Raw genomic sequence first — 72,089 nt, 5'->3', positions numbered from 1 at the left:
TGGCCCTTCGGGCCAGGTGAGCTTAATAACGAGAAACACTTATGAACCACATCAACAACCGAAAACTACTGAACATCAGATTCCTGACTTAGGACATGCAGGTGCAAACAAATGCAGCGGGTTTAAACGTTTTAATGGTACAAAACCTTCACCTTATCTGAAACAATAGTGTAACATCACAACATAGAAAGACACACTTTAAAAATATTAATTGGAATATATTTATCATTTATATTCACAATTCAAATAAGAAGCGATTTTTCAAACTATTAAAATCCGTAATACAATGTACAACAATGGAGGGCTCTTAAATAATTTCTGAGTCGAGTGCGTGTATTTTACAATATTCAGTTTACCCTAAAGTGATCCTTTTAACATCTTTTACTATTCAAATCAAACCTTTTACATTTTTTTAGCGCATTCTTTATTGATAGACTTCTGTCTCATTTTTATTAACAGGTAATTAACGTACAAATAGCCAAAAAGAATTTACTTCTTGTATTTGTAACTGGCCAAAACAGGGAGAAAATAGTTCATTACAGTAATCATTGAAAGGCCAACTGACAACATATGTATCACGACATAAAATTTGACTTTACAACAAGTGATTTCTTTTTGAAAACTGAAAATTAAATAAATACCGTTCTATTCTCTTTTTTATGCCTAAAAGTTAAACGAAGATATATCCATATATTGAACAATGCTTCATGTATGTAAATTAACCAGAATCATAGAGACAAGACATGCAATCTGTTGAACACTCAGACGTTCGATTAATAATGATACAATTACATTGAAGAGTAGCCTTTGGTACAAATGTTCATAGCTCTGTCCGGGTGGGGTAACACAGGTCCTAAAGAGCATATTGTTTGAAGGTTATATCATTTTAGTATATATAGTGATGTATGAAAAATATTAATGAATAACTACGGTTTGTAAAAATCTACGCACTGGTTTAAGAGAAATGTCAATTTAAAGATAACAAACCTTTTCTTTTATTGGTTGCTACATTCGATCGTGTGCATTAATGGATTGTATCTCAGACTGAAGTTAAAAATGCTGCATATTTAACGTTTGTTCTAACTGCAAACAAGATTAAAACATAAATCCGAATTAACAAAAGCCAAGGTGTTGATACACTTTCCCCGCCAACAAAAGAAACATAAACAGTATAGCGATAAAATGCACACTCCCTAACAATATAAGAAACATATAAGATAACATATATTCCAGAATACCAACCAAAATATATATTTTCAAAAACCTTTGATAGCCCACAATCTCCATCCACATGTGTAATCCAGAAGCCTAGCTAATTATACACAAACCCCAACGACACCAATGACCGAAGAGTATATTATACACAGCCCGTCAAAGTATTCAATGAATTTATTCCCAATAAATAGAAACAAAACTAGAGAAATCCGAAAGCTTATACAATTTACTTACAACCATAAGGGTGGACCTTATATCCACCAACCATAAGACTCCAAATGTCTTCATAATGCACATGGCGGTCTACCAACATCACTTGGCGTCCGTCGTTCTCCGTCGTAGTCGGTGTCATCCGTTGTAAACTTGCACATAAATCTTCTCCTCTAAGACTACTGTATAGTATACATCAAACACTGTTAACTGTATATTGAATATGACAGCTTGCTATAAAGCGCATACAAAAGGGGAGATTGTAGCTAGGCAAATTGAAAATCATACATCTCTATCAACGAAAATCATGATAGAAAACAGAAACCCTAGAATATCGTAACAATTAGGAAATATAAACTCCATTAAAGGTGCTGCTGAAATATGTCTAAAATGGAAGGTTCACAATGAATGTGTCTACAGAGAAATGGAAGGTTCACAATGAATGTGTCCACAGAGAAATGGAAGGTTCACAATGAATGTTTCTACAGAGAAATGGAAGGTTCACATTGAATGTGTCTACAGAGAAATGGAAGGCTCATAATGAATGTGAATTTGTCTAAAGAGAAATGGTAGGTTAACGATGAATGTGTCTACAGAGAAATGGAAGGTTCACAAAGAATGTGTCTACAGAGAAATGGTAGGTTTACAATGAATGTGTCTACAGAGAAATGGTAGGTTAACGACGAATGTGTCTACAGAGAAATGGTAGGTCCACAATGAATGTGTCTACAGAGAAATGGTAGGTTAACAATGAATGTGAATTTGTCTACAGAGAAATGGTGGGTTCACAATGAATGTGTCTACAGATAAATGGTAGGTTCACAATGAATGTGTCCACAGAGAAGTGGTAGGTTCACAATGAATGTATCTACATAGGACCGGAAGGTTCACAACGAATGTGTCTACAGAGAAATGATAGGTTCACAATGAATGTGTCTACAGAGAAATGGTAGGTTTACGATGAATGTGTCTACAGAGGGTGCTATAAACAGTTTCGTACTAAAAACTAGGGGTATTTCCCCAGTGAGATTTACATACTGATGGAATTCCCTGCTATTAATATACCACTAAATGAAAAAGTTGATTGTTTTTTATGTTCAATGTGAAAAACATATATTGAAATTCAATTAAAATGCCACTTTTGTCAAGATTTAAAAAAAAAAAAATGTTTTTGTGACTTCCTACTATATGGGAGGCAACTCCATAAACAGCTGATTTTCACCTGTTGCAAAAAGCACTTTTATTTGTCAGGTAAGATAGCTCCTTTCGGAGCAGGCGAACGTAGGCTGAAACTACATTTTCTTAAATCAGCCGGATAAGCTCTTCGAAATGCATATTATAAGAAATCTCAAATATATGCACAGGTTACTGATCCGTGTGTCCATAGGTGGTCTGTTTTTAAGGTTTTTTAGGGGGAAAATGCCTAATTTCCAGCTGATAACTTGTACCAATTTGCATGTTTAAACAAGAGATGTTGGATTTTTTTTTATTTATTCAGAAAGTTCATAGAATTATCTTTCCATTGATGTATAGATATCTATATAACTATGAATATCTGACTTCTGCATGATGGGTCCACTATTACATGCCCTGTTACAGAATGACGTCACGTAAAAAACTGTTGATTGCACCCCAGAGAAATGGTAGGTTAACAATGAATTTGTCCATAGAGAAGTGGTAGGTTCACAATGAATGTATTTACAGAGAACCGGAAGGTTCACAACGAATGTGTCTACTGAGAAATGATAGGTTCACAATCAATGTGTCTACAGAGAAATGGAAGGTTCACATTGAATGTGTCTACAGAGAAATGGTAGGTCATCAATAAAATGTGTCTACAGAGAAATGGAAGGTTAACAATGAATGTGTCTACAGAGAAATGGTAGGTTCACAATGAATGTGTCTACAGAGAAATAGAAGGTTCACAATGAATGTGTCTACAGAGAAATGGAAAGTTTACAATGAATATGTCTACAGAGAAATAGAAAATTTACAATGAATGTGTCTACAGAGAAATGGTAGGTCCACTATGAATGTGTCTACAGAGAAATGGTAGGTACACAATGAATGTGTCTACAGAGAAATGGAAGGTTTACGATGAATGTGTCTACAGAGAAATGGTAGGTTCAAAATGAATGTGTCTACAGAGAAATGGAAGGTTCACAATGAATGTATCTACAGAGAACTGGAAGGTTCACAACGAATGTGTTACAGAGAAATGGAAGGTTCACATTGAATGTGTCTATAGAGAAATGGTAGGTCTACAATAAAATATATCTACATAGAAATGGAAGGTTCACAATGAATGTGTCTACAGGGAAATAGTAGGTTCACAATGAATGTGTCTACAGAGAAATGGTAGGTTCACAATGAATGTGAATTTGTCTACAGAGAAATGGTAGGTTCACAATGACGGTGTCTACAGAGAAATGGTAGGTCCACAATGAATGTGTCTACAGAGAAATGGAAGGCTCACAATGAATGTGTCTACAGAGAAATAGTAGGTTCACAATCATTGTGTCGACAGAGAAATGGTAGGTCCACAATGAAATGTGTCTACAGAGAAATAGAAGATTCACATTGAATGTGTCTACAGAGAAATGGTAGGTCCACAATAAAATGTGTCTACAGAGAAATGGAAGGTTCACAATGAATGTGTCTACAGAGAAATGGTAGGTTCACAATGAATGTGTCTACAGAGAAATGGTAGGTTCACAATGAATGTGTCTACATAGATATGGTAGGTTAACAATGAATGTGAATTTATCTACAGAGAAATGGTAGGTCCACAATGAATGTGTGTACAGAGAAATGGAAGGCTCACAATGGATGTGTCTACAGAGAAATGAAAGGTTCACAATGAATGTGTCTACAGAGAAATGGAAAGTTTACAATGAATGTGTCTACAGAGAAATAGAAAATTTACAATGAATGTGTCTACTGTACAGAGAAATGGTAGGTTCACAATGAATGTGTCTACAGAGAAATGGAAGGTTCACAATGAAATGTGTCTACAGAGAAATGGAAGGTTCACAATGAATGTATCTACAGAGAACTGGAAGGTTCACAAAGAATGTGTCTAGAGAGAAATGGTAGGTTCACAATCAATGTGTCTACAGAGAATTGGTAGGTCCACAATGAAATGTGTCTACAGAGAAATAGAAGGTTCACATTGAATGTGTCTACAGAGAAATTGTAGGTGCACAATAAAATGTGTCTACAGAGAAATGGATGGTTCACAATATATGTGTCTCCAGAGAAATGGTAGGTTCACAATTGATGTGTCTACAGAGAAATGGTAGGTTCACAATGAATGTGTCTACAGAGAAATGGTAGGTTAACAATGAATGTGAATTTGTCTACAGAGAATGGTAGGTTCACAATGAATGTGTCTACAGAGGAATGGCAGGTTAACAATGAATGTGAATTTGTCTACAGAGAAATGGTAGGTCCATAATGAATGTGTGTACAGAGAAATGGAAGGCTCACAATGAATGTGTCTAAAGAGAAATGGAAAGTTTACAACGAATGTGTCTACAGAGAAATAGAAAATTTACAATGAATGTGTCTACTGTACAAAGAAATGGTAGGTTCACTTTGAATGTGTCTACAGAGAAATGGAAGGTTCATAATGAATGTGTCTACAGAGAAATGGAAGGTTCACAATGAATGTGTCTACAGAGAAATGGAAAAATCTACAATGAATGTATCTACTGTACAGAGAAATGGTAGGTTCACAATGAATGTGTCTACAGAGAAATGGAAGGTTCATAATGAATGTGTCTACAGAGAAATGGAAGGTTCACAATGAATGTGTCTACAGAGAAATGGAAAAATCTACAATGAATGTATCTACTGTACAGAGAAATGGTAGGTTCACAATGAATGTGTCTACAGAGAAATGGCAGGTTCACAATGAAATGTGTCTACAGAGAAATGGCAGGTTCACAATGAAATGTGTCTACAGAGAAATGGAAGGTCCACAATAAATGTATCTACAGAGAACTGGAAGGTTCACAAAGAATGTGTCTACAGAGAAATGTTAGGTCCACAATGAAATGTGTCTACAGAGAAATGGAAGGTTCACATTGAATGTGTCTACAGAGAAATGGTAGGTCCACAATAAAATGTGTCTACAGAGAAATGGAAGGTTCACAATGAATGTGTCTACAGGGAAATAGTAGGTTCACAATGAATGTGTCTACAGAGAAATGGTAGGTTCACAATGAATGTGAATTTGTCTACAGAGAAATGGTAGGTTCACAATGACGGTGTCTACAGAGAAATGGTAGGTCCACAATGAATGTGTCTACAGAGAAATGGAAGGCTCACAATGAATGTGTCTACAGAGAAATAGTAGGTTCACAATCATTGTGTCGACAGAGAAATGGTAGGTCCACAATGAAATGTGTCTACAGAGAAATAGAAGATTCACATTGAATGTGTCTACAGAGAAATGGTAGGTCCACAATAAAATGTGTCTACAGAGAAATGGAAGGTTCACAATGAATGTGTCTACAGAGAAATGGTAGGTTCACAATGAATGTGTCTACAGAGAAATGGTAGGTTCACAATGAATGTGTCTACATAGATATGGTAGGTTAACAATGAATGTGAATTTATCTACAGAGAAATGGTAGGTCCACAATGAATGTGTGTACAGAGAAATGGAAGGCTCACAATGGATGTGTCTACAGAGAAATGAAAGGTTCACAATGAATGTGTCTACAGAGAAATGGAAAGTTTACAATGAATGTGTCTACAGAGAAATAGAAAATTTACAATGAATGTGTCTACTGTACAGAGAAATGGTAGGTTCACAATGAATGTGTCTACAGAGAAATGGAAGGTTCACAATGAAATGTGTCTACAGAGAAATGGAAGGTTCACAATGAATGTATCTACAGAGAACTGGAAGGTTCACAAAGAATGTGTCTAGAGAGAAATGGTAGGTTCACAATCAATGTGTCTACAGAGAATTGGTAGGTCCACAATGAAATGTGTCTACAGAGAAATAGAAGGTTCACATTGAATGTGTCTACAGAGAAATTGTAGGTGCACAATAAAATGTGTCTACAGAGAAATGGATGGTTCACAATATATGTGTCTCCAGAGAAATGGTAGGTTCACAATTGATGTGTCTACAGAGAAATGGTAGGTTCACAATGAATGTGTCTACAGAGAAATGGTAGGTTAACAATGAATGTGAATTTGTCTACAGAGAATGGTAGGTTCACAATGAATGTGTCTACAGAGGAATGGCAGGTTAACAATGAATGTGAATTTGTCTACAGAGAAATGGTAGGTCCATAATGAATGTGTGTACAGAGAAATGGAAGGCTCACAATGAATGTGTCTAAAGAGAAATGGAAAGTTTACAACGAATGTGTCTACAGAGAAATAGAAAATTTACAATGAATGTGTCTACTGTACAAAGAAATGGTAGGTTCACTTTGAATGTGTCTACAGAGAAATGGAAGGTTCATAATGAATGTGTCTACAGAGAAATGGAAGGTTCACAATGAATGTGTCTACAGAGAAATGGAAAAATCTACAATGAATGTATCTACTGTACAGAGAAATGGTAGGTTCACAATGAATGTGTCTACAGAGAAATGGAAGGTTCATAATGAATGTGTCTACAGAGAAATGGAAGGTTCACAATGAATGTGTCTACAGAGAAATGGAAAAATCTACAATGAATGTATCTACTGTACAGAGAAATGGTAGGTTCACAATGAATGTGTCTACAGAGAAATGGCAGGTTCACAATGAAATGTGTCTACAGAGAAATGGCAGGTTCACAATGAAATGTGTCTACAGAGAAATGGAAGGTCCACAATAAATGTATCTACAGAGAACTGGAAGGTTCACAAAGAATGTGTCTACAGAGAAATGTTAGGTCCACAATGAAATGTGTCTACAGAGAAATGGAAGGTTCACATTGAATGTGTCTACAGAGAAATGGTAGGTCCACAATAAAATGTGTCTACAGAGAAATGGAAGGTTCACAATGAATGTGTCTACAGGGAAATAGTAGGTTCACAATGAATGTGTCTACAGAGAAATGGTAGGTTCACAATGAATGTGAATTTGTCTACAGAGAAATGGTAGGTTCACAATGACGGTGTCTACAGAGAAATGGTAGGTCCACAATGAATGTGTCTACAGAGAAATGGAAGGCTCACAATGAATGTGTCTACAGAGAAATAGTAGGTTCACAATCATTGTGTCGACAGAGAAATGGTAGGTCCACAATGAAATGTGTCTACAGAGAAATAGAAGATTCACATTGAATGTGTCTACAGAGAAATGGTAGGTCCACAATAAAATGTGTCTACAGAGAAATGGAAGGTTCACAATGAATGTGTCTACAGAGAAATGGTAGGTTCACAATGAATGTGTCTACAGAGAAATGGTAGGTTCACAATGAATGTGTCTACATAGATATGGTAGGTTAACAATGAATGTGAATTTATCTACAGAGAAATGGTAGGTCCACAATGAATGTGTGTACAGAGAAATGGAAGGCTCACAATGGATGTGTCTACAGAGAAATGAAAGGTTCACAATGAATGTGTCTACAGAGAAATGGAAAGTTTACAATGAATGTGTCTACAGAGAAATAGAAAATTTACAATGAATGTGTCTACTGTACAGAGAAATGGTAGGTTCACAATGAATGTGTCTACAGAGAAATGGAAGGTTCACAATGAAATGTGTCTACAGAGAAATGGAAGGTTCACAATGAATGTATCTACAGAGAACTGGAAGGTTCACAAAGAATGTGTCTAGAGAGAAATGGTAGGTTCACAATCAATGTGTCTACAGAGAATTGGTAGGTCCACAATGAAATGTGTCTACAGAGAAATAGAAGGTTCACATTGAATGTGTCTACAGAGAAATTGTAGGTGCACAATAAAATGTGTCTACAGAGAAATGGATGGTTCACAATATATGTGTCTCCAGAGAAATGGTAGGTTCACAATTGATGTGTCTACAGAGAAATGGTAGGTTCACAATGAATGTGTCTACAGAGAAATGGTAGGTTAACAATGAATGTGAATTTGTCTACAGAGAATGGTAGGTTCACAATGAATGTGTCTACAGAGGAATGGCAGGTTAACAATGAATGTGAATTTGTCTACAGAGAAATGGTAGGTCCATAATGAATGTGTGTACAGAGAAATGGAAGGCTCACAATGAATGTGTCTAAAGAGAAATGGAAAGTTTACAACGAATGTGTCTACAGAGAAATAGAAAATTTACAATGAATGTGTCTACTGTACAAAGAAATGGTAGGTTCACTTTGAATGTGTCTACAGAGAAATGGAAGGTTCATAATGAATGTGTCTACAGAGAAATGGAAGGTTCACAATGAATGTGTCTACAGAGAAATGGAAAAATCTACAATGAATGTATCTACTGTACAGAGAAATGGTAGGTTCACAATGAATGTGTCTACAGAGAAATGGAAGGTTCATAATGAATGTGTCTACAGAGAAATGGAAGGTTCACAATGAATGTGTCTACAGAGAAATGGAAAAATCTACAATGAATGTATCTACTGTACAGAGAAATGGTAGGTTCACAATGAATGTGTCTACAGAGAAATGGCAGGTTCACAATGAAATGTGTCTACAGAGAAATGGCAGGTTCACAATGAAATGTGTCTACAGAGAAATGGAAGGTCCACAATAAATGTATCTACAGAGAACTGGAAGGTTCACAAAGAATGTGTCTACAGAGAAATGTTAGGTCCACAATGAAATGTGTCTACAGAGAAATGGAAGGTTCACATTGAATGTGTCTACAGAGAAATGGTAGGTCCACAATAAAATGTGTCTACAGAGAAATGGAAGGTTCACAATGAATGTGTCTACAGGGAAATAGTAGGTTCACAATGAATGTGTCTACAGAGAAATGGTAGGTTCACAATGAATGTGAATTTGTCTACAGAGAAATGGTAGGTTCACAATGACGGTGTCTACAGAGAAATGGTAGGTCCACAATGAATGTGTCTACAGAGAAATGGAAGGCTCACAATGAATGTGTCTACAGAGAAATAGTAGGTTCACAATCATTGTGTCGACAGAGAAATGGTAGGTCCACAATGAAATGTGTCTACAGAGAAATAGAAGATTCACATTGAATGTGTCTACAGAGAAATGGTAGGTCCACAATAAAATGTGTCTACAGAGAAATGGAAGGTTCACAATGAATGTGTCTACAGAGAAATGGTAGGTTCACAATGAATGTGTCTACAGAGAAATGGTAGGTTCACAATGAATGTGTCTACATAGATATGGTAGGTTAACAATGAATGTGAATTTATCTACAGAGAAATGGTAGGTCCACAATGAATGTGTGTACAGAGAAATGGAAGGCTCACAATGGATGTGTCTACAGAGAAATGAAAGGTTCACAATGAATGTGTCTACAGAGAAATGGAAAGTTTACAATGAATGTGTCTACAGAGAAATAGAAAATTTACAATGAATGTGTCTACTGTACAGAGAAATGGTAGGTTCACAATGAATGTGTCTACAGAGAAATGGAAGGTTCACAATGAAATGTGTCTACAGAGAAATGGAAGGTTCACAATGAATGTATCTACAGAGAACTGGAAGGTTCACAAAGAATGTGTCTAGAGAGAAATGGTAGGTTCACAATCAATGTGTCTACAGAGAATTGGTAGGTCCACAATGAAATGTGTCTACAGAGAAATAGAAGGTTCACATTGAATGTGTCTACAGAGAAATTGTAGGTGCACAATAAAATGTGTCTACAGAGAAATGGATGGTTCACAATATATGTGTCTCCAGAGAAATGGTAGGTTCACAATTGATGTGTCTACAGAGAAATGGTAGGTTCACAATGAATGTGTCTACAGAGAAATGGTAGGTTAACAATGAATGTGAATTTGTCTACAGAGAATGGTAGGTTCACAATGAATGTGTCTACAGAGGAATGGCAGGTTAACAATGAATGTGAATTTGTCTACAGAGAAATGGTAGGTCCATAATGAATGTGTGTACAGAGAAATGGAAGGCTCACAATGAATGTGTCTAAAGAGAAATGGAAAGTTTACAACGAATGTGTCTACAGAGAAATAGAAAATTTACAATGAATGTGTCTACTGTACAAAGAAATGGTAGGTTCACTTTGAATGTGTCTACAGAGAAATGGAAGGTTCATAATGAATGTGTCTACAGAGAAATGGAAGGTTCACAATGAATGTGTCTACAGAGAAATGGAAAAATCTACAATGAATGTATCTACTGTACAGAGAAATGGTAGGTTCACAATGAATGTGTCTACAGAGAAATGGAAGGTTCATAATGAATGTGTCTACAGAGAAATGGAAGGTTCACAATGAATGTGTCTACAGAGAAATGGAAAAATCTACAATGAATGTATCTACTGTACAGAGAAATGGTAGGTTCACAATGAATGTGTCTACAGAGAAATGGCAGGTTCACAATGAAATGTGTCTACAGAGAAATGGCAGGTTCACAATGAAATGTGTCTACAGAGAAATGGAAGGTCCACAATAAATGTATCTACAGAGAACTGGAAGGTTCACAAAGAATGTGTCTACAGAGAAATGTTAGGTCCACAATGAAATGTGTCTACAGAGAAATGGAAGGTTCACATTGAATGTGTCTACAGAGAAATGGTAGGTCCACAATAAAATGTGTCTACAGAGAAATGGAAGGTTCACAATGAATGTGTCTACAGAGAAATAGAAAATTTACAATGAATGTGTCTACAGAGAAATGGAAGGTCCACTATGAATGTGTCTACAGAGAAATGGTAGGTTCACAATGGATGTGGCTACAGAGAAATGGTAGGTTAACAATAAATGTGAATTTGTCTACAGAGAAATGGTAGGTTCACAAGGAATGTGTCTACAGAGAAATGACAGGTTAACAATGAATGTGAATTTGTCTACAGAAAAATGGTAGGTCCACAATGAATGTGTGTACAGAGAAATGGAAGGCTCACCATGAATGTGTCTACAGAGAAATGGAACGTTTACAACGAATGTGTCTACAGAGAAATAGAAAATTTACAATGAATGTGTCTACTGTACAGAGAAATGGTAGGTCCACTATGAATGTGTCTACAGAGAAATGGAAGGTTAACAATGAATGTTTCTACAGAGAAATGGAAGGTTCACAATGAATGTGTCTACAGAGAAATGGAAAGTTTACATTGAATGTGTCTACAGAGAAATAGAAAATTTACAATGAATGTGTCTACTGTACAGAGAAATGGTAGGTTCACAATGAATTTGTATACAGAGAAATGGAAGGTTCACAATGAATGTGTCTACAGAGAAATAGAAGGTTCACAATGAATGTGTCTACAGAGAAATGGAAGGTTCACAATGAAATGTGTCTACAGAGAAATGGAAGGTTCACAATGAATGTGTCTACAGAGAAATGGAAGGTTCACAATGAATGTGTCTACAGAGAAATGGAAGGTTCACAATGAATGTGTCTAAACGGAGAAATGGAAGGCTCATAATGAATGTATCTACAGAGAAATGGAAGGTTCACAATGAATGTGTCTACAGAGAAATGGAAGGTTCACAATTGGTACATTACTATAAAGATTAGACTTCAACCGACCCTTACTATTAACTTGATTTCTAGCTATACGTTAAATATGTAACAGAATTACATTCATTGTGTGAGGCAGTCATTTGTTAAAAGTGAAATAAGCATATATAAAGTACGAAGGTCAACAAAGTCATAAAACATGTTCATCTAGAGGACATCATCTGTATATGCAGCGTAATACTAGTATAAAATTTAAGGATAATATCACCTTTTTTTTCGTTTTTGTTTTTTTCTTAAAAAGAGGAATGTATTCATTCTGTTTCAGAACAATTAAACATATACAAATAAAGATATACAATACAGTTTTAATGTTTAACATGTTAAAGTATTCAGAGATGGGATATTTAAATGTATTCATTTTCTTTCTGGTCAATTTACTATCACTTAAACCGTAAAGAAATTTAGCGGGGATTTAAAGATAACATCCCTGAAGGATCGTTAGTGTTACTTATTTGAACCAACCCATGTATGTAAATATATTGTCCTGCATTGCTTTGCCCCATTGACTAACCAAGTTGTCACGTTAAAGCTCCCACCAATCGGCCAGTTACTCCAGTTTAACACTCGTCTCAGAGCAGAAACGTATAACAAGTCTAAATAATTTTAACGACGATGGCCGACGAGTCATACTGCAATCCAGTATTCAGTATCGTGTGTGCTTCTTCTTATGACCGAGTAATTCAACATGCTGAACGTCTAGAAGCTCGCTTTCAAGAATTAATATCCATAAATCCTGAAGTGGAATTGTTATCGGAACATTACCACAAAGTGACGGCACAAATAGAAATGGACAAGTTATCTGCGGTAATAAGTTCTCCAGTGAGTCATCATAGCAGATTGAACAACCATTTCAACCAACAACGTCAGCAGCTGATAACGTACTACACAGAACGCCTTGCTGATATTGGAAACCGGAAACCATGTGTCGACCAAAACAAAGATGTCAGCCTAAACAAAGATGTCAACTGGAAAGCACTGAATCTAATGATGGAGTGGTATGACAAACACAAAGACCATCCGTATCCCACAAATCATGACATAGGACATATTTCAATTCTTGGTAACATTGCTGTTAACGACATAGACACTTGGTTTCATTTCGAAAGGATTCGTCGTTCTATTGCCAACAAGTGAACTGCTAATAAAGGGTAAGCGTCATAATTGAGTGGATTGACATGACTATTGGCGTCGTGAGAGGACATTCTATTTTGAGAATACTAATGTTATTGACTAGTTGAGGTTATTTGGAATCTTGGTTTTATTAAGATAGATATATCTGCATGGAAAAAAAATGTCCTGCATAGTGAAAGAATCAACTAGCTTTGTTTGAAGTCTTATTATTGACATATCATAGCAATATATGGGTAATCTACACTTAGTCACACAATAAACCATGCATGGACGTTAATTACCGAAAAATGAGTCGGTCCATCAGCGCTCGATAAAGGTCAGTCGTAGTAAATCACGAAACTTGAAATGTTCATTGAGTTCGTCTATTTTTTTATCGACGTATTCAGCTCTGTGAAACCATCTTGGTATTACAAAATACGTAGCTAAGGATAATTACTGAACTTGTAGCAAGTCTAACGTTTATATGTGTGATTAAATTATACCATGTTTTTCTGTAGTAAATAGATCTAGATAAATGCATTAATTGATGTCAAATCAATACATTCTTATATATGTTTCTATTCTAAGTATCCTTTTCTTTCCCTTTTGTACTATGATATTATTTTCAATGAGAATATGGAAGTAATAAAAACATTAAGTAGCCAGACAAACAACATTTTATTAAGTCACATCGTTGATCGCTTGTAATCGAAAAGAACTGATATTATCCATCCATGACACAACCTTATATAACCAGTATGTACACAGCAAAAAATGAAACCAACAAAAAAATTTTTTTTTAAAAAAAGCAGTAAAATATAGATGTCTGAACATGTCTGTAAAAGAATAACCTGGGTTAACTTCGTCTAAGGGAATACAACCATTCGTTTTTGGAAAAATAGCCAAATTATTAACTCAAAATAGTAACTAGAATGTGAACTACTACCGAATCACCGACTGAAGGCACAGTGGTATGTAATCTATAACTCTGTCATTTTTACAATGCATGAGTTAAATTGAATTCAACTTTTTGGGGGGTTATAACTTTCTTTATCTTATTTCATCCATATATAACATATATAATAATTCGGTGTCATCTGTCGACCAATGACCTTTTAAGCTTCTGTTGATAAGCCTGTAAAAATATGATATATATCAAATCTAACCATTTGACTTGGCAGGAAAGAAATGTTATTGTATTTTTTTAAAGACTTTAAAATCAAATACACAAATGATATCAATAATAATATTATTTCATTAAACAATTACAACCCATCCTTCTACTGCATTTAAATATCTGAAGAAAAACCAATAGAGTTTTTTTGTATATCTTTGAATGTTTTACAGACGCAATCATTACTCTTTGGTTGACCGTTATGGAAAAAGTAAAATAACAAAAAAAAAAAACCGAACGAACTCCGCAAATGGCAAAAGTAAATGCTCAAACACATTAAACGAATGGATAGCAACTGTCGTATTATTGACTTGGTACAAAATGTACATGCATTATAAACAAATAGTGGATTCAACCCGGAGTCATAGCTACTTTTTATTGACTCTGCTACCATTTTAACATATATAACATCTTGAGTACCAGGAACACATTAAACTGAATCACCTATTGTCGTGAAATATTTTACAAAACTTGTTTGAGCTTGTTAGACATACATTCTAATAACATTTTAGTGACAAAGTGACAGCAACATACCAAGAAGAGATGTTCTGAAAATTCATAGACTTGTCTTTATACCGCTAATTATGTGTTTGAGTTTTGCTCATTGTTGAAGGCCGTATACAATGACCTATAGTTGTTATTTTTGTTTATGTCATTTGGTCTCATGTGGCCGTGAGTTGTTATTGCTAGTCCACACCCTCTGGGTTTTTTTCTATTGTCAATTTGTCTTGACTTAATGTCAATAATTGCTTCGTGTTAGTAGTATTTTTGTTGCGATATTTGGTGAATTTCTGATATTAATATAAGTTGACTTTCATTACTCTTAATTTATACAACAGAAAAACTTTTGATAATATGATACGTGTGTCAGTCTCATTGGCACTTCTTTTCCTTTTATCAAATCAAATATTAAAGTCACAACACAAAGGATATAATTTCTTGACATCAATATAATACTTCCATGATAAGAGAACCGTTGACAACGAGAAAAAATGTACTGTAGACAAAGAACTATCTATCTTAAAGGTTTCTGAAATAATCGGATTTTTAATGTTTTTCTCTTATAGATATCCATTTATAATAGAAAAACCCGCATTCATTTACTTACTATATTGAACACAATAAAAAAAAAGAAATTACATGAAATGTGTTCTTAAAATTTAAAAACAATAAAAGAATCTGTCTGAGGACACTAATGGCCCTGCTAGGGATTTTTATTTTTTAAAAGGAAGTGATTCACTGGTCAAACCACGGCGAATACCCGATTGCAATAAAAACTGGATTAAATCAAAACAAAAATTATCCCCCCCCCCCAAAAAAAAACCCCAGCAAATCACTTACTGATTTACAAAATTCTTCCAAGAGAATAAGTACCAAAGAACCTCAATATATTTTATAAAATTAGCATCTGAACTGCTGAAATTATGCCATTCAAGAACAGTCTTTTCAGACTTGGCATTTTTAAATAATGTTTATATTTATAAAAAAAAAATGATACAATGTGTTTGTGAAAAAATCTAAACAAATGTACATCATTTATTTAAATGTCATTTTCCACATAGATTTCATGAACATTTTACCAGACAGTACTGTTGATTGTAAATGGTTAAGAAATATCAGCCGAAGCAAAATTTGTATTTTCTGGATATAATTCAATAAAATTAACTTTTCATTTTTTGGCTGCGAACAATGGGTTTTAAAACTGAAAAACTGCAATCCTAGTCAATAAAATTGAGAATGGAAATGGGGAATGTGTCAAAGAGACAACAACCCGACTATAGAGAGGACAACAGCAGAAGGTCACCAACAGCGAGAAATTCACGCACCCGGAGGCGTCCTTCAGCTTGCCCCATAACAAATATATATATTATTTCAGTGATAATGAACGCCATACTAAACTCCCGGCAAATTGTACACAAGAAACTAAAATTAAAAATAATACAAGACTAACAAAGGCCAGAGGCTCCTGACTTGGGACAGGCGCAAAAATGCGGCGGGTTAAACATGTTTATTAGAACTCAACCCTCCCCCTATACATCTAGCCAATGCAGAAAAGTAAACGCATACCAATACGCACATTAAAATTCAGTTCAAGAGAAGTCCGAGTCTGATGTCAGAAGATGTAACCAAAGAAAATAAACAAAATGACAATAATACATAAATAACATCAGACTACTAGCAGTTAACTGACATGCCAGCTCCAGACCTGTCTGAATAGAAGTCGTCATTATTGAGAGCCAAAATATCATCCAAATATCTAAAAGTATTATTAAATTTGTGTAACAGATGTTGTTTTGATGGGTCTTTGCTGATTTTTGTCATAAATTGTAACTCATAGCAATACATAAACAGGTCCGCTATAAGTGGTGCACAGTTAGTCCCCATTGGAATTCCGATGACCTGGCACAAAAGTTCACATAATTATATAACAAATGTTTCTTTTTCAAAGAACCTTTGAATTCCAAACCAAGAGTCAACAAAAGAATATTTGAAAACCGAGGCAATTCTTATTTTGAAATTATGTTTGTTTTATTTAGGGAACCAGGGTTGAGTTCAATATCGTAGCAGCTATATAGGCTACGTAGTTTTTTTTTGCTACTGACATGTAGCTAGCCTAGCTGTTATCTAGGTCTATTTAGTAGCTAGGCTAGCTACACGTTCAGTAGTCAAAATTGTACGTCTATGTAGCTGCTACAATATTTAATGCAACCCGGTACATAGTAGAATTTTTCAAATGTTTGGAAGATGATTTAAGCTGGGTATTGGCAGCAATATGACTGTCGGTGGAGCGTTCTGACCTGAATGAAGAGTGTTACAAAAACTGGCAAGTAGTTTATGCGTTATATACCTCCAATACAATATTGGCTGTTTTGTCTGTCTACACCAATGTTTGTTTACGATTTGTCAGTCTATAGATTTACTGGTTGCAGGAAAATTGTAGTGTTCATGTTAACTGCTAACAATAACGCACGTGCAAGATATTAGTCCGATATGGGTTGAACAAGACCAGTACAATTATAAAAACCTTTTATTAGCACTAAGAATAATTGACAATTTATATTAGACATAATATGCAAAGGAAAGTTACAAAAATAAGTTGTCTAATTTATAAGTTAGCACTACAACATAATGATCATCATATTTAAGGTTGTAAAAAGTCATCTTAAAACTTGTTTGCACTTTTCCGGATGACTGCTGCTGACTGACGTATTCTTTCAAATGCAAACCAAACTCTGACATCTTGCATTTTAATGGTGGAGATCTTGGACATTTTCTTAATCTGTTCCCTTGTTGGATAAGGATGGTGGCGATTTTGGTTGAACCAGTCTCGTAGTACCATGACGTTTTTTGTATTGAGTGTGGATTGACAAGTTGGAGGATTAACCAGACTGTTGAGCTTTCTGTCTATTCTATACATTAGTAGTTGTCGTTGGTGGTTGTAGTACTGATTTATACGACAATGGTACTGTGGTGACGACTCCATGACTGCAGTTAGTTTCTTCATCTCTATGTCGGCAGTAATGTTGTAATATTCTGTAAATAGTGCATCGATCCCTGTTGGGAAGTTTATCTCATATGAATGTAATCTGCTCTCCAGAAGTTCTGACTTCCTCTCAGTGCTGTCGTAGGTTGGATCAGAGATTATGCTGAAGACTGGATGGTAAGTGTCAGAAGCTGATACGGGTTGTTTTACGGTCTTTGTGACTGATGGTATTGGTTGAGTTTGCTGGTTAGTAATAGTATTCTTGACTGGTAAGATGTTTTGAAGTCCTAACATCTCTTCTACTGTAGTATTCCTGCCAATCTCGAATGGCAGTGGTGTTGGTCTTGGCAAGTTGAGCCATACGGAATTCATGTCAGCCATCTTGTTTATACTATAGATTACTTTGGAACAGAGTGTTTAGAAAAACTGATAAATCGTCTTGGATTGTCGTCATATTTATGCAGAAAACAAACAATACAGACCAAGCTCTGAGAAATGCTATTATTTCATTGGTTATCGGGACTACTTTAATCTCGGTGTATCAAACATTCCGTCCGTTGAGTTAGCTTGACCTTAAAACAACTTAATTTGGTCAATTTCTCGATATTTTAATTGATAATTGATGAATAGAATCAATTATTACCAATTGGAAAACATTAAAGAATTTTAAGTGAAATAGTTGGTAACGTTTTAATTGATTAATCAGTTTTAAGAAAATGATTGGATAATTAAGGCAAATGAGCAGAAAATAAATCAAAAGTCATAACTTGTTATTGAATTGAATTTACTAATCTAATTCAGTGATTTTAAAAACAAATGAATGAATGAATATTTTATTGCAAAAACATAATGCTATAGCAAAATAACATAATATATAATGACAATAATGACAGTAAACAAACAGAGAACAACACAATAAGGTCATAATAAGCACAGAACCACAACTGTTATGCAATGATAATTTGTGAATCTGAATTAGCGTTTTCTATTTTTACGAGGTAAATTACGGCACTGCAACGAAATACTGGTATCAGCAAATTTAGGTCCATTCAAAAACGAATATTATAGTAAATAAAGTATACTTTTATTCTGGCAAATTCAAGCACTATACAAAAATTCACAAGAAAAACAATGATATATAATAGAAACTAGAGGCTCTAAAGAGCCTGTGTCGCTCACCTTGGTCTATGTGAATATTAAACAATGGACACAGATGGATTCATGACAAAATTGTGTTTTGGTGATGGTGATGTGTTTGTAGATCTTACTTTACTAAACATTCTTGCTGCTTACAATTATCTCTATCTATAACAGTACTTTCTGTGGAAAATGTTATTGAAAATCTTCAAATTTTAAGAAAAATTGTTAAAAATTGACTATGAAGGGCAATAACTCCTAAGGGGGTCAATTGACTATTTTGGTCATAGTGACTTATTTTTAGTTCTTACTTTGCTGTACATTATTGCTGTTTACAGTTTATCTCTATCTATAATAATATTCAAGATAACAAAAAAAACAGCAAAATTTCCTCAAAATTACCAATTCAGGGGCAGCAACCTAACAACCGATTATCCGATTCATCTGAAAATTCCAGGGCAGATAGATCGTGACCTGATCAACAATTTTACTTCCTGTCAGATTTGCTCTTAATGCTTTGGGTTTTGAGTTATAAGCCAAAAACTGCATTTTACCCCCATGTTCTATTTTTAGCCATGGTGGCCATCTTGGTTTGTTGGCCGAGTTACCGGACACAGTTTTTTAACTAGATACCCCAATTATGGCTAAGTTTGGTTAAATTTGGCCCAGTAGTTTCAGAGGAGAAGATTTTTCTAAAAGATTACTAAGATTTACGAAAAATGGTTAAAAATTGACTATAAAGGGCAATAACTCCTAAAGTGGTCAACTGACCATTTTGGTCATGTTGACTTATTTGTAGATCTTACTTTGCTGAACATTATTGCTGCTTACAGTTTATCTCTATCTATAATAATATTCACGATAATAACCAAAAACAGCAAAATTTCCTTAAAATTACCATTTCAGGGGCAGTAACCCAACAACGGAATGTCCGATTCATCTGAAAATTTCAGGGCAGATAGATCTTGACCTGATGAACATTTTTACCCTGTCAGATTTGCTCTTAATGCTTTGGTTTTTGAGTTATAAGCCAAAAACTGCATTTTACCCCTATGTTCTATTTTTAGCCATAGCGGCCATCTTGGTTGGTTCGCCGGGTCACCGGACACATTTTTTAAACTAGATAACCCAATGATGATTATGGCCAAGTTTGGTTAAATTTGGCCCAGTAGTTTCAGAGGAGAAGATTTTTCTAAAAGATTACTAAGATTTACGAAAAATGGTTAAAAATTGACTATAAAGGGCAATTACTCCTAAAGTGGTCAACTGACCATTTTGGTCATGTTGACTTATTTGTAGATCTTATTTTGCTGAACATTATTGCTGTTTACAGTTTATCTCTATCTATAATAATATTCAAGATAATAACCTAAAACAGCAAAATTTCCTTAAAATTATCAATTCAGGGGCAGCAACCCAACAACGGGTTGTTCGATTCATCTGAAAATTTCAGGGCAGATAGATCTTGACCTGATGAACAATTTTACTTCCTGTCAGATTTGCTCTAAATGCTTTGGTTTTTGAGTTATAAGCCAAAAACTGCATTTTACCCCTATGTTCTATTTGTAGCCATGGCGGCCATCTTGGTTGGTTGGCCGGGTCACGCCACACATTTTCAAAACTAGATACCCCAATGATGATTGTGGCCAAGTTTGGATTAATTTGTCCCAGTAGTTTCAGAGGAGAAGATTTTTGTAAAAGATAACTAAGATTTACGAAAAATGGTTAAAAATGGACTAAAAAGGGCAATAACTCCTAAAGGGGTCAACTGACCATTTCGGTCACGTTGACTTATTTGTAAATCTTACTTTGCTGAACATTATTGCTGTTTACAGTTTATCTCTATCTATAATAATATTCAAGATAATAACCAAAAACAGCAAAATTTCCTTAAAATTATCAATTCAGGGGCAGCAACCCAACAACGGGTTGTCCGATTCATCTGAAAATTTCAGGGCAGATAGATCTTGACCTGATAAACAATTTTACCCCATGTCAGATTTGCTCTAAATGCTTTGGTTTTTGAGTTATAACCCAAAAACTGCATTTTACCCCTATGTTCTATTTTTAGCCATGGCGGCCATCTTGGTTGGTTGGCCGGGTCACGCCACACATTTTTTAAACTAGATACCCCAATGATGATTGTGGCCAAGTTTGGTTTCATTTGGCCCAGTAGTTTCAGAGGAGAAGATTTTTGTAAAAGTTAACGACGACGGACGACGACGACGGACGACGACGGACGACGGACGACGGACGACGGACGCCGGACGCAAAGTGATGGGAAAAGCTCACTTGGCCCTTCGGGCCAGGTGAGCTAAAAAGGATATTGGGTATCTAGCGATCCGCGACACAAAATCGGTAAATGCAGAACAAAAAAATCACTCAAAAAGCAAAGGAATGTTGCACTTTTATTACTGTTCTTTTTCTCAAAGCCACAGTGAGACCTTCAACACAGATAACAGCGAGACCTTCAACACAGATAACAAAAAGCCACAGTGAGACCTTCAACACAGATAACAAAAAAAGCTATCACATCACTACAAGTTTCACACGACCCCTTGTACCGCCTTATTCTCTGCAAAATTAATTTTGATAGACTGTAAGATGCAACACCACCTTTGGTGTCCCTTATATAGCACACACAATAACTAACTAAACTGTGCAAATGGAAATAATTTCTAAATAAAATAAGAAGATGTGGTGCTATTGCCAACGAGAAAAATAAAATATCCACCGGAGTACATTAGCAACTATAGATCGCAGTACTATTTTTTTTTTATAGGAGTCGGTATCTGGATGTCATTCATATGGTCAATTACTAAGCGTCAGTAAACTGGATATCTGTCATACTGACCAATAAAAGGAGTCAGTATACTGTATATCTGTCATATTAGCAATTACCAGAAGTTTTTATACTGAATATCTGTCATACTGACTATAACTTGGAGTCGTTATACTGGATATCTGCCAAACTCACCATAAACAGGAGTTGTTAAACTGGATATCTGTCATTTTCAGTATGACAGATATCCAGGAGTCGGTTAACTGGATATCTGTCATACTGACCATTACCAAGAGTTGTTATACTGATCTATACTGGATATCTGTCAAACTATCAATTATCAACAATTGATATACTTGATATCTGTCATACTGACCATAACTAGGATTCGTTATACTGGATATCTGTCATACTGATCTTTACCAGAAGTTGATATACTGGATATCTATCTTACTGACCATTACCAGAAGCCGTTTTACTGGATATCTGTCATATTATAAATTATCAAAAGTAGTAATAAAATTGAGAAAGGAAATGGTGAATATGTCAAAGCGACAACCACCCGACCATAGAGCAAACAACAGCCGAAGGCAACCAATGGGTCTTCAATGTAGCGAGAATTCCCGCACCCGTAGGTGTCCTTCAGCTGGCCCCTAAAATATGCATAATAGTACAGTGATAATGGACGTCATACTAAACTCCGAATTATACACAAGAAACTAAAAATTAAAATCATACAAGACTAACAAAGGCCAGAGGCTCCTGACTTGGGACAGGCGCAAAATTGCGGCGGGGTTAAACATGTTTATGAGATCTCAACCCTCCCCCTATACCTCTAGCCAATGTAGAAAAGTAAAAGAATAACAATACGCACATTAAAATTCAGTTCAAGAGAAGTCCGAGTCTGATGTCAAAAGATGTAACAAAAGAAAATCCAGAAACACTGGATATCTGTCATACTGACCCCTACCAGAAGTCGGTTTACTGAATATTTGTCATACTAGCCATTACTATGAGTTGTTATATTAGATATCTGTCATATTATCAATTACCAAAAGTTGTAATACTGGATGTCTGTCATAATCCAGTCTTCGAGTCGGCTTACTGGATATCTGTCATACTGGATATTAATTGGAGTCGTTATACTTGATATCTGTCATACTCACCATTACCAGGAGTTCTAATACTGGATATCTGTCATATTATCAATTATCAAAAGCTATGATACTGGATATCTGTCATACTGACTATTACAAGGAGTTTTTATACTTGATATTGGTCATACTTACAAGTTGTTATACTGGATATCTGTCATATTGTCAATAAACAGGAGTCAATATACTTCATATGTCATACTGAACATTAAAAGGAGTAGTATAGCTGTCAAATTGTCAGTTACCAAGAGTCGATATACTGGATATCTGCAATGCTGACAATTAATTGGAGTCGTTTTACTTTATATCTGTCCCTATGACAATGCAATGTATTGTTATTTTTGGAATTTTGAAATATGATGAAGTCCTAGGCGAGTTGAAGAAACCTTTAAGTAAAATGTAGGTCACTGTGCTCGATTTCAAGATAATGTGTGCTGAAAATGATTATTGAATGAAATTTTGTAAAAAAGATAGACTGCGTGTTATTTTTTTTAGAGTATTAAGACCTTTAATTCTTCGTAATACATTGTTAAGATTTCATTTTTTTAATGCCGTGATAAGTGAAAATAAGAAATAAAAAACAGAGTATTGTCCCTGCTAAACGGCAAAGTGTAGGTTTCAGCTCGAGAGATCCCAGTGAAGACATTTTTTCCGTTAAAATCTTTAAGGAACAAAGTTTACAAAATGAAACAAAAATTGAAAATCTGATGCTCGTCATGGCGTATACTCAACCCTCATCTAAAGCTTAATTAAAATTTAAACCTTGCTTTTTAACAGATCTATTTACTGGACCGGCAACTTTCTTCATTTAGTAAGAAAATCTACAGTGCCGTTGCATGCATGTTGTCTGCTTGGGCTTGGAGTCCCCGCATGAACAGAATGATACAAACTTGGCGCCATGAAATAGCAAATAATGATTAAAGTGGCGTTAAAGACTAACAATAAATACATCAATCATTGTATATCTTAGACGTTTCCCACACAGATTATAGTTTTGCTAAAGACGAATCTATTTATTTGAAATTGAACTTGGCATTAGCAATTTTCCCGCATTGTGTAATGATGAATTCGGATAATACTGTAATATATTTGCCACTGGACATGAAAGAGTTTAACCTTTAATCGTTTTGAATAACAAGATTACTAGACGAATTTTAAAGCAGAAATTTAGGCAGCTATTTTAGTGGAAAGCAATAGATAATAGCGACCTCGTGTGGAATATTGTGAAACTATTTTATTCTAGATTTGTAAAACTTCTAGACTTGTCAAAATTCTTGATTTGTAACATGTTGATTTATAACTTATATTTTTTTTCTTAAGAAACGGAACTTCTCATTGGCTGACACGTAAAAATTACACAGACGCGATCTTACAAAACGTGACTCAAGCAAAGTAACTACATTTTACAAGTTAAGAACTGTAGAAATTCGTGTAACGAATGAAGAAAAAAGGTTAACAAATTAAGAAATTGTGTTAACACATTAAAAAATTGTGTTTACACATTAAAAATTTACATTTTCACAAATCAAGAAATGTAGAAATTCGCGTAACGGTGGTTGCATTTCACAAATTAAAAAATGTATATTGATGGCGGATATCCCTTTCATATCCATGAACATGGTTAAACAAAAAGATTTTATAAACAGGAATCTGATATTCAGTGGTTGTCGTCTGTTTATGTGGTTCCTTAGTGTTTCTCATTTTTTATAAAGATTAGAGCGTTGGTTTTCCCCTTTGCATGGTTTTACACTAGTAATTTTTGGAGTCCTTAATAGCTTGCTGCTTGATGAGAGCCTATATAGGCTCTGTGTTTTAGACCACACCTTGACCTATAATGGTTTACTTTTATAATTGTGACTTGGATGGAGAGTTGTCTCATTAGCACTCATACCTATATCTATGGTCTTACTTTTTAGTGCGCATATTGTAAATTCATATGCAAGAAAATATTGTATTTGATATTCTGGATCACAAGAGACTAAATATATCGTCAATATATTAAATATTCTTTATTATTAGCACTAAACATTGTCGATTAAAAATATTTGAACATAATTAAAACAAATACATGTATATCATTGTTACAGAAGTTCTCTTGTTTGATAAATAAGCACTACACTATACTAGAATATATTATTATGAGTTTATATAAAGTCAGTTTAGAACTTGTTTGCACTTTTCCGGATGACTGCTGCTGACTGACGTATTCTTTCACATGTAAACCAAACTCTTACATCTTGCATTTTAATGGTTAAGATCTTGGACATTTTCTTAATCTGTTCCCTTGTTGGATAAGGATGGTGGCGATGTTGGTTGAACCAGTCTCTCAGAACCATGACGTTTCTTGTATTGAGTGTGGATTGACAAGTAGGAGGATTAACCAGACTGTTGAGCTTTCGGTCTATTCTATACATAAGAAGTTGTCGTTGGTGGTTGTAGTACTGATTTATACGACAATGGTACTGTGGTGAAGACTCCATGACTGCAGTTAGTTTCTTCATTTCTATGTCGGCAGTTATGTTGTAATATTCTGAAAATAGTGCATCGATCCCTGTTGGGAAGTTTATCTCGTATGAATGTAGTCTGCTCTCCAGAAGTTCTGACTTTCTCTCAGTGCTGTCGTAGGATGGATCACAGATTATGCCGAAGACTGGATGGTAAGGTTCAGAAGGTGAGACGGTTTGCTTTACGGTCTCTGTGACTGATGGTATTGGTTGATTGTGCTGGTTTGTAGTGGTATTATTGACTGGTAAGATGTTCTTCATTCCCAGCATCTGTTCTATTGTTGTATTCCTGTTAATCTCAAATGGGAGTGGGGTCGGTCTGGGTAAGTTAAGCCATACGGAATTCATGTCTGCCATCTTGTTTAAAATTGTATGATAATACTGAGACGAGTGTTTTAGAGAATCTGATAATTCGAAAGAGATCATCGTCATTTTTATGCAGAAAACAAACAATACAGACCCAAGCTCAGAGAAATGCTATTATTTCATTGGTTATCGGGACTACTTTTATCTCGGTGTATCAAACATTCCGTCCGTTGAGTTAGCTTGTCCTTAAAACAACTGAATTCAGTTATTTACTCGATTTTTTAATTGATAATTGATGATTAAAAACATTAATTACCAATTGGAAAACATCTAAAGAATTTTAAGGGAAATAGTTAGTAATGTTAATTGAAAATCAGTTTTAAGAAAATGATTTGATAATTAATAAATAAAAAAAACTAGCAGAAAATAAATTAAAAGTCATTATTTGATATTAAGTTATTGAATTTAAATTTAGAACAAAGTGAAAAAGCTTAATCATCATAAATGTCAGACATTAACTGATTAAAATGGTCAAATGATTTCAAATTTTAAGGTAATACTATCATTAGTTATATTATATGATCTTATATCAAGCTTTTGAGTTTCAAAAAGTTCGAATTTAGAGTGTGACTGTCTAGCAAACATATATTTGTTTTCATAGTCATTTATCTTTAGTTAAATTTTCGACTTGAATAATGATCTTTAAATTTATGACCGATATGAAGTATTCTAAATTTAAATTCAATAACTTAATATCAAATAATGACTTTTAATTTATTTTCTGCTAGTTTGCCTAATTTATGCTGTGTCCCAAATAAATTTGCGTTTGCTATTTTTACGAGGTAAATTACTGCTGCTACGAAATACCGGGCACAGCAAATTTCAACTCCATTCAAAATTCAATTCACAGGACAATACGATAATATATATCATAGCAAAAATGATTGGACATCGCATAAAAGCTTACAAAGTAAAACTTATTCGCTATCCTGGATATCTGTCATACTGACCATTACAAAGAGTCGCTATACTAGATAGATGTCATGTTGTCCATTACCAGGAGTCGGAATACTTCATATTCGTCATACTGACCATTTAAAGGTGTCTGTATATAGCCCGAATAATTCAGTCTCTCCCCGTGATCGACTCTCCCACTGGCGAGGAGTGTAACCATCGTAGAGCAGTGAAATATAACGACTGAATTATTCGGGTTAGTTCGTATACTGGATATCTGTCATACTAACCATACCAGAAGTTATCATACTGGATATCTGTCAAATTGTCCATTACCAAAAGTAGTTATGCTGGATATCTGTCATATTGTCATTTACCAGAAGTCGCTGTACTGGATAGCTGTCATACTGACCTTTACAAAGAGTCGTTATACTTGATATCTGTCAAACTAACCTTTACAAAGAGTCTGTATGCTGGTTATCTGTCATACTGACCATTAATAAAAGTCATTATACTTGATATCTGTCATACTGACCATTAGTTGGAGTTGTTATACTGGATTTTTGTCATATTGTCCATTACCAGGAGTCTGTATACTGGATATCTGTCATACTGACCATTACAAAGAGTCGCTATACTGGATATCTGTCATACTGACCATTATTAGGGGTTGTTATACTGGATATCTGTAATATTGTCCAATACTAGGAGTTGGTTTACGGGATACCTGTCATACTGACCATTACAAAGAGTCTGTATACTTGATATATGTCATACTGATATTTACAAAGAGTCTGTATACTGGTTATCTATCCTACTTAACATTACCAGAAGTTGTTAAACTGGGTATCTGCCATACTAACAACTACCAGAAGTTGTTATACTGGATATCTGTTAAGTTGTCATTTTATCAAAAAACTAGTGCTGGGTTTATGTCATGTTGTCATTTACTATCAGTCGCTATACTGGAAATCTATCATACTGACCTTTACAAAGAGTTTGTATACTGGACATCTGTCATACTGACCTGAATAAAGAGTCGGTATACTAGATATTTGTCATACTGACCTTTACAAAGAGTCTGTATACTGGATATCTGTCATACTGACCTTTACAAAGAGTCTGTATAATGGATATCTGTCATACTGACCTTTACAAAGAGTCTGTATACTGGTTATCTATCATACTGACCAGTACTAAGAGTCGATATACTTGATATCTGTCATACTGACCATTACAAATAGCCTGTATACTGGATATCTGTCATACTGAGCATTACAAAGAGGTGCTATACTAGATATCTGTCTTACTGACCATTACCAGAAGTCGCTCTACTTGATATCTGTCATATTGTCCATTACAAGGAGTCGGTATACTGGATATCTGTCATATTGTCCATTACAAGGAGTCAGTATACTCTGTCATTTTGTTTATTACCAGGTGTCGGTAAACTAGATTGTCAATTACCAGGAGTTGTTTATTCTGGCAAATTCAAGTATTTAGCGATCCATGACACAAAATCAGTAAATGCAGAACACAAAAAATCACTCAAGAAGCAACGGAATGTTTCACTTTTATTACTGTTCTTCTTCTTAAAGCCACAGTGAGACCTTCAACACATATAACAGTGAGACCTTCAACACAGATAACAGTGAGACCTTCAACACAGATAACAGTGAGACCTTCAACACAGATAACAGTGAGACCTTCAACACAGATAACAAAAAAAGCTAGCACATCACTACAAGTTTCGGACGACCCCTTGTACCGCCTTATTCTATGCAAAATTGATTTTAATAGATTGTAAGATGCAACACCACCTTTGGTGTCCCTTATATAGGACACACAATAACTAACTAAAAAGTGCAAATGGAAATAATTTCTGAATAAAAAAAGAAGATGTGGTGCTATTGCCAACGAGAAAAATAAAATATCCACCGGAGTACATTAGCAACTATAGATCGCAGTACTAATTTTTTTTTATAGGAGTCGGTATCTGGATGTCATTCATATGGTCAATTACTAAGCGTCAGTAAACTGGATATCTGTCATACTGACCAATAAAAGGAGTCAGTATACTGTATATCTGTCATATTAGCAATTACCAGAAGTTTTTATACTGAATATCTGTCATACTGACTATAACTTAGAGTCGTTATACTGGATATCTGCCAAACTCACCATAAGCAGGAGTTGTTAAACTGGATATCTGTCATTTTCAGTATGACAGATATCCAGGAGTCGGTTAACTGGATATCTGTCGTACTGACCATTACCAAGAGTTGTTATGCTGGATATCTGTCAAATTATCAATTATCAACAATTGATATACTTGATATCTGTCATACTGACCATAACTAGGATTCGTTGTACTGGATATCTGCCATACTGATCTTTACCAGAAGTTGATATACTGGATATCTATCTTACTGACCATTACCAGAAGCCGTTTTACTGGATATCTGTCATATTATAAATTATCAAAAGTAGTAACACTGGATATCTGTCATACTGACCCCTACCAGAAGTCGGTTTACTGAATATTTGTCATACTAGCCATTACTATGAGTTGTTATATTAGATATCTGTCATATTATCAATTACCAAAAGTTGTAATACTGGATGTCTGTCATAATCAAGTCTTCGAGTCGGCTTACTGGATATCTGTCATACTGGATATTAATTGGAGTCGTTATACTTGATATCTGTCATAGTCACCATTACCAGGAGTTCTAATACTGGATATATGTCATATTATCAATTATCAAAAGCTATGATACTGGATATCTGTCATACTGACTATTACAAGGAGTTGTTATACTTGATATTGGTCATACTTACAAGTTGTTATACTGGATATCTGTCATATTGTCAATAAACAGGAGTCAATATACTTCATATGTCATACTGAACATTAAAAGGAGTAGTATAGCTGTCAAATTGTCAGTTACCAAGAGTCGATATACTGGATATCTGCAATGCTGACAATTAATTGGAGTCGTTTTACTTTATATCTGTCCCTATGACAATGCCATGTATTGTTATTTTTGGAATTTTGAAATACAAAGGAAGTCCTAGGCGAGTTGAAGAAACCTTTAAGTAAAATGTAGGTCACTGTGCTCGATTTCAAGTTAATGTGTGCTGAAAATGATTATTGAATGAAATTTTGTAAAAAAGATAGACTGCGTTTTTTTTGTTTTTTTTTAGAGTAGTAAGACCTATAATTCTTTGTAATACATTGTTAAGATTTCATTTTTTTAATGCCGTGATAAGTGAAAATAAGAAATAAAAAACAGAGTATTGTCCCTGCTAAACGGCAAAGTGTAGGTTTCAGCTCGAGAGATCCCAGTGAAGACATTTTTTCCGTTAAAATCGTTAAGGTACAAAGTTTACAAAATGAAACAAAAATTGAAAATCTGATGCTCGTCATGGCGTATACTCAACCCTCATCTAACGCTTAATTAAAATTTAAACCTTGCTTTTTAACAGATCTATTTACTGGACCGGCAACTTTCTTCATTTAGTAAGAAAATCTACAGTGCCGTTGCATGCATGTTGTCTGCTTGGACTTGGAGTCCCCGCATGAACAGAATAATACAAACTTGGCGCCATGAAATAGCAAATAATGATTAAAGTGGCGTTAAAGACTAACAATAAATACACCAATCATTGTATATCTTAGACGTTTCCCACACAGATTATAGTTTTGCTAAAGACGAATCTATTTATTTGAAATTGAACTTGGCATTAGCAATTTTCCCGCATTGTGTAATGATGAATTCGGATAATACTGTAATATATTTGCCACTGGACATGAAAGAGTTTAACCTTTAATCGTTTTGAATAAAAAGATTACTAGACGAATTTTAAAGCAGAAATTTAGGCAACTATTTTAGTGGAAAGCAATAGGTAATAGCGACCTCGTGTGGAATATTGTGAAACTATTTTATTCTAGATTTGTAAAACTTCTAGACTTGTCAAAATTCTTGATTTGTAACATGTTGATTTATAACTTGTATTTTTTTTCTTTAGAAACGGAACTTCTCATTGGCTGACACGTAAACATTACACAGACGCGATCTTACAAAACGTGACTCAAGCAAAGTAACTACATTTTACAAGTTAAGAACTGTAGAAATACGTATAACGAATGAAGAAAAAAGGTTAACAAATTAAGAAATTGTGTTTACACATTAAAAATTTACATTTTCACAAATCAAGAAATCTAGAAATTCGCGTAACGGTGGTTGCATTTCACAAATTAAGAAATGTATATTGATGGCGGATATCCCTTTCATATCCATGAGCATGGTTAAACAAAAAGATTTTATAAACAGGAATCTGATATTCAGTGGTTGTCGTCTGTTGATGTGGTTCCTTAGTGTTTCTCATTTTTTATAAAGATTAGAGCGTTGGTTTTCCCCTTTGCATGGTTATACACTAGTAATGTTTGGGGTCCTTAATAGCTTGCTGCTTGATATATAGGCTCTGTGTTTTAGACCACACCTTGACCTATAATGGTTTACTTATATAATTGTGACTTGGATGAAGAGTTGTCTCATTGGCATTCATACCTATATCTATGGTCTTCTTTTTTAGTGCGCATCAGTATTGTAAATTCATATGCAAGAAAATATTGTATTTGATATTCTGGACCACAAGAGACTAAATATATCGTCAATATATTAAATATTCTTTATTATTAGCACTAAACATTGTCGATTAAAAATATTTGAACATAATTCAAACAAATACATGTATATCATTGTTACAGAAGTTCTCTTGTTTGATAAATAAGCACTACAATATACTAGAATATATTATTATGAGTTTATATAAAGTCAGTTTAGAACTTGTTTGCACTTTTCCGGATGAATGCTGCTGACTGACGTATTCTTTCACATGCAAACCAAACTCTCACATCTTGCATTTCAATGGTGGAGATCTTGGACATTTTCTTAATCTGTTCCCTTGTTGGAAAAGGATGGTGGCGATGTTGGTTGAACCACTCTCGCAGAACCATGACGTTTCTTGTATTGAGTGTGGATTGACAAGTTGGAGGATTAACCAGACTGTTGAGCTTTCGGTCTATTCTATACATTAGTAGTTGTCGTTGATGGTTGTAGTACTGATTTATACGACAGTGGTACTGTGGTGAAGACTCCATGACTGCAGTTAGTTTCTTCATCTCTATGTCGGCAGTGATGTTGTAATATTCTGTAAATAGTGCATCGATCCCTGTTGGGAAGTTTATCTCGTATGAATGTAGTCTACTCTCTAGAAGTTCTGACTTCCTCTCTGTACTGTCGTAGGAGGGATCGCAGATTATGCCGAAGACTGGATGATAAGTTTCAGAAGCTAAGACGGGTTGTTTTACAGTCTCTGTGACAGATGCTGTTGGTTGAGTTTGCTGGTTAGTAGTGGTATTCTTGACTGGTAAGATGTTCTGAAGTCTCAACATCTCTTCTACTGTAGTATTCCTGCCAATCTCGAATGGCAATGGTGTATTTGGTAGGGGCAAGTTGAGCCATACGGAATTCATGTCTGCCATCTTGACTTTTTAAATAGTATTATAATACTGAGAGGAGTGTTTTAGAGAATCTGATAATTCGAACGAGATCGTCGTCATTTTTATGCAAAAAACAAACAATACAGACCAAGCTCATAGAAATTCTATTATTTCATTGGTTATCGGGACTACTTTTATCTTGATGTATCAAACATTCCTTTTGTTGACTTAGCTTGACCTTAAAACAACTTTAATTCAGTTATTTACTCGATTTTTTAATTGATAATTGATGATTAAAAACATTGATTACCAATTAGAAAACATCAAAGAATTCTAAAGAAAATAGTTGGTAATATTTATAAACTAATCAACAAATAAAATAATGGGATAATTAACAAACACGTTATTTATAACAATAACACTAACAACCACAGATGGAGAAAAAAAAAAAAAAAAAAACAACAAAAAAAACCAACAAAAAACAAAAACTAAAACAAAAAACATACAGCATTTTTCTTCTAGTTAAAAAATAGATGGAAAAGTATAGGGCAAAACCCGAAGTCTCAAAAACCAAATTTCTTAACCCCTTATAAAAGTTTAAAAAGAACATTCATTTGTTTTATAAGTTTTATTTCTATTTAAATTTAATAAAATAAGTTTAAACTAGTACAGGCTTAATAAGGCGCACCACCTGTAAACAAAGAGGGTCGCCTTGAATATATATTTATTTTCTTAAATTTTTATTTAAATGGAATTATCTATAAAGTAAAATATTACTATAATGGACTAATTCCAAATTTAGTTACCAGGGCGCAATTACCAATTGGTAAGTCGTCCACCAAAAACATATAACCGTAACAATTAGCCAAATAAGCAAAAAGTACATTACAAGTCATAATATAATACCTAGTTATTGCATCGAATTTAAATCTAAAAACAAATGACTAAAGCTTTTTCTTCGATTAAAGAATAACATCAATATAACACTGGGGTAAAGCTGATGACCGTAACTGCGTTTACGGTCATCCCAAGATGTCGGATAAAAATTAGGTCAGTTTCTGTACTGTCTGTTAACGTGTTTCTATATCATTTTTTTTTAAAAAGCATACATTGATACGATGTAAATTTATAAAAGATTCACACGGAAATCACCAATTACTACCAAGAAATGTGCATGAAACGGGAAATTCGATTTGAAAAAATCGCTAAGATGACCGTATATCATCATCAAAATATTTTCAAGATGACCGTAACATATAACAAGAATGACCGTGATTGGTAAAAAGATGACCGTAACTTGTAAAGGATGACCGTAACTTGTAAAGGATGACCGTAATTTGTAAAGGCTGACCGTAATTTGTAAAGGCTGACTGTAATTTATAAAGGATGATCGTTACTTTTAAAGGATGGCTGTCAATTCAAAGAAATATCCGTATTTGTATTCATAGTTTTGTAGAGTTCGTCTCGGTTAGCGGATATAAATATGTTTCATTAAATTCTTTTTAACTATTTGCCGTATTTTTGGTTCATGGCGATGATAGTAAATTGCATAGTTCTCGAAAACAATGAAATATTCATTGATAACGACGTTAACATTTTAATACAAATTGACAGCGATACGAAGAAAAGTTGAATAATTTCAAACATGAGTGTGTCCCTAGTACACGGATGCCTCATCTACACTATCATTTTCTATGTTCAGTGGATCATAAAAATGGGATTAAACTGTTAATTTGGCATTAGAATTAGAAAGATCATATCATACGGAAAATGTGTAGTAAGTTTCAATATAAAAAAGAAGATGTCGTATGATTGTCAATGAGACAACTGTCCACAAGAGACCAAAATGACACATACATTAACAACTATAGGTCACCGTACGGCCTTCAACAATGAGCAAAGCCCATACCGCATATAGTCAGCTATACAAGGCCCGATAAGACAATGTAAAACAATTCAAACGAGAAAAATAACGGCCTTATTTATATAAAAAAATGAACGAAAAACAAATATGTAACACATAAACAAACGACAACCACTGAATTACAGGCTCCTGACATGGGACAGGCACATACATAAATAATGAGGCGGGGTTAAACATGTTAGCGGGATCCCAACCCTTCCCCTAACCTGGGACAGTGGTATAACAGTACAACATAAGAACGAACTATAAAAATCAGTTGAAAAAGGCTTAACTCATCAGATTGACAAAAATGCAAGTAGACGTGGCCGGGTACTTATACATCCCGACAACAAAAAGACAGTAGGAACAGATCTGAGAGTACTCGCATATATCTGACAGCTAGTTCAAAGCCACTAACATCTAATAAAAAAATCATGCATCTAAGACTAAATTCAAGTTGACTTCAACGTTATCAAAAACTTCCTCGGTCAAGAATTTTAAGCTGAAGCTGGACATACGGACAAACGAACGGACGAACGGACGCACAGACCAGAAAACATAATGCCCATAAATGGAGCATAAAAAAACATTAATTAAACATTTGAATATCCGGTGATCGAGCCCATGTGTATGGTTCCAGAGGAAGCAGATTAAAATCTTAATTTGTCTTGATATATTAACAACATTTCTCTATATATATATATAAATTGACAAGGTTCCCCCTTGTGATACGCTATTCGTACAAGACTATTTTAAGGATCTATTTTGCTAGTTTGGTCGTATTATTTTAAAAAAAACATTTTCAAACAATATCAGTGGGTGTACATGCATTAGCATTTTTAAAAAGGTGTATTTATTATATGTCATTAAAAGGAATCCCTTGACTTTTAGGTAGGCTGTGCACCGCCTTTTTTTTTATTATACTAGTAAGGTGTCATTTAATCGCGCCTTTGTTGCATGTTTTCCCAACTTGTTCATGTGCATGTCTTGTTGCAAATTCATTTTAAAAATTAAACCCTCTACCGTAAACAAGAGTGCACACGCTGAAATGTCTCGCCTTCTTTACTAATCATTGATATTATGTTGATAGTCCTAAATATAAAGCTTTATTACAACTGTCACATAAACTTAACATTAACCAAGATAACTAAACAAAGATCAATGAACCATGAAAATGAATCAAAGTCAGATGAACCATGCCAGACAGACATGTACAGCTAACGATGCTTCCATACCACGAATATAGTTGACCCATTACTCATAGTTTAAGAAAAATAGACCAAAACACAAAAACTAAATACTGAGCAATGAACCATGAAAATGAGATCAAGGTCAAACAAAACCTGCGCTACGGACATATAGATCATAAAATATTTCCATACACCAAATATAGTTGACCTATTACATATAGTATTAGATAAAAAGACAAAACCTCAAAAACTTAACTTTGACCACTGAACCATGAAAATGAGGTCAAGGTCAGATGACATCTGCCCGCTAGACATGTACACCTTACAATCATTCCATACAACACATATAGTAGGCCTATTGCATAAAGTATGAGAAAACAGATCAAAACACAAAAACTTAACTATAACCACTGAACCATGAAAATGAGATCAAGGCCAGATGACATCTGCTCGTTGGACATGTACACCTTACAGTCCTTCCATACACCGAATATACTAGACCTATTGCTTATAGTATTTGAGATATGGACTTGACCACCAAAACTTAACCTTATTCACTGATCCATGAAATGAGGTCGAGGTCAAGTGAAAACTGTCTGACTGGCATGAGGACCTTGCAAGGTACGCACATACCAAATATAGTTATCCTATTACTTATAATAAGAAAGAATTCACAATTACAAATGGTCACAGAACCATGAAAATGAGGTCAAGGACATAGGACATGTGACTGACTGACGGAAACTTCTTAACATAACACATCTATATACAAAGTATGAAGCATCCAGGTCTTCAACCTTCTAAAATATAAAAGTTGCAGGCTCGACAAAAAGATGCATATCGTGAACTATTTATTTGAAGCACGTCTTATTTTCTTCTACCTAGAATAATACTCTCATATAAATAAGTTTATACCAACACAATTAATCATTTGATACAAAAAAAAAGGTAGATATATAAATACGGATATTTCTTAAAATTGACGGTCATCCTTTAAAAGTTACGGTCATCATTTATAAATTACGGTCATCTTAAAACCAATTACGGTCACCCTTGTTCTGGGTAGTCATTAGTGATTTCCGTGTGAATCTTTTATAAATTGACATCGTATCAACATATGATTTGTAAAGAATATGATATAGAAACACTTTAACAGACAATACAGATACTGACCTAATTTTTCATCCGACATCTTGGGATGACCGTGAATGCAGTTACGGTCATCAGCTTTACCCCAGTGAATAAGAGATCAAAATAAAAAGCATCAACTTTTGTTTTGTTTAAAAAAATCCGAATTTAGAGTTTAAAACAGAAGAAATTTATGTCAAGAACTTTTTTCTCGACATAATCTGATTAGGTTTGATTGAAGGAGGTAAACATTTAGCTTAAATTATAACAAGTGGAGGTCTAAAAATAAGTCAATCTTTAATATTTTTTTTTAAATCACCTAAATAATGATCTTTTATTTTAACTGTGTCCCAAAACATTTGCGTTTGCTAGTTCTACTTACTATTTTCACTAGGTAAATTACCACTGCAACGAAATATAGATATCAGCAAACAACTCCATTGTAAATTCAAATACGAAAAGTATTATAGTTTGATTCAGGCAAATTCAAGCACATATAAACAAAAATCACAAGACAATAGTGTAATCGGAAGTAATATCTGTATAAAATATGGAGATGTGGTTTTCTTGCCAACGAGATAACTGAACTAAATATTAGCAACTGTAAGTCGTAGAACGATAGTCATATCTTCTTTTTTAATTTTTTTTTTAAAGGAATCAGTATCTGGTCAGTCATATGATCAATAACTGTGAGTCAGTATACTGGATATCTGTCGTTTTTACCATTACTTAAAGTCGTCATACTGGATATCTTTTATACTGATAGTTACCAGAAGTGGGTATACTGGATATAAAATTATGTCAAATTATCCATTACCAGCAGGAGTTTATTTACCAGATATCTGTCAAATTGTCATTTACAAGGAGTTGGTTTATCACATATTTGTTACGAATACGTTGGGTTTTGCATTTGAATAACCTCAAAATTTTACCTGTTATGTTTCATTAAATTGATATAATTTAATTTGTTTTCCTCTTTTCTGTAGAACTTAAAATATGTGATAAAAAGATTTTAACATGTCTTTTCCATATATAGGCCCTGGTATCATCCCTTGACACATATTGGCCTTGGCTAAAGCCTCGGTCAGATAGGGGAGTCTCGGGATGATACCAGGTCCAATATGGAAAAGGGCATTCTTATAATCTATACATATGTCATATTGTCTATTACCAGAAGTTGTTATATTTTATAATTGTCATATTGTCCATTACCAACAGGAGTTGTAATACTGGATATCTGTCATATTGTCAATTACCAGGAGTCGGTATACTGGATATCTGACATATTGTCAATTACCAGGAGTCGGTATACTGGATATCTGACTGTCATATTGTCAATTACCAGGAGTCGTAATACTGGATATCTGTCCGGCATATTGTTAATTAACAGGAGTCGTAATACTGGATATCTATCGGGCATATTGTCAATTACCAGGAGTCGTAATACTGGATATCTGTCGGCATATTGTCAATAACCAAGAGTCGTTTTACTGGATATCTGTCGGGCATATTGTCAATTACCAGGAGTCGTTATACTGGATATCTGTCAGGCATATTGTCAACTACCAGGAGTCGTAATACTGGATATCTGTCATATTGTCAATTACCAGGAGTCGTTATACTGGATATCTGTCAGGCATATTGTCAATTACCAGGAGTCGTTATGTCATATTGTCTCATTGGAAATCATACCAAATCTTTTTTATAATTAAGAAAATAAGTTAAATCCATAACCAAAAGAGAAAATGACGATAAGACCAACAATATTCTATAAAACACTACACTGATAACTATACCTTAGCAACACGACCCTCACCATAAAAAAACCAACACTAGAATGCCTTTGGGTGATCCAGAAGGCGTAATAGATCCTGCTTCACACTGAATTTGAAATAGTTTCATGATGTATTGTCATTTTTCAAATTTTGTTGAAGAAAAACACTAAGTAAAATGTAGGTCACTGTGCTCGATTTTGGGGATTTTGGGGACTTTTATAGCTGACTATGCAGTATTGTTTTTGCTCATTGTTGAAGACGACATACTAGTTGTGAAATTCTTTGTCATTTGATCTCTTGTGGAGAGAGAGTTGTATCATAGGCAATCATACAATATGATAATATTTAGGCCCGGATAATCCTGAACTTTGAAGTTGTCTTTGAACCATTATTGTATTACTTTTTTGTCCATTAGCATGTTTATATGCTAATGGAATTTGATAAACTGGCTAATGATAGATTTCAAACAAACAGAACTAGAAACTTGGGTCAATTTGACATGTTCAGCTATTTAGTAAGAATTAGTGTTTTAACTACTGAATTTAAAACAGAGTTATACTATAATTGCTCATAATACAAAGGAATAACTGCACAAAAAAAACCTGTCAAATTTATTTAAGAACTTGTTTTAAACAAGGGCTACACTCATAATATAACAGATTTTCATACTTTCACACATATGTGTACATAACTTATAGACTAATGTAACTTGCAACTTTTGCTATTAAGTTTAATTTCTAAAAATTGAAATTACAAAACATTCCTAAATTTCTAATCTATAGACCTACGGTACCTATTGATACACCGTTATAATCCGAAACGATAGGTACCCGGTTGTAGACTAGAACTTATGAGGGATTAATCATACTTATCAAAACAGCCAGTTCTTAGCCATTTTGTTGTCACTTGAATTCGTGTTAGAGTGAAATATTTCGATGAAAAACATGATAAAGCTCTGATTTGATATGCTTCGATGTACCAATAAATTGCCTTTTAAATTGGATATACAATGTATATAATTCAACCCATCAATTTTGTTCTCTTGGTCCAAATCTTAGCTCCTAAAGTCTTTAAGTAATCTTAAACACAATCAATCTAAAATAATTAAAACTTATAAAATTAAAATCATTTTGTGGGAAATATGTTATGATCAACTCGCCATATCCCTGACTATTGGATGGTTGTTATATTTTTAGCAGCTAGTCAACTTCATTAATGAATTAATCATGTACAAGTGTTTATTTTGACAGAATTGTCAAAACTCATGATGATTGCACTCAGTAATAACATAATGTATCAAAATAATACACAGATAAGATACAAGGATTCGTTCTGATGGCTCAAACCCAAATTAGGTTTCTATGTAAACCAATATCATTGCTGCAATGCGGTTACGAGATATCGCGAGATTACCTGTGACATAACCCACAATGCAACACAAAGATCGTCTGCTTGGCAAGACAGCAGATAATAAGAAACAATCTTTGATAAGAGAGATCAGTGAGAGGTAGCTGGAAGCTAATGATGAAGATCAGAGGGAATGCTTAAGTTTCCATGGTAACATAACAAAAAAGGAAAAAAATATCAGTCAGAACAATTTGTCGATATATACACAAGTGCTATTATATAAACTAGTCTGTTATAAAAGTCACTCACACAGTCTCTCAGAATATCACAAACTGATAACTGTTTAAATTATCCGGAAAACATTCGTTCGGAAAACTGGTTAGAAAACCGATTATATGTTAAAACCAAAAATAGGAATATGAGTTTTCTCTTCACAAATCACTTCCGGGTAGTCCATCAGTTGTCGTTTGGTAATTATAATTATAATCCATTCTCTTTTGATTACGACCTGGATATGTACCATAATTATTATTTTCAGTCGTCACACGTTTAACGGATTTTTGAGTTTTTCTTGAAGTACTGGTTTGTGTGGGTCCAGTATTCCAAGCACGAATTTTTCTATTGTAATTATCCGTTTTCGTAGGCAATGGAGGTGGCGGTGGTGGTTCTTGTCTAGAAGTCCGTTGCGGGTAACTCTCTTCCTGCGTATACGTCTGGGTTTCTGTACCTAAAAATAACAAAATTGTTCTTATTAATAAAATACTAGTAATTAAGATGTGTGCAATTATTTAAATATTAAACAATACTTTTATTTCCTGATTCTTTTTTTTTCAATATTGGTGTTGTTTTATACACTTTTTAGGTGTATATTTATATTCATACTCATAAACAATGCGTATTAAATTTTTGGATGTTTTACTGTATCTCATGCATGATAAATTACCGACAAATTGTGGTAATGGGTATAAGGTGGAACCATCAAAGGTTTCAAGTTTTCTCTATTGATAAGAATAGGTATAGAAGGATAACGCTGTTCATAAAGGGCAAGCAACGCACCATTTTAGGATGCTAACTATGTATATATATATATATCCTTTAATACGAACATTGCATTCTGAACATGCCGTTATTTTATCATTATACATGCAGGGTCTATCAAAATGGCTGTCTTGAATGTTATGTAAATTTAACAAAAATGTGTATGGAATAACTTGTGTTCATAACTTTTGAAGAAAGGTTGATGTTATGATTTGATTTTTTTAGCAAAGAATAGTTTAATCTATGAAATATGATGGCAAAATTAACATACATCATAGTATTTACCCAAAATACGATTCATCAGTATAAATAAATACAAAATCAAATCAATAACTAAGTGAATTGTTTTGACGCATCTCGTCTTGCTTTAATCTGTTCTATGCACGTCAAAATTTGGTGTACTCAGTTGTTCAGTATCACTGTATAATTCTTATTTATAGGAAATGTTTTAAGAGCAGTTGCATGTTTATAAAGGTGAGAAATTTAATTCTGTAAGATTTGGTGGCCTTCGGCTGCTTTCTGCTCTTTTGTCGGGTTGTTGTCTCTTTGACACACTCCCCAATCCATTCTTAATTTTATTACTAAGACTACCACAATTCTGCTATTTTGAGAAACAAAACTAGAGTAGAACATATTAACCACCATGTGTGCCAATTTGTAACGAACATAGATGAGTCGGATAGAAATCGACCTTGTGCAAGTGCACGTATACATGTATGACTAATATAGTGCACAAACTAAACCATAACTTATGCTTATACTCAACGTCATCAGTCAAAATTAACCTAGGATGGTATTTAAACCCTCTTTAGACAACCTCAGCTGTATTTGGACCTTTTTTAAAGTTTGATTGATAAGTCTCTTGTAGAAGAATCGCGCATTTGACGTACACAGTTTAGTAAATGTATAATGTAGAACAGCGCGCCATATATCTAGGATATATACCCGATTTTAATAACAACAAGGGGTCACAAGTTCCCGATTCGCTCACCTGTCAAAGTTTTGTAGTGTTTAATTTCTACCTATAGAAATAATGGTAAACAAGAATGTGTCCAAAGTACACGGATGCCCCACTCGCATTATCATTTTCCATGTTCAATGGACCGTGAAAATGGGTAAAAAATCTAATTTGGCCTTAAATGTAAAAAGATCAACCAAAAGGGAACATGTGTACTAAGTTTCAAGTTGATTGGACTTCAGCTTCATCAAAAACTACATGTACCTTGACCAAAAACTTTAACCTGAAACTCGTACTTTTAATTTCTATGTTCAGTGGACCATGAAAATGGGGTCAAAAGTTTAATTTTGTTTTAAAATAAGAAAGATCATATCATAAGGAACATGTGTACTAAGTTTCAAGTTGATTGGACTTCAGCTTCATCAAAAACTACCTTGACCAAAAACTTTAATCTGAAGTGGGACGAACGGACGGACGGAAGGACGCACAGACCAGAAAACATTATGCCCCTCTACTATCGTAGGTGGGTCATAAAAAACAACTTCATACAAGGCCAATAACCGATATACTAGTAGTCATTCAGTGATTTCCGTAATATCTTCATATTTATATCTTGCATTGCGCATTGCTTTCGTTTTTGCTTTAGACAGCTTTCAACTATATATATATATATGATCTACTATAGTTTCATAGGACATGTGTTTCTCCTTAAAAGGGTCAATTGAAAATTCTGGTTGTGTTGACTTATTTGGCTTAACATTTTTACCATTATTGATTTCAATTTATCTATTAAAACTCCCGGAAAAACATGCCAAAATGAGTAAAATCGTCATCAAGGGCAATAACTCCAATAAGGGGTAGATTGACGATTTTATCCAAGTATCCAAGTGATCCATTTTGAGAACTAGTACTAGCTTATTTAGCATTCTGATTAAAACACAAAGTGGGTAGAAATCGCCTTTTAAAAGACCAATAACATATAATTATCCTAAAGACGATTTCAGTTACACGGCCGACACTCGGCTAACCGAGAGATTGGTCGGTTAATCTATATTGAGTATGCGGCTATATCGGCAGTAGGTCTGTTAATCGGGTTGGCTAAAGTCTGTTAATCAGGTGTTATCGAAAAAATCATTGAAAGTTCAGCATGTTTCATTGTATAACTTTCTAAATATATTTTCATCATAAAAAGTATTCATGTCTAACAAAACAATTCAATGTACTGAATTCAGTGGTGTAATTATTACTAGAACACACCCGCGATATCGCGGGCATTCAAAGCGTAGTTTAAAGTATGTAAAGTGTTGTTGGAAGAATTTTGTAAAATATTTAATGACTGGAGAATTTCAGCAAAAGTATCATAAGTCATAGGTTATTGGGGACAGGAAAATGCTTTTTTTTTTATCCCTCCTCCTTTATTTCCAATATTCCCATTTTTTGGTTTTCTATCAATTTCAATATGAACATACATTTAGTATGTTATGAACATTCAAGTAAGGAGCCTGTAATTTAGTGGTTGTTGTTTGTTTATGTGTTACATATTTGTTTTTCGTTCATTTTTTTGTACAGAAATAAGGCCGCTAGTTTTCTGGTTTGAATTGTTTTACATTGTCAGTTCGGGGCCTTTTAAAGCTGAGTATGGGCTTTGCTCGTTGTTGAAGGTCGTATGGGCTTTGCTCGTTGTTGAAGGTCGTACGGTAACCTATAATTGTTAATATCTGTGTCATATTGGTCTCTTGTGGAGAGTTGTCTCAACATGGCAATCATACCACATCTTCTTTTTTTGTAATCAATGATTTTTGTAAAAGATTTAATGACTTGAGAATTTCAGAAAAGGTATCAAAAGTTCACATGAATATTTTTAGCGCTTATCTGTATATTATGAGCATTCATTACTATATGATAAATATAGTGTACATGTATTTACTTTACTAATCGATCCATAGTGGTCATTGATATAGTATACAGACCCTCTCTATTTAATAAACTCTGTGACTGCCGTGGATAGTAAATGTACAAGTGTAATTTTATGTCCACTGTAATTAATTTTGTCATATTAACGTTTTGATTATCGTCTGTTAAAGTCATCAAGTCAAATAGCCATCCTGCTATAAGAGATTAACATAGCATGTTCTCCAAGGTCACGTAGTAAATACTTTTATTTGATTTATATGTTTTATTTTTGTAAACAAAGAGTTGGAGAATATTTGGAGATTATTTAGGTCAGTTGGAGAATATTTGGAGAATATTTAGGTCAGTTGGAGAATATTTGGAGAATATTTGGAGATCATAGGTATATAAGAGCCCTTAGAAGTTTTAGTGTGGATGAAATTGAAGTTGAGAAAGGAACTATATAATACATTATGAAACGTTAAAAAGATTTTATTATGGTGGTCAGTTTTTAGCCGATTTTGGGAGAATTTATAGATTCTTAGAAAGTTGTGTCATTACTATTCAACTGTATGCATTTTTGATATTTTGTCCGCTCAGACTGTTGCGTGGTTTAGAACACTATGCCTGTGGCGTTTTTCTTTGGGGTGTACAGTATTGGACACTGTTGCCGATTTTGATGCGGAGTTGTAATGAAATCCATTTGTAATGTGTGAAAGTAATGTGCCAATGAATATTTGAACTATACATTTTGTAAACTGTATATATAATGTAAATAGTGTCCTGGAATGGAATTTTAATAAATAGATTAGTGAATTTACTTGTATATTTCTTTGAAAACAATACTACAGATTATTGGATTATTTGTTTTCGAATTCTCTGTGATTTCAATATACCCGGCCTGACCAGAAAGTTTGATGTAACTCGACCGCCATGGCATAAACTTGAAAATGATAGCAGATAGAATTCTGAAAATACACTTTATTCTTTGTATATGTACGTTCAAAGTATACAGAAAAACGCAAACCGGAAGTCTAATCTTACTTAAAATTTCGTCCAATGACGGGACAATATCCGGATGCCTTTTTTCTCGTTTTTCTCCAAAATTAAGTCAATCTGAATAATCATATGAATGGATGACAAATGGCACTATGCACTGTACCTATAGGACACAGAGGCGTGTTGATCAATTAATTGTGGAAAGAAGAGAAGCGACACCCAAAATGAGGTCTTCTCGTTTAATAGTATAGATATTTCTAGCTTCGATGTACGATCTATAAAATGAAAAGGCAGGTTACTCATCAGTAAATTTATACACATTTTACACACACAAAATGTACACAAAATGACACTTGGGTTGAATTTACTTGCATGCACTATTTTGAACATCGAAAAAAGACAGGCATTATGAGTGTTAACCAAATTGATATCATTTTGTGAAAAATCTACACGAAAATCTGTATTTTGGTGACATAAATCAATCTTTATTAAAAACCTGGTCTGTTAATGGGTCAGATGTATAAAACCCGGTCTGTTAATTAGTCTGTTAAGAGTTATGAATGACAATAAAAGTATAATTTTATTACTTTATGGTGTGTTCATTTGGTAGGCTCAAGACGAGCGGCTAAAATATACGGAAACAACACTTGAGCAATGGAACATAAAATATATACGGAAACAAAACATGAGCAATGGAATATAAAATATACGGAACAAAACACATGAACAATAACAATGTAGGCAATAGATATTGAAAATTGATAAAAATGGTTTCAAAAAGTGTTAAATTAAAGTAAAATTGATTTTATCCGAGAACGGTCGCATATATATCATGTGGATTCTGTTTAATTGTCATGAATGACACCAATTTGTCATCTACATTGGTAACCAGTATATAAATCAGAGATTAACGTCGTAATGTAACTAAACATCAGTATATTGGGATGCCTAAATATAAAGAATAGAGAAAGAATAATGGGTAAGATAAATAAAATGTAGAGAAAAGTAGCATAACCATTTAAAGAATACAGAAATAAACAACACCCCCCAATCCGTACCCTCATGGTATACACGAGAATCTGGATGGAGATACAGAATACAAAATAAAAGATAAGGACAGAAGAGAGTGATGCATTGCTAAAAAAGAGAAGAAAACAAATTGTTTAAGAATAAAGACATGAAACCCCCCTGGGTGTTGAAACAGTAACGGATTGCGATGTACTCATATTGGTGACAAATGCTTGACGTTTACATGTGGACACCTGCAGTTCTCCTCTGCACATATGTAGAAAAGGAACTAAACGGAATAAAATGAATTAAATTTTAATACAACCAAATGTAGCTGCATTCGCTCCTTTCCATTTACTTCTTTAGAATGATTTGTAAACAACAGATGATTAAGTAATACAAGAAAAAAAAAACAATTGGATGATGCTGAGGAATTAGGATTAAGGTGGTACCGAACACTTTCACTAAAATCAATGTGGTTCGTTTAATTTGGATAAAATTTTGACAAAGTATTTAATTTGAACCTTTAACAGAAATATAAAAATTTCAAAAAATTTGAACCAACCGTTTTGTCAGAAAAATTAACTGGTTATATAGCAGTTTGACAAACACCAATTTTGATCTTCGAGAAGCTTATTATTCCATTTACAACACAACGTAATTTAAAAAAACGTATCACTGACTTTACAGAGTTATCTCCCTGTAGTGTTGGGTACTACCTAAACGTCCAGTGACAAATTTCATGTGCATATGAAAACGACAACACGTTATATATGTACCCTGTGTTGTATTAGAAAGACACGTTCAATCGGATTTGAGAACATGCTACTTTGAGCAGACACAAAAATTAAGGCTGATTGAAATCGTTAATAATAAATTCATGCATATTCCAGCGACCAACCCAGATCACGCTATATTGAAGTGACACACTCTTGAGTAAAATGCAAAGAAAGTCAAAATAAAAATGCTTTTACTGGAAGGATAGTGTTGCATCGTATTATTATTTTTTGTCGAGCCTTCGACTTTAGTCGAAAAAGCGAGACTAAGCGATCCTACATTCCGTCGTCGTCGGTGTCGTCGTCGTCGGTGTCGTCGTCGTCGGCGGCGTCCACAAATATTCACTCTGTGGTTAAAGTTTTTGAAATTTTAATAACTTTCTTGAACTATACTGGATTTCTAACAACCTTGGACAGAAGCTTGTTTATGATCATATTAAGATAGTATCCAGAAGTAAATTTTGTAAAAACAAAATTCCATTTTTTCCGTATTTTACTTATAAATCATGGACTTAGTTTGTTCTGCGGGGAAACATTACATTCACTCTGTGGTTAAAGTTTTTAAAGTTTTAATAACTTTCTTAAACTATCCTTAGTTTGTACCAAACATGGACAGAAGTTTGTTTATGATCATAAGATAGTATCGAGAAGTAAATTTTGTAATTAAGTAAATCCATTTTTTTCCGTATTTTACTTATAAATCATGGACTTAGTTTTTCTGCGGGGAAACATTACATTCACTCTGTGGTTAAAGTTTTTAAAAATTTAATAACTTTCTAAAACAATCCTGGGTTTGTACCAAACTTGGACAGAAGCTTATTTATGATCATAAGATAGTATCCAGAAGTAAATATTGTAAAAAGATAACTCCATTTATTCTGTATTTTACTTTTAAATGGACTTAGATTTTCTTCCAGTTAACATTACATACAGTCTGCAGTTAAAGTTTTCAAAACATTTATTAGATTCATTCACTATCCTAAATTTTTACTAAACTTACAATCATAAGATAGTATCAAGAGGAATATTTTTATTGATTTTTTTCCTCATTTTTGTTGAGCCTGCGATTTACAGCAAAAGTAGGCGAGACACTGGGTTCCGCGGAACCCTTACAATATTTTTTTTTACTCAAGAACATCTCATTTTTAACATTTTCAATGGGAAAATATAAAGGTAGCACAACTATGTTCGTGGCTAAATAACTCTTAACTGACACAATTTCAATTGTCCAACCCATTAACAGACTTTATTCACATAATTTTCACTAAAACGTGGTATTACTCACGTTATATTACAATTATGAAATATTTACTAATGTCAATTTATATTTAAGAACCAAAGTAGTATTTTGTGTCTTTTAAATGATATCTAAAATTGTTTGTTTCGCCTTTTATTAAAAAATTGCTATGCGTGTAATCATAAATACTACATACTTGCGCGACGCCTTTTACTTTGACTGAAAACTGCGCAGACTATGAAATGTTTTTAAAGGTGGAAAATGTTCTTTGATAGATATCATTTTGTCAGACACTTTTCTTTTTTTGATTTAATTCTTATAATATGCCAAAAAATCTGTATATTTGATCGAGTTTAACATTAAATTGTGCGTTTTACTCTTAACAGACGTATAGCCAACCCGATTGACAGACCCACTGCCGATATAGCCGCATACTCAATATAGATTAACCGACCAATCTCTCGGTTAGCCGAGTGTCGGACGTGAGTTATGTCGTTCTCTTTGTAAATAATTTTTGCTAAGCATTTTTACAATCTAACGTCTCCTTCTGCTAAATTTTCTGCAAAACGAGCAGACACGATGGGTAAACCCCATCCTTCCAGAGTAACAGGACAATAACTTCCGTATAGGGTAAATTTTTCAATTTGACTGATTTGTATATCTTATTATGCTGGATATTTTAGCTATCATAATTCTCTTTATCTACGATAGTGTTACCAATAAAAATTTAAAAAAAAACCAACAAAAAACGGTAAAAGTTTAAGGCCAACAACTCCGATTAACTTTATGACTAAAAATATTTGTATATCTAATTGTTGGATACATAGCTAATTTACCACATAAAGCATTTCTCAAGATAAATTAAATTGCAAAAAAACTGCGAAATTTGGTAAAAGTATCATATAATTTCGGTTTATTCAACACCATGCACGTGTTTCTGGAATAACCTTTTCCAGATACGAATAAGACAATATGTCTATAAACCAAAAGAGCACACACAGAACAATCAAATGTCAATGTTGCCGGATGGAGTTGTAAGCTAATCCCTTATCTCAATTGCATATTTTTATGCACATTTTCAGACAAATTTATCGTTTTAATCATATCAAAACCAAAAACACTGGCTTCCGGGTTTGTAGTCCCTCACGAAAGTTCACCTTGAGAATATTGAGATACAACTAGGGAGTTATGTGCTATGATGTACGTGTGTATGCACGTCGAATTTTTGATTAACTTTTACAGGGAAACAAGACCAAATGTAAATATGAAACATTTGTAAGCATTCAGAAACCAAAATAAACGAAGTAATAATGACAAAGACGGGGAAGAGATGAAGCCATTATCAGCTTATTTGTTTCAAATAAAGATTTCAAATTAAAAAAACAACTTGTGGGATTTGAATAAAGGAAAGTCAATAAAGTATACTTTTTTCAACATGATACATGTACTAGTAATCATTAAATCAAATTCTTATTGAGCGCTGGTAGTTACTTGTATATCTGAAAGATAATATATTATAGCTTCATCAATAGAATGTGTGCTTGTTTTTTTTTAGAATGTCCTCTGTTTGTAATCAATATTTGTCAAAACTTGTCAAATTGGCAGTTTTTAGCAATAGTTATCAAAGGTACCAGGATTATAATTTAATACGCCAGACGCTTGAAGAGTTGAAGAGCATTGAGGACCCCAAATTCCAAAGAGTTGTGCCAAATACGGCTAAGGTAATCTATTCCTGGGATAAGAAAATCCTTAGTTTAAAATTTTTTTAAAGTTTAGTAACAGAAAATTTATTAAAATGACCATATAATTGATATTCATGTCAACACCGAAGTGCTGACTACTGGTCTGGTGATACCCTCGGGGACGAAACATCCACCAGCAGTGGAATCGACCCAGTGGTGTAAATAGTTATCAAAGGTACCAGGATTATTAAAATAGTCATATATGTAAATGGTCGCCTATTTGTTTTTTGGGAATCCCAATGTGCGCCTGCTACATGTGTTATTGCTGTAAGTCTCTTCCTATAAATGATAGGTTAACTATTTATTTTTCATAAAAATAAAATTGAGAATGGAAATGGGAATGTTCATATATATTTAGTATATCAAAGGTAACGGGTACTAGGTGTCTCAAATGCAATCCCAAACAACAACAGATTGAAGTCTCCTTTCATTAATTATCTGCAAAGAAGTATGTATACGTCTTTATGCACATGCTTTCGGTTGGTTAGACGAGGGAGAGTGGCAAGGATTTTAGCATGCGTTCGGATTTTGCTTGGGTTCAATCCGACTTTTTAAATATATACATATATCAAATTTATGGTTCAAAGTAATAAAGGAATTAACACAAAAAATTTCATAACCGATTCGTTTTAATGTTTTATTCAAACAATGTTCTTAAAGCTGTCTAACCTCAACCTAAACTTAACTGACACCACATAAATTTGGTCGTATGTAAATTGTCATTCTTTACACAAAATTTCATTGCATTTTACTACATATCAGTTAATTGCAACTTTCGTCCTTTAAGACGCAGACGCTTGTGGAATTGACCCCCCCTTATATTATACTATAGTTTCATATTCTTCAATTTTTTAACAGATCTTTGCTTAGTAAATGTGTTCTTGCTGTTATGCAAGCGATTTTACAATAACATTATTTTTGGTATGATGCCACTCTATTCCTTACTGGAAAATAATGCAGGGGCATCATTTAAAACTAATGGTATTGTTCTATACTAAATTCGTTTAAGCAAGAATTAACAAACTGATTGAAGTAATATTAAAATATTAAAGTATAAAAAAAAAATTCAATACACAAGTCAAAATGGTGTAAAGAAAGAAGATTCCCCAAGAGCATGTGATTAAAAATAGCCTATGTTTAGAAAAAGCCTTTTGGTCTCGCTTGTACGGAATTGTAAACAATCTACATCTACAAATATCATCGAAAACTAAACCAAGGATAACCAGATGCTCCGCAGGGCGCAGCTTTATACGACCGCAAAGGTTGAACCCTGAACGGTCGGGGCAAGTATGGACACAACATTCAAGCTGGAGTCAGCTCTAAATTTGGATTGTGATTAAATAGTTGACACAGCATAGATTTCTGACACAGAATGAATGTGGTCTAATGAACTTAAAATATTTTTTTGCCTTTGAGCAATTCACTATGCTGTTGAATATTAATCCTCTCCAAAAAATGTTTGAAGAAATTTTCTTTTTATTTATGAAATCTGAAATGAGAAAAAATTAACCCCCCCCCCCCATTTTTTTCACATCCCCCTTTCCCTTTTTCCAAAACTGATCTCAATTCAAATTTCTAATGGAGTTTGCAACAATAACTACTCATTTGAATACATCATAAAATATTAAAATGTAAAATAAAGTGCTTGTTATCACTGATTGGTAAAGATTGTTTTAATTTATCAGTTGGTAGTAAAAGTGAATATACATTGTATATTGTATAAAACATTGATTTAAGTTGATTCAACTACTATTCTGGACAAAGAAAGATAACTCCAATTGAAAAATTCTTGCTATTGCACAATATTGTGCAATTAGATATTTCTTGCTATTAAGCAATACGAAAAATCTTCCATACATTTGATTTCTAATGGTCATAAGGGTGAAATATAATCCCTTTTGGGTGTAATTATGGCAACAATCTGCATTTCTTAGATACAAAATATAGCAAAAAAGGGGGGTGAACATGTCACAAAAGTCTCCAAAATTTGGTCTAAAGGAAAATTTCAATCAATTACAGTGATACCTTTCCTGAATCCATAGGTTTATATCTATCAAGTGGTCCAAAAAAAAAATCATATGCCTTTCTGCTCGTTTTTTCATAAAATTGAATTGAAAAGATCGAGCGCAAAATCTTTGTTGATAAATACTACAATAATTTATGGACCTATGGACGGTACGGATAGGAAAATACGGACTGTCAATCATATAAATGGTCTATAAAACATGTTAAAAACAATCTAAATGTTCATATAAACCCACTAAGAAGGCTATATTATTCTTCAATTATCTAAAAATCAATTTTATTGTTCAAAAACTTTCATATTTAAAAAATTCACAGGGGCCATAATGCGAAACTAAACTTCTAACTGTGTATTGCTACCTCAACTCCCAAAATCAATCCCAATCTTCCTTTTGTGGTCATAAACCTTGTGTTTAAATTTCATTGATTTCTATTTACTTATACTAAAGTTATTGTGCAAAAACCAAGAATAATGCTTATTTGGGCCCTTTTTTGGCCCCTAATTCCTAAACTGTTGGAACCAAAACTCCCAAAATCAATCCCAACCTTCCTTTTGTGGTCATAAACCTTGTGTCTAAATTTCATAGATTTCTATTTACTTAAACTAAAGTTATAGTGCGAAAACCAAGAAAATGTTTATTTGGGCCCTTTTTGGCCCCTAATTCCTAAAATGTTTGGACCAAAACTCCCAAAATCAATCCCAACCTTCCTTTTGTGGTCATGAACCTTGTGTTAAAATTTCACAGATTTCTATTTACTTTTACTAAAGTATTCGGACGACGACGACGCCAACGTGATACCAATATACGACCAAATTTTTTTCAATTTTTGCGGTCGTATAAAAAAGCATACTTACTTAACTTACAATCTTATTTTTTTTTCATGAGAAATCTAATTTACCCTATTCACATTTTTTTAAACTAGGAAAATTGTATTGGCGATTTGACACCTACAGAATGTCTCAATTTGACGATTTTAGGAAAAGTAGGCAATTAACATTTATTAACTGAAAGGTCTACTCGATTAGCTATTACACAGCACTCTGAGTGCTTTGATCTTTAACAATACCTCTAGATTAATTGCAAAAGGTATGCTCATTGGAGATGTCAAGAATTTTCATGCAAAGTGACTTTCGGTATATGTTTTCTTTGGAGAGGTAATGAATATCGTATATGTAATTGATGTTTGTTTTGGCTGTTTGGTCGATGGAGGGTATATTGATTGGTTAATTGCATTAGTTATTTTGAGTTAATTAATACCAGATGATCATAATTAATACTTACAGAATCATTGCTGAAAGCAAAAGAAAACAACGCATTCTAAGCTTGGTTGCAGTAAGTGAACAAACAGTTTCAACAAACCAACCATATTATCAAAATAAAAGCCACGCAAAACACAAAACTTATTTTTTTTCCATTTGAAAAAATATTGATGTTAAATTTTACTATAAATATTATCAATAAAGAAAGAAAAAAAGAAAATGAAGTTTCATTGCATTCAATGTTCATTAAAAAAAATTTGCAATATAGTATGTCAACAAACGTTATGCAATGTTTGCAACCAACATGCTCTAGTATTATTAATAAAATAAAACCATCTGCAAAACTTCATGTTGATAAGTAATAATTTAAGTAATCAGAAATTAACACACAAAAATACTCACTCATTGTTAATTCAAAAAAAATTTAAAAGCGATATTAACTTTAATTATAGATAACAACAAACTTACGTTTTGTTTCGCGAGCTGCTGGACACCATCCCCTGGCCTTTCTGTTGAAGTCTTCGCCATGTAGTATCTCCAAGTCATTTTGATTGTCAAGTTTTGTTCTCACTTCAGGAGTGTAATACGGAACAGATACAGGCTGAGGAGACATTGGCGTCACATTTTGTAAATTTCTGTTTATTTGTTTTAAATTTTCACGGTGATCTAGATGATGAAATGCTCCTTCCACACTTCCAAGAGGATTTTCCATTGCTGCTTCCCATGGGGACTTCGACGGTTTTGGAGATAACATAGATTCGAGTCGGGAACCGGTATGTTGAACAACATCAGGTCGCCTAGCATTGCTTTCATCGATGACCCATTTTTCTGACCTTGCTTGACGTTTTTGAAATAGTTTTGCTCCTCTATTTTTCGGAGATTGAAGGTCCGCAACAAGACTATGGCATGTGCTTGGAGACACAACACGATGCTCGCATCTCTTCTTATTCAATCTCAATCTTTCGTATTCATTTTGACTTAAACTCATTTTGTGTGCGTCTGGATCTGGAATAGCAAGCCTGTTTTTAATATTAGGTATACGAAAGGTAAACAACGGCTTTCCTCCCCCGTCGTGTAGGTAGAATTCGCTATCCAGGTCGTGAAGGTCAGCTATATCCCCTGCAGATGAAGTTCCTTCGTCGTGTATCCACTTCGTTGATTTTCGTCTGCGTTTTAAAAACATCTTGGCACCACGTGCCTTCCGATTAGCAGCCGACGTTAATGATTGGGCAATTCTCTTACATAGCGACATCTGTTCCTCGATAGTTGGATAATTAGCTTCAGGAGTCTCAAAGAAGGCTGAATCTGAGTACATTTTCTCTGAAAAGTTGACAGTTTTTTTTTAACTTCCAGACATGATATTGGTACAAATAATTAAATCAACAGCACCAAAATTTTAATTTGTTTCGTTTTCATATAAATGGTTTATTTTAATCAACTGTTACAATGAGAAAAGCTATCAATTAATTTTTTTTCATAATAAAAGTCTGCAATATAAAGTGTCTGCATAATACATAATCATAGCTCCAATGCATTGTTTTGTAAATATGATGATGTACACGGTGCTAATTGTGCATTCTTCTCAGATCTTCATAACAAACACAAGAAACGTAAGAATCTTCCCTGTAACTAATTACATCTGAGATTACAGAAAAAATATGCAATATGGAAACGCTAAGGATCGTGTTTTAGAATATTACATTTTACACCAAATCACGCAAGAAGTTCTATGAAAACAAAATCAGAATATTTGCATATTTTTCACTAAACTCCTTTCAAGAGCCCCTGATGCCTTCGTCCTTGTAACCATTGTTATATGTTTTACTTAATTATTCTTAACGTTAATCAATAGTCATTACTGACAATATAATTCGGTATTTCCACGTTATTGTTTGGCAAATTACATGTAAATCTTGGTTGCTATCATATAAAACGGACAATATAGATGTTTGTAAGAATAATCGTAGAAAATAGTTATAAAAAGTTTTAAAAACCTAACATTTATAGTTCTAAGTTAGCAGGATAAGAAATTTGAAAAAAAATATAAAAAAAAAAAAAATGAAAAAAAAAAAGGATCACACAAACATGCAGTCAGCATAATTTACTTTGTGAAAAGATTTTAGAAGCTGTCACCATTTTTTCTATGAAGAAAATAACATAAAAAAATGTGGTGCTCACCGAAAAACCTGTATCAAGTTATTATAAAGTTTGCACCCATTTATTTAGACAGAAAAATATTAAACCAAACTCATTCCTTATAATATAATTATAAATTCCATTTTTTTAAAGGAGTAAATCACGAAAAAACGTCGATGACGTCACGGTCACATGTCAAAAATATGTCTATGAGCTGATAGACAAAATACATTCAGCCAATCAGACTTTTTACATCCATAATTAAATTATTTTGAGACAAAAGAGATAGGCAAATGCATAAAACAGATTGTTGCTTTCAAATGTTCAGTTGAACTTATTGTATCTGTTTACAAACCGCAGAAATCATTAGAGAATTAAAAGAAGAAGAAAACAGAACTTTCTATAATCGCCGAAATCGCCTAGTAACTATCAAGTTTTTCATCTTTCATTCATGTTTATTTTAATTTATAGTTTAAAACTTGGAAATTTTGTGAAAAATCAACCCCTTTTGTACATTTACCCTCTTACTTAATCAATACGTATACACCAGCTGATCGTCAGAACACCGTTTCACATTTTGTAATTGTAAAACTTAATATTTTTGATAAGGTTACCAAGGAGGCTATCACCCTATTACACAAGGGGCGCACATATTGAAACAATCTTCGAATATAATAATGTAGCGATAGCATTGGGTAGATACAAAAACCAAATATCATCAGAAATACCATTGATTATATATGTAAATATAACAGGTGTATTGGTGTGGGATTATTAGCAAAATGACAGGTTTGACAAAAGTCCTGATTTAAATGATCAAATAGGAGTACATGTATGTAACATACTGGCAGAATGTTTCTACGAAAATGCATTAAACACAGATTTTAAAAGATTTAATGCAAGAATAATGTATGTAAACTTACTTTTTCTTGTTGTGGCGCCAGTTGATTCTGAATCCGGGGATCCTGGTCCCGTAAACTCGCTATCAGGTAGACTGGTTACCCTTCGTAGGTCAAGAAGTGGTAGGTTATTTCGATCATACCTTTCATCATCGTTATACATATTCTGTTCATTTACAAAATCATCATAGCCAATTTCCACCTTTGGTGCAAATACCGGTAAATGATGGCGATGATGATGATGATGGTGGAATTCATCTTCATGTGGATGAGTATCGATTATGTCGTCGTCGTCATCATCTACTAACTGAACCTCTGGAAAATGGTAGTCATGACTGAACATGCATGGGTCCGGAATATACTGCCTGTCATGTAGATCAAATGCATGTACATTTTTATCAAAATTCTTTCTCTCTTGTAATGGTTTTGGAGGAACAGCTGGACCAGACTTGGAAGGCGATTTTGAGCTCATTGTTTCCTTTATGTTTCTGACACTAAAGTTTGGTACCCTGACTGGTGATATGTTTTCTTTGGAATCTGAATACCTTTGCGGTGGTTGCCAAACATTTGGAGTAGTTGGTGTTGTTACTGGTTTTGGGTGGAATTGTGGAGCCTGCGTTATAACTTGTCTCTGCTGAAAAACTGATCTTGTTTGTCGTCCGTCTGGCGAATTATCTTGAAATTGTCTGGTTTGAACATGTCTAGTGGTATCGCCTACTCTGGTGGTATATGCTGATTCAACGACGTTTGGTTGATAAGGACTTGGCGATCTTTTGTTACCGATTGGACTAGCCCTAAAGTTAGGACTTGGAGACCTTTTGGCGCCGATATGGCTCACAGCCAAAATTGTATTTGGCGTAAGAACTTTGTTATTTTCCTGTTGGTAAGGACTTGGTGATCTGTTCGGAGTGAACGGTACTGGGCTAACTCTCAGATTTGTTGGATTTCTGTCGTTTGTTAATAGTGAGTCATGGCCATTGACAACTGGTGCAGGCTGGCTGACATTTGTTGGTCCGTTCCTTCAAGAAAACAAAGACTTTCAACATAGTAGATGGCTAATAAATATAATTTAATATTTTTTCTAAAAGTTCCTATTTTGAAGAAATGAAAAGTATAGATTTTACTGATTACTATAGTATATAGAATTGGAGTATACAGAATTTAAAAACAAGACTATTTTTTTCTGCAATTATAACCCTATCCCATTCCCCGTCGATGTGGTATGCTTTTTACTGCAATTATCACCCTATCCCATTCCCCGTCGATGTGGAATGCTTTTTCTGCAATTATCACCCTATCCCATTCCCCGTCGATGTGGTATGTTTTTTTCTGCAATTATAACCCTATCCCATTCCCCGTCGATGTGATATGCTTTCGATTTCTATGCATTTGTACACGTGTTGTGAAATAGTTTAGTCAGTCATAAAAAAGTGTTGAAAGATAAATATATGAACAATAAAAACCAAAAGGACAAGAACTGAACACCCAAGTACATTGAGTGTCAGTTTGCCTGATGGAGTTTGAATTTTAATATACGCACACTTAAAGAATTAAACGAATCTAGTGGCCAAGTTTGGGTAGCAAAAACATTAATCGTTTGAAATCAATAAAACCAAAAGATCATATACTGAGAATCCCAAAACCGTTTATGTTTACATTGAGGGACATGCAATTTGAAAACAAATGTAAATTGAGTATTTGTCTATATCATAACTGCATATTTAGATAGTTATTATAGAAAAAATACAATACGAGTTATATTTGAGTTGCGTAGTTGCATTACTGTACTTAAGTTTACTTTACTCTCATACCTGGACATTTCAAATGATAGCGAGTCCCCGGCATTGTCGACAATGAACATGGCATCTTGGTGAGATTTTCCCGCCATAGAAACTCCATTAATGCTCAAGATAACGTCTTCTTCTTGAAGACCTGACAAGTCAGCTTTACTCTTCTTTCTAACCTGGCAAGAATAAAAAAAAACGATTACACAAAACAGCCAATGACTAACATACACATATTTCTCACATTGGTTCGAAGTTTCAGTCACAAACTTTTTGAAAGTAGTTCAAATTGGTTTCTATAGTAAAGTCAAATAGTATATCATACTTTTATAAAACATACTAGTACATGGAACCATTCTCTTTGGTATTCTATATGTTCAGTGTAAAAATAAGAAGATGTGGTATAACTTTCAATGAAACAAATCTCCACAAGAGACCTACATGTCCAAGACATTAACAACTATAGATCACCTTATGGCCTTCAACAATGAGCAAACACCATTCTGCATATAGCCAGCTATAATAGGCTCAGAAATTATAAATGTCAAACTAAACCAACGGCCTAATTTATTTACAAAATAATGAACAAAATAAATATGATACACAACAAAAAAACGACAACTACTGAATTACAGACTCAAGATTTGGGTCATGTACATACACAATGTTGCGTTGTTAAACTAGTTAGATTGCTGCCCCTTAAACCAAGGACAATGATGCAACAACACAACACGGGGACAGTGGTACAGCGATACAACAATTATAGAGCAAACAAAAAAATCATTTGAAATGTAGCTCAACTCATCAGATTGGTATATAAATAAAAATGTGCTCAACAAGAGCACATAATGGACGTGACAGGGTATGTATATATACAACCACAAAACAAGGACACTAAGGAAAGATCTGAGAGTACTCGCAGTTATATATACTGAAACAAGTTAAAGACATCAAGCCGATAACAACAAATAAAAAAAACAATATCAATCCAAAGGATTTAGTGTAAGGGCGTCATTGATAGTCAAGAAGAACGTGACCTTTTGCAATGCCAAGATACAGATATCGATAGATTGTAGAGTCATGAATGTGCATATGTACTTAAATCACTTCAAACCTCATAAGAGATATTCTCTTATCTTTGAACTTATTTACCTGCTGCAGTTCTTTTAGTAACATTTTAATTAAGTTTCAGCTCGTTTACTTTCAAATATGAATCAAAGGAGAAGTTAGATAAACCTCCGTTAGATGGAAACCAAACAACACAAGTAAACTGTTATACCCGTCTATATATATGTTTTAAACCATGAAGAAATATAAACACTTCATAATATTACAAACTCCGAAGAGCGCAGACTTGAGACATCTTTGAGAGTTAAAAGACATTGGAATTTGTAAGTCTACAAACAGACACGAAACGAGTTTTTCCAATAATATTGACTGTAATAAGCTTTTAACAATACACTTTAGGTGAAATGCTAACGATCAAGACATATTAACCACACCCTGTTGCAATGATTATCTTAAACATTATCAACCATAACCACAGATAGAAGAAGATATGGTATAATTGCGAATGAGACAACTTTACATCCAAGTCGATCACATTTTGTAAAAGGAAAACTATTATATATAAGTCAAAGTACGGTCTTCAGCACAGAGCCTTGACTCACACCGAGCAGCAAGCTATAAAGGGCCCACAAGATGACTAGTGAAAAACTAATCGAACGAGGAAACCACCTGTCTAATCTAAATAAAAAACAAAAACTAAAAAACAATGAGAAATAAAAACGTATACGGTCAGCTACACTGTTTGTCACGCTTAGTATTTCTTTTTTGAAAACACTTCCTCAAATGCGTTTGGAACCTAAATGTTCGAAAGCCAAATGGTAGATTTTTTAAAGCCTAAGCATAAACAAGAATTATCGCAAAATAGTATAAATCAGAAGGAATTAATTTCGCTAAAAGAGTTTGCATTGTTGATATCATCTTTTTTATAATCAAAGAAATCAAAATTGGTCGAGGATGTAGGTTGAGATCAATAGGGAAATCAAAAACTAAGAAAGACTGATACAGTAGACTATATGATCAAAATATAATTATTTTTATTGAACAACACATAAACACATAATGAAAGCAAAACAATTTCAATGGTTGTAGAACATGACATTCGAAAACGATGTTCTTAAAGTCAATTTCAGCATACCTAGCAAATCATTGTTTTCTCTGACAATGATAATATCATGCTTTTATTTACGGTTGCCATGGAAACACACAATTGTAACATTCTTTCGGTAACATATACGATGCAGTTCTTTTAATAAACCACCGACTGTGACATCGATGTATTACATATGTTTCTAGATATCATGCTTATTTTGATATGCTGAGTACAGCTGTTTTATATCTTTATTTAAGACAGTTACATAATATTCATTAAAAAGTAATGAATTATTTCATCGCAATATATTTAAAGGTTCCTATACAAAATTTAGCTCTGACATCAGTACCCATTCTAGCGTGGGTGTGCCTTAGCTTTTCGTGGGCTTTTTTTTTTTATAAAATAAACCTGTAAATAAGTACGTCATACCCATAACATTTGTTGTACATTTATAAAACTTCAAAAATATTTGTTAGAAGCTAAAAATAGTCAAAGTTTTGTAGCATCAAGTTCAAAAGGGTCCAAACAGAAAGCCGCTTGACGTCAACCCTGTAAGAGGGTGTTTCAACTTAAACTTTTATACAAATTGAAGATTTACAATTACAATTCAATTCAATTATCGATAGTGAACTCCTAGTATAAGAAAAAAATGTGCAATGACTGCAAGTAAAAAAGGACCAAGTCTAAACATAGAGACCAATGAGCATTCTTCCTTGTACAGCTATAAATAAGAACGATGAATGCATAATACTAATGTGTATATGATAATATATATGTACAGTACTTCTACCATATGGCTATCGGTAACACACAGCCAAGTTCTAGGAAAAGAGCTATCAGATGAATAGAGAATTTAGCTTTTACATCAACGGGCTAGAACGGATGGCGTTTTTGCTCAAAAGGGTAAATCATACAGAACTAGAGCGTGATATTCTTTGGCATTACAACTGACAGTTTTTTTGGGTCTCTTTTACTAATTGGTTTGCAAAACTATCCACTGCATTCACCAATCGTATCAATTGCTACATGTACCACCGCACAATAGTTATTGATAAAATACATTATACATGAAAAAATTTCACCTACATCAAACACAATAACATATTTTTCTATATGCTTACCTTAGCTACTTGGAGCGGGAAACTTTCACCACCAAACAACCGAAATCCCCATGGGCTACCACCTGTAAGTGTGACGTTAAACTGGTTTCCACTGCCCATGTTTATCCCCAGGAATCAGTAAGTGTTTTTAAATGTTTATTTACACATCCATTTCATCTGGTGTATCCTGGTAGCGGCAGATATTGGTAGCCCTGTAAAACAAATTCAGATACGTGCTAACAGTTATGTTTACATTATATTCCTAGTGATTGCGCCTGATGTTTTCAAGGCGACAGAAATTGCTACCTAACTGCGGAAGAAATACGTCTGTTAATCTTAGTCAGATTTTAGTACAGAGAATTGATTATGACAAGTAGTTATCTAAATCAAATGAAAGGCGAAAAGTAGCAAATAAAAGCAATTTGTCTTTGGGTGCATGAAGGTGTTATAAGGAGTAAGGTGACTAAGATATTTAAGTGGAGATAACAAAAGAGTGTGTCAGAAAACTAATGCAAAAACGGACAAATATTTGATTTCTTAGCATTATACTTTTTAACGTTATAAGAATAGACAATACTTTTTATAACAAAATTGTGAAATAACACCAAATTTCGCTTATAGTTCGCAGAGAATGAAAACAACAAATAATATATATTTCGTATTTTAACTTGATAGTGTCACTGCGGTTTTCAACGATTGACCGCCGTATATTTTTCTTCAATCTTTGTCGATAAGCAATACATGTCTGTGAGTAAATACGGATTCTTCTACTTGAAATATCAAAATGAGTTTCTCAGTTTATACATGTAATAGGAGTAAATAGACAATAATAGTGCATTGACTTGACATATCTACGATATAAGGATGAGGCTTAGAAACGGGGAAATGCGAGGCTGTGCCGAGCATTTTCCCCGTTTCGGGCCGAATCCTTATATCGTTGATATGTCAAGTCAATGAACTATTATTGTCTTTATACTGCAATCTAAAAAAACATTTTCAATTGTTGTTTATTGTGTTAATGTTATTTATTTGATTTAAATATTGGGAAAAATCCCCCTTTAAAAAGGCCTCATATCACACAGACGGAGAAATATAAAACACGATGAAATGTACATCATTACCGCAATCAATGATGAACGAATTCGTTGCAGACTAAAATATCATCAATAAACATAAAACATAATGATTTATAGGTTGCAAACAAAAAAATATTAATAAGTGAAATATGTTTTCCCAAAAATTGCAAACGAAACAAGTTTGAGTCGTTAAACGCATCGTTGTTTACATTGGAAACAAGAACAGGTTGAAGAGGTCGTATGAATAATTAAATATAATTTCGACAATTTCTATTTTTAAAAATATTCATGAGGAAAAGTGATATCAGGTCAGTGACCGTATATGGCATAGAAATATACAGTCAACGCATTTTGACTGCTCAAATAGAACGAGTGCAGTATAATATCAGATTATTACATGGCATTTTTCATATCGCATGTATTATCAGCCCTAGGTTCAATATCAGCCCAAGAGCCGCAAGGCTCGAGGGCTGATATTAACCGAGGGCTGATAATACATGCGATATGAAAAATGACATGTTATGATCTTTTTATCATATGCTTCAACAGTAGAGAAAAATAACAGATTCATATATTGATCCTTTTACGTGGTTCCCGAAGTTTAAAGAGTAAAAAAGTTCACGGCCGTCGGACCCAAAATTTGATACATTCAATATGAAATCTTTCTATCATATGCCTCAACAGAGAGAGAGAAAAAAACATTTTAATATGGACGAATCTACAAAAAAATAATTCAACAATACACATAATGATCATTGTTTGGAAAAGTCAACTTTTTAAAGAAACCTTCTAAATTATGTTTCAGAAAAACTTTAAAAAATGCATTTATTAAATAATTTGTTTGGTTTGGTTTTTTTTTTTATTATTATTTTAAACAATATACTTTCCAGTATGCAAGTAATTGTTTTGTACACTACTTTGTAATGTTTTTCACTGAAAACGTAGCACTGAGGTGTATTTTCCGGAATTGGCCGAGTATTACCGGAATGCCATGTGATAACGTTACGGAAAGGCATGTGATAACAATCGAAGCATGTGATAAACTTTTCATATCAGCCCGCTAAGCACCAATTAAAAAAATATGGAATTTACGTCAATTTAATGCTATTATCGTACGGTAAAATTTATATGTTATTTAGTCTAAGTATATGATAAAAGACATTATTATCATTGTCTTAAATAGCAGCATTAAAGAAATCATAAAAAGTCCAAGTAATTTCCATAATGTAATTGAAATCAAAATCAAGACATATAATTTAGATCAAAGAAATCATTTATTTGATAATTCCAGGAGTCATACATCCAGGTATTCGCTTTATTGCTACACATATCTGGAATGAGCTGCCTATAATAAACGAATTTAGACGAAGCAGTAATGTCATGAGACATATATCTTTATGAACTATTTTACAGTAAGCAGTGAATTAAAAATCTAATTAAAATAAAAAACGGTGTTGGAATAAAATCAAGAATATACTGCAAAAAAAAATTATACATGACTTTGTACTAGGACGGCTTTTGCAATTGAACATAACAGGGCTTAATTATTGCTTACGTAATATATACCAGAGAGGGCAACAAGGTTCTGATCATAACGTCACCTTAGATCATAGATAAATACAATCAGCTCAGTGGTTAATGCATTACAACCCCTGTGTTATATCAGATAACACACAAGAGCAAAGTTCTCACTCTCAAATGATTTCTTATTAGAAACATCTATTCACAAATATTGCAATTATATCGTTTTAACACCTGGTTATGAAGAACATTAGAGAATATAAAGTCGATGGAACTTCATAGAAAAATGTATAACAAAAGACACAGAACCAATTCTTCCTGTATTTGTTATGAAAAAAATTCTACTTGAATTTGAATATAAAAGAGTTTACAAATCATGACCTTAACACGTTTTCTCAACAAATTAGCGATAGCAATTCAGCACTGCATGTTGCTGTTGATGATATTTTGATGCAATATAGATTGCAAAATTTTGCAACGAAGAACGTCACAACTCAAAAAGACATAATGTATGTATAAGAAAGACAATATATAATAACTCTACATCAACTATACTTTTTCGACGGTTCTTACACTTTTTTTGTAAAAATACTAAAATTTGATAAGATTTGTCAACATTGCGGTTTTTGCTATCTTCAGGCATTTATGATCATCTTGAGCATCATGTTGTTATGAAATAAAGTGTCATATTAAAAGAACTTCGTAAGGTAAGTTGTGACATTGGGAGGTAAAGATTAAAAGACCTTTCGAAAATGGGCTCCTCGATAAGTAAATTCAGGGGAATTTGGCCCTATCAAAATATATTAAGGAATTCCCTCTCCAAAACATTGATCGTGCAATGTATTCAGAAGTATGTAAACAATTTCCTTTTCAGTTAAGAAATATGATTCGCTCGTGCATATGTTTGATCCCTTATCCAGCTTTGGCAAAACTTATGGTCTTTTTCGTTTAAATGAGTTCTTCAGCACAAGTATGGAACTCACTTCCTAATGAGGCTAGACTCATGACTTTTTTTGACCAGTTTAGGAATTATATAAATTCCTGGTGTGGGATCAAAAATGTTACTGCAGTTCGTGTCGTTTCCACCCAGTGCTGTCTCAAAGCTGAAATTTCTTTCTTTCTTTTTATAATGGCCTTTTGCTCTGCTTTTTATGCATTTTTTTATGCATTTTTTTTAATATATCTGCCATTAAATGCTAGTGCTTATATTTATTTATTTATTGTTTTTAGTCTGTTATATTTTATGATCCCATGTGATTTGCTGATTCCCCGTTTCAATGCACATAGAGGCACTTGCCACATGAACTTTGACTCTGGAGGCTCACAAATCAAATAGATTTGCTTTCATTATATTGCATGTTTTTTTAGTTTTATTTGGTAGTATTTGCATGATGCTGCATGTTTTTTATGTGATAGTCGGTTAAAGAGCTCACCAGAGCTCATGTTTTCTCTGTTATTATGTATATATATGCCGACTCTAAATAAAATTTACTTACTTACTTACTTCAACATTTTTTTGTATTATGTTTAGGATTTTCGAATATTCATATGCATAGGTCCAAATCATCACCGCACATACCTTAATATCTGGTGCAGTAAAACTCGTATCGTTAATGTTATTGTATTTTCAACTTTGAGGTAGACCATGCAGATGAGACCATGAGACGATTTCAATGGAGCATTCAAATTTGCCAAAAATAAGCACAAAAATGTTTAAACATATCCGCTATGGTAAAACGTAGCTTTGAGGCCCTTTTAAGAACTGAATTTACTAAAAAGATTATATACATGATCGACCAACCGAGTTTTGAGTAAGTCTATTAATGACCATTTGAAAGTCTTTGCTGCGATATAACGAACACAATAGTAGCAAATGAAGCAAAGTTACATAGCCAAATTAGTGTTAAAATACTTCTTTTGTGAAAATTATACAGATGAAAGTAATGCCAGTTAACAAACAATATTTCTAGATCATGTTTCTAGATATACAAAGGCCAATTGTCTTCAAGTATATTACAAACACATATATCTCTTTGCTTTTAAGTCTTGCCAACTTCGATGACTGGCAGATTATCAGATATGTTTATATATAATTGTTAAACCATCTTGATGTCTGCAGAAAATATCAGTTGTGTTTATTTTGTTCAAGGTTAGAAACTTAAGTTTGCGACGCAACTATAAACATTTATTACAGTGTCATTCATCTTGAATACTGGTATATTGGTAGAATTACGAATTAATGGGACAAAGGGTATGTGGACATCCAATGCCACGCGTTTGTGGCAATACACATTTGCATATTTGGCCAAATGAGTCTAAATCACTTTTTTCAATATGTTTACATAATAAAATGCCTGTACCAAGTCAGGAATATGACAGTAAATTGTTATCCATTCGTTTGATTAGTTTGTGCTTTTGAAATTGCCTTTTGGTAAGGGACTTTCCTTTATCAATTTTCCTTGGAGTTCGGTATTTTTGTGATTCTACTTTTTACCCCTCTAAAACGTCTTCATCAACTACTTTGGCCACGGTATTATTTTACAATTTCGTTTAAGGAACCGTCGATCTTCTTTTACATATAATGTATGCAAATATCATTTAAAAGCTGTATGACATAAAATTGAGACTGGACACCGGGAACGTGTCAACGAGACAACAACCCGACCAAAAAGCAGAATGCCGACAAGGCCACCAATGGGCCTTCAACATTACGAGAAAAATTCCACACTCAGAGGCGGGCATCAGCTTTGCCCCATAAACAAAAATGTGCATTAGTCAAGTTCAGCGATTAAGAACGTCAAACTTAACTCCGACACATACATGTACAAATGAACCAAAATTAAAAAAAAATCATATAAGAGTAACAAACGTAAGAGACCAGGCTCAAACATGCGGCGGGTTAAACATGTTCTGTGACATATCAGCCCCCCCCTTTATACCTCTAGTCAATGTAGACTAAACAAACACACAGCAATGTTTATGACGTAAAAGAGTGACGAAAGATACCAAAAGATACCAAAGTGACGCATGAAAGAGGACGCAAACATTTTTTTTTTATAACAGTTAGAATGAAACAGAAAGATAGTTTGAAAAATGTGGTTAAAACGGTCCATATCACCTCTTCGTCTATCGCATGCACATCGTTGACTTTCAATTCGACTTTTTTTAACCTTTAATTAGAATCTAGATGTTACAGTAGACATATTTTATTGCATGTAAGATGCCAAACTCTTTAACATTTTGATAAGTGTACTCTATTATTACTGATTGAAGGATAAAACGAGATAATATCATCTTAAATTGACGTAGCACTTACGTAACAACGAGGTTACACCTAAAGAACATAAATTATACTGTTACTCTGGTGGCTCATAACTTAAAGTAAAACCATGCATAACATAGGGGCACTTTTGTGTACATTAATTAACTATTTCTATATTGGCCCTGGAGAATCAAAATATGAGTACAATCACAATGCTTATCAAAGTCTAGGGCTATACTGTCGATTCGATGTACTTTGGTTTGTGATTATTTCCCAGAAACATTGGACGCCAGTGATCCCTTTCTTTTTCTGTTTCATTCCCAAGTTTTGATTTTGATCCAAGTAGTTCAGTTGAACCTCTTCTACACTTTCTTCGTCTTGCAGTAAATTTTTCTAGATGTGGAATCACTGATTTATATAAAGATAATCTTAATCGGATTGCTTCGTCTAAAGTATAAAGATGATCTAAATAGGATAAAACGGTGATGAACCGTCGAGTAAGGTCATAATTGAAATAAAAAGTAACTGTCATTGTATATACATGTATGATCAAATTTGAACAATCGTGATAATCGTTTTGTCGAATTTACGTAAAGGGTCACGTCGAATCGGAATTAAAGCTGCTTTAGAACAGAAAATATTTGGGAAAGGACAGGTTACATTGCAAACATCTGAATAGTGATATAAAATATACAGTGTTTTTATTCAATTTCAGTTTTATAAATTGAATAATGGAAGAGGTTGTTCTCTGTACAAACGAGTGGCAGGATTTTTTTTATCTTTGCTTTTAGATCATGCATTAAGCAAAGTAATATCTCTCTTTTTTTATTTTATCAATACGCTTCTGATCCAAAAAAGTGATGGAAGAGTTAACAGTTGTCGAAAGGTCAAGCTGTGTATTAATATATATCAATACTAAACATCTTGTTATCAGCACCACGAATTTATAATATTGACCATTATCTGTAACGGCTCAGTGGGATAAAAAGAATTAAACTGTCCATACATTAGTGCGATAATAGCAAAGCATTTATTAAAAAACAATCTGTACAGATTTATTTCAAGATATAATTTTATCAGCACTCAGATGCGATTTCAGGGAAGGAGCCAGGGGCAGCCCCTTATGTAAACTAGTCCACCATCCTTCTTAAGCTTCGCGATAAGTGAACACAACAGGGGTCCAGTTTACCCCTAATGGAGAACTAAGAAAGGAGCTACAAATGTGTTTAATCATAGAGGTTTAATGCATAGAATTTTAACCTGTCCCATTCCAAATGTTGCCTAGTTTGTATCTCCTTTTTAAAATCCGTGATCTGCCACTACATATGGATTTATGAGAATTAAAAATGCATATATAATGTTCTATTATTCTATATATTGTATTGTATTATTTTGTATTTCATTGTATTACATTGTATTTCATTGTATTGCATTGTTTAGTATAAAATTATTGTTTCATTGTATTGCTTGACCCTCATGGGTGTAATTTTGCAATAAAGATATTATCATATAAAGTAATAAGTATATATCAAATTGAAATTAGTAATCGTAGAGTGAAAATGTAGCTTTTGATAGATAGAAAACAAACTTTAAAATTGCCAACTATAAAGTACAAACATGTAGTATCAGCAGAACTTATCATGAATAAAAACTTATAACAACGATAAAATTGTCATTATCTGTAATAAACAGTTCGTTTTTTTCTGTTATTTCTTATAAAACAAATACATTAACCTTGTTTCGTTTATCATCTTCAAATATCAGATATATTAGAAAAAAATCGACATTATGGGATATTTTTTTCAGATATTGCGTGGTTTATCAAAGATCTTGGAGAATTTTACATTTTGCATCTGTTATCCCTGATATTTATCAGAAGGCGAAGAAAGCATAAAAATACTGCTTTGAAACAAAATAATTAGTTAAAATCTGTCTGTTTGCCCATTTCATTCTAACAAAAGCAAATAGAAATCGTTGAAGGTCGCAAACATTGATTTATGCATGACGGGACGTGTACTGCACGGAATCTTGGCAAGCGAACATATGCATGTAACACGACACAAAATTGGCAACTATAACAAGGAAAAGAGATTACGATTCAGTTTAATTTTCAGTAAAACACATTTTGTCAAAAAGAATTTTAATAAACATTTAAAAAAAAATGCACCATTCTCAATCCAGATAACATTTTGTTTACACTGTTGATGTAAAACGACTAAAAGCTTTCAGAATTCGGTCGATCGTTACAGTGCTTTTGTAACTTAAACGATTGGTGACATCTGAACTATTTCTAAATCAAACGTCCCATGAGCTACAAATATCTAAACATTTTGACGATTATTCGATTGTTTTCATGTACATGTATCTGGCTTAATTCGATCATTATCATTGGATTTGGATTAGAATCGTAAGACAGGAGAGACAGGTATAGCAAGAGACGCTTACCATGTAGATACACCTGGTCTCATACCCTATTTCTTTATTGAAATTTGATTTGATTTGACTGTTTTAACATAGACTAACATAGGTTTTCTTACTGTACATCTACCCTAAAAAAAACGGCAATAAAACTCCAACAAAAGAAATTTCTCAATAAAACAGTATATCCCCCAAAATTGCCCAGTATGCTATATTAATACATGAAATGTTATATTATATTTAGGATTGAAAACAAGTTTCAGTGAACTTTAATTATAATCTTATAATTCACAAAATGAAACGATTAATCTCATTTTCATTTTTTTCGTTGCTGTTTTAAGCTCGTTAAACGTCATTAATGATAAATCTTAGAGTACACACGAAATGACAGCATGTGGTATTTTATTTATCAAAGCCTTCCGCAAAAACCAAAATCTTCAAGGGAAAGCAAAACGTAACCGCCTCCAATCTGGGAGCAATCCAATAATACCAATAGTGTGCCTGTAGCATAAGTATTTATCTTATCTCCAATGATTATTATCTGTAATCACTATCAGGTGCTAATGTACTTCACAGATCCACGGACATAATTGGTTCCAGGCGTAACGGTCGAATATCATAAGGTTTTATTGGTGTAATTATCATAATTATAAAACTAGAGGTACTACAGATATCAATAAAACACCTCCAACTAATTTATTGTTCATTAAATAATGTTAATTTAACCCCATTAGTAGACTTCTTACATGTATTATGAATATGATATAACTTAGAAAAACTAGAAAATGCGGAATGAAGGAACTGAAAGAAAATTAAGAAATAAAAACAACTGAATAAGCAAATAAATAAAAACAATAGTGTCTCACGTATGTCAAATTAGTCACAGATATGATATTAAAACAATATCTCATACATGTATTCACTGTTGACATACAGGATATCAGTGTTCTTTAAGTGACTACCAAAGGTGTGACACATCAAGTGAAGACCATGTGCTCACGCTGTCAAATGGAAGTCATTGACATCTTTATAATTTTGTTTTAGCTAATAACAATGTACATGTATACGACAAGGAAAGACGTTCCATTCCCCCCCAAATAGCTTAGATCGGAAGAAAGCCAACTCGATATGTGAAAGAGTCGAACACAGTGAAACCGTCTCAAATTTATCTGTGCTCGATTTGTTTTTACATACCACAGCTTAAAAATTAAAGTTTCAGAAATGACACACACACAACACTGTGGGTGTACCCACACCAAAAAGAGTGTAAGAAGGTCAATTGTGCCAGACAAAGTTGCAATCTTGGTTTTTGGTAATTTGTCTTCAGAAAGTATCATCCAAAAAACGACCCCATCGAAATAGTATAGAGACTAATCTCTGCTAAGATTACTATTGATGTCATCTGTTTAATATATTTATTCAAATTAGAAATAAATCAGATGCAATGCACGAGACTACAATTATGTAACAATTTATTCATCAGGTGGTATAGAGGTGAAAAGTGCATGAACACAGATTTAATTCACGTGCAATAACACTTCAAATGTTACCAAGTTTATTTTGTTGATTTATCAAAAGCGTGTATAAAAGTTGCATTTTATATAAGAAGAACAAGGAGAGAAACTAAAAAGGGCACTTACCACTGCCTTCAAGGTAAAATTCCGACCTCTACAACGTCACGAAAGAACTTCCACTGAATCTATAATATATGTAGATATATGATATCTGGCAACATGCAGAGTAGAGAATATTGAATGCACGTGTATTTCTGATGAGGTGATCTAATAGTGTTTACACGACAGCCCGTTAGGGAGTATATGATAATCTTTGCTGAAAATTTGTCTGATTTAATACTTAAGAGAAAGTTAACCAATCAAAATTCAGATTGATGTTTTGGAATTTGAAACCAGCTATCGATTCAAGTGAAATGTAAACACGTTTTCGTAGGAAAACAAGATAAAAAAAATAATGTGTTTTCAAGTGCTTTGGTTGATTAGAAAAAAATTCTTCATATCAGAATAAATGTTGACGTTATCAAAACATAGACTGATGCGCGGTGGCCAAGTTTATTGGAAAACTGTCAGATTTCTTTGTAGAATATACTTTTTTTTATATAGACAAAAAAATAAACAAAAACATGTAGCTTCAACGGTTATTAGAACATAAGTTTATGATGACGTTTGCAATTAAATGTCTACAGCTCCTTGTCTGATATATCTATCTTCATGACGTCATTGGTTCAGATCTTGTAACCCGAATTTTTCCAGGTCATCTATTGTAACACAAACAAGCTAGGAATTGTAGTTTGAAACTCTCCTTTTTTATGATTAGACTAACGGAACTCGTATTCTTTCTTTATGTAATGTGCATTAATCTTAAAAATGCCAATTACGTCATAAGCTCCAAATATTAAGAATCCGTGTCGTAAATGAAACATATGGTACGTCTGCGACTTTCGTGATGTAATATCAGAACTCTTAAAGGTACAAACACATGTGTAACTATCAATTTTCTTACATACGATTGTATATTGCGGAATTTATAAACATTTCGATCAAGCCGTTTTTAATTCATCTGAATCCCAAGAAGTTTTCAATGCTGTGTTTGATTTAATGCAATATTGATTGAAAACAGTTTAACAGTATCAATATATACCGCCAATTTAGCACAGATGCTTAAATAGTCATTCTTTCAGTTTAAATAGTAGTCTGATATTCAAACTGATAGTGGAAACACGCATACATCTGCGTTTTTCAAAAACTGAAATCAAATGGAGCAAGCCATTTAGGAATTGTAATCATATAATATTTGAAAAAAAGTGTTAAAACAGGCGTTTAAAAAAAATGAAGTTAATTTACTGCAATTCAAAGGTAAACAGACGCGAAACATATAGTTAAAAATTGAAAATGGAAATGGGGTATGTGTCAAAGAGACAACAAACCGACCATAGAACAGACAACAGCAAAAGGTCACCAACAGGTCTTCAATGCAGCGAGAAATTCCAGCACCCGGAGGCGTCCTCCAGCTGGCCCCTAAACAAATATATATATGATAAAATTGTGAAAGGAAATGGGGAATGTGTCAACTAGTTCAGTGATAATGAACGCCATACTAAACTCCAAATTGTACACAAGAAACTAAAATTAAAAATAAAATAATACAAGACTAACAAAGGCCAGAGGCTCCTGACTTGGGACAGGCGCAAAAATGCGGCGGGGTTAAACATGTTTATGAGATCTCAACCCCCCCCCTATACCTCTAGCCAATATAAAAAAGTAAACGTTTATATGATTT

At 33.6% G+C, this 72,089-nt stretch overlaps 4 protein-coding genes across 4 annotated transcripts; 1 reads left to right on the top strand and 3 right to left on the bottom strand.

The window, feature by feature from the left end:
- Positions 1-12,665: 12,665 nt before the first annotated feature.
- LOC139489948 (uncharacterized) lies at positions 12,666-13,187 on the top strand. The gene has a single exon (XM_071276797.1). It carries the CDS (start codon positions 12,666-12,668, stop codon positions 13,185-13,187), a length of 522 nt encoding a protein of 173 aa, XP_071132898.1.
- An 11,866-nt stretch (positions 13,188-25,053) lies between these two features.
- LOC139489947 (Iroquois homeobox protein 6a-like) lies at positions 25,054-25,755 on the bottom strand. The gene has a single exon (XM_071276796.1). It carries the CDS (start codon positions 25,753-25,755, stop codon positions 25,054-25,056), a length of 702 nt encoding a protein of 233 aa, XP_071132897.1.
- A 5,749-nt stretch (positions 25,756-31,504) lies between these two features.
- Positions 31,505-32,209, bottom strand: LOC139489946 (Iroquois homeobox protein 6a-like). Its single transcript, XM_071276795.1, has one exon. It carries the CDS (start codon positions 32,207-32,209, stop codon positions 31,505-31,507), a length of 705 nt encoding a protein of 234 aa, XP_071132896.1.
- Positions 32,210-38,761: 6,552 nt separating this feature from the next.
- On the bottom strand, positions 38,762-70,868 carry LOC139488280 (uncharacterized). Its single transcript, XM_071273782.1, has 6 exons — positions 70,436-70,868; positions 60,540-60,730; positions 57,288-57,439; positions 55,501-56,495; positions 52,910-53,761; positions 38,762-40,237 (listed from the first exon to the last, which is right to left on the bottom strand). The coding sequence occupies exons 2-6, from the start codon at positions 60,636-60,638 to the stop codon at positions 39,942-39,944; spliced, it is 2,394 nt and encodes a 797-aa protein (XP_071129883.1). The 5' UTR covers positions 60,639-60,730; positions 70,436-70,868; the 3' UTR covers positions 38,762-39,941.
- Between the last annotated feature and the right edge of the window lie 1,221 nt (positions 70,869-72,089).

The sequence above is a fragment of the Mytilus edulis genome, chromosome 9 (genome assembly GCF_963676685.1).
Source record: "Mytilus edulis chromosome 9, xbMytEdul2.2, whole genome shotgun sequence".
Lineage (NCBI taxonomy): Eukaryota > Metazoa > Mollusca > Bivalvia > Mytilida > Mytilidae > Mytilus > Mytilus edulis.
The sequence above is the reverse complement of the archived record's forward strand: the minus strand, read 5'-3'. Positions and strand labels throughout refer to the sequence as shown.

Coding starts and splice junctions, on each gene's coding strand:
- LOC139489948 (XM_071276797.1), top strand. CDS start 12,666: ATGGCCGACGAGTCATACTGCAATCCAGTATTCAGTATCGTGTGTGCT.
- LOC139489947 (XM_071276796.1), bottom strand. CDS start 25,755: ATGGCAGACATGAATTCCGTATGGCTTAACTTACCCAGACCGACCCCA.
- LOC139489946 (XM_071276795.1), bottom strand. CDS start 32,209: ATGGCAGACATGAATTCCGTATGGCTCAACTTGCCCCTACCAAATACA.
- LOC139488280 (XM_071273782.1), bottom strand. CDS start 60,638: ATGGGCAGTGGAAACCAGTTTAACGTCACACTTACAGGTGGTAGCCCA. Junction 57,440..60,539: donor TCCCGCTCCAAGTAGCTAAG/GTAAGCATATAG, acceptor TATTCTTGCCAG/GTTAGAAAGAAGAGTAAAGC. Junction 40,238..52,909: donor AGCAGCTCGCGAAACAAAAC/GTAAGTTTGTTG, acceptor TGTTATTTTTAG/GTACAGAAACCCAGACGTAT.